The 72,089-nt window shown below is 46.4% G+C and overlaps 1 long non-coding RNA gene across 2 annotated transcripts; it reads right to left on the bottom strand.

The window, feature by feature from the left end:
* Positions 1-13,965: 13,965 nt before the first annotated feature.
* LOC147115644 (uncharacterized) lies at positions 13,966-51,968 on the bottom strand. Of its 2 annotated transcripts, none has more exons than XR_015078656.1 (5): positions 51,717-51,968; positions 50,035-50,151; positions 40,897-40,951; positions 17,432-17,557; positions 13,966-16,531 (listed from the first exon to the last, which is right to left on the bottom strand). It is a non-coding gene; the product is annotated as an uncharacterized LOC147115644 (long non-coding RNA). The 2 variants fall into 2 exon arrangements; XR_015078655.1 differs by having other exon boundaries at positions 51,853-51,968.
* Between the last annotated feature and the right edge of the window lie 20,121 nt (positions 51,969-72,089).

Here is a 72,089-nt window from a genome sequence, read left to right as displayed (position 1 = left end):
AGCTGGCTGATGCCAGGCGCGCGCTGCTCGCCTGAGACACTGGCGCTCGGCCGGGCTGGCACTGCAGCAAGCGCAGCAATCTGGTGAAGGCCAGACCGCTGTGCTGCTGCAGCGAGGCGGGTGCCCTGGCGATGCCTGCCTGACACAGCGAGTGTGGCAGCAGTGAGTGCCCGTACTGCCCTGGTCTGTGCCCGCATCAGACCAGCCAGTGACTGCACGGCACCACTGATCAACTGTCCACTCGCTGCCTGTGCTGCCCTGAATTCGTCCCGACTCGCGTCCTGTGCTGCCCTGAATTCGGCCCGACTCGCGTCCTGTGCTGCCCTCAATTCGGCCCGACTCGCGTCCTGTGATGCCCCGAATTCAGCCCGACTCGCGTCCTGTGATGCCCCGAATTGTTCGAGACCCCTGGCCTGTGCTGCCGCGAGTTGTTCGAAACCCCTGGCCTGTGAGGCCCCGAAATCGGACACACTATGAGCCAGGGACTCAATGGCCTCAGGCAACCGTGCCACAACCCCCATGAACTCGGTGTGCCGACGATCCGAGTCCGCGGACATTTGATCAAGGAGGCGCACCTCCTGGCCGAGGACCATCTCCGGACTGGAGGCCGGACTCTCCCTCTGGGGAGAAGGCCGCCGAGCTGCCCGACCCTTCCCGCGTGGCTGCACGCCACTGGGCCCAGCAACTACACTCCCCTGCAACACTTCCCCCCTCTGGGGAGAAGGCAGCCGAGCTGCCCGACCCTTCCCGCGTGGCTGGACGCCACTGGGCACAGGAGCTACACTCCCCTGCAACACTTCCCCCCTCTGGGGAGAAGGCAGCCGTGCTGCCCGACCCTTCCCGCGTGGCTGCACGCCACTGGGCCCAGCAACTACACTCCCCTGCAACACTTCCCCCCTCTGGGGAGAAGGCAGCCGTGCTGCCCGACCCTTCCCGCGTGGCTGGACGCCACTGGGCACAGGAGCTACACCCCCCTGCAACACTTCCCCCTGGCTCTCCTCCAGGGAAGACGTGTCCCCTCCATTGCCATCCCCTGGCGCGGATGAGGGTTCCCCTGATGGGCCGCCTTCCTCTTGCTCCTCCTCGTCCTCCTCTTCCGAGGGACTGACACTCGCAGCTTCAGGGACCTCCTCCTCACCAGCTGAAAGCAGGAAGGCACAAGAGTAGCTTTAGAGTGAGGACAGGGCGTCAGCGAGGGAGGCATGAGTGGTGGCATTCTGCGCATTGGTCGGACAGTGGCAAAGGATGTAGATCTGAAGCGCAAGGGGAACGAGAGAGTTCCAAAAGGTCATGTCCTTACCATTGGGGCCCAGCACAGGGTCGGCATCTCCAATTGCAATGGGGCCAACCACCCGGGCACCCATGAGTCGACCCACGCGCTCCTCAAGGTCACTGAGCTGCTGGAACTGGGGACGGCCTCCCCCGGTGACAGTCCGGCTCTTCAGATTCTGGGCCAGCTTGGCCTGCAAGAGAAAGGACGGCCTCGAAGTACAGTGTGGTGCCCTGTTGTTGTGTGCACTGCCTCCCATGGTTGAATAGCTTGGCCAGTGTGGTGCCCTGTTGTTGTGTGCACTGCCTCCCATGGTCGAATAGCTTGGCCAGTGTGGTGCCCTGTTGTTGTGTGCACTGCCTCCCATGGTCGAATAGCTTGGCCAGTGTGTAAAGTGCAGAAAGTGCAATTGATGTTCATGCCAGTGCCATAGCTGCTGGATGAGGGCTGGCCATTAGGCCTTTGAGGTCCCTTTGCCCATAATGTGAGGTGCACATGCAAGGATGAGGAGGACACTGGAAAGGGTACTCACCCTGACAATCCGAGTGAGGTCGTTAAACTTTTTCTGGCATTGGACAACAGTCCGGGGGACATCGCAGGTGGCTGTGACCCTCTGGGCGATATCCCTCCAAGCTCTCCTGTACACCCTGTTGGGAGGCTTCTTGCCACTGTCCGGGAACAAGATATGGCTTCTCTTCTCCAAAGCCCTAACCAGCACCTTTAAATCATGGCCAGAGAAGCGCTGCGCTCGCTCACGGGCCCTCTGCATCCTTCCTGGCGCTATTTCTCTCCAGCAGCAGTGTTTAGGCCTAGCTGGAGGGCTGCAGTATCCAGGGCGTGGCAGCAGACCAAGTCGACCCTTCCCCCTTTAAGAGCTGGCCGGCGCCAGGGTGTCTGCTGTCAATCAAAACATGACCGCACCTGCGCTGCGCCCGGCCTCGGCGGTATCAGTCTGCACCGCCGGCTTAGCGCCTAAAGATAGCCGTGCATCGCCAGTTTTAGCGCTCGAGCAAACTCCTTGGCCAAAGCTACTGAATTTCGGCGAACTGCCCTCCACTTTCCGGCGGGCGCAAACTTTAGCGGCCGCCCGACTTTACCGCCCCAAAAGTGGCTATACTGAATTTCTAGGCCATTCTCTTTCATAAATGTCTCGTCATTGAACCCACAAAGAAATCAATACAATTACCTCAGCCCACTCCATGGGCTGCGGACACACAATTGGCTCCGGATCAGTCTGGGGAGCTGCCCCCGTTAATGTACAACCCCTGCTTGCGGTGGCCATCATCTGCTTCCCCGGTTGTCTGTGTTTCCCCATCCATGGCACCCGAAATTTGATCTCCTGCACTCACCCGGTAGGAGGGCACTATTCAGCTGATGCAACTGTTCAGAAACTGCAAATTTGCATGGTATTCCGATTGCATCATAGATGTTACTCATAAGGTGAATCGTTGTCTGCCTTGTTTACAGCACAATCCAAGTGCCCACACTAATCGGGTACTGTTGCGCAGTCCCCCTCCTCCCGATGGGCCGTGGACCCACCTTCAAATTGACTTCATAGGGCTTTTACATACAGGGCCTTCTGGCTTGCGGTATTGTCTGGTTATAGTTGATAAATTTACTAAATGTATGGAGGCTTTTCCATGTAAAACAAACACCGCATTGACAGCGGCTCGCCTTTTATTGGACGAGGTGATCTGCAGGTGGGGAGTGCCAATTCAAGTTGATAGTATTCAAGGATCACATTTTACCGCCCAAATTTTTAATCAAATTGCAACGATAGAACTCTGAAAACTATGTTAAACACATTTTGTGCAGATCACCCCACCAAACGGTCTGGTATGTTGTCAATGTGTCTAATGGCTATTAGATCCACCCCGCATAGCACAACGGGTATCTCACCCTACCAGGCTATGACCGGGCGACTAACGCGAATGCCAGCCCATCTGTTAACCCCTTCAGCCACACCCTTAGCACAGGGAATTGCCAACCAAAATTGGCTTGAAATGGTGGTAGAGAACATAGAACAAACTAACATGTTTGTAGCTACACAAACAGGCAAATCAAAAACCAGGCAAAAAGATACTTCGACAAGAAGGTCCGACCATTTGAGTATCAAGTGGGAGATGTTGTAATGGTACTAAACTATGGGAAGAAGCAACATTGTTTCGAACCAAAGTGGAATGGCCCCTTCCCGATTATTGACAGGGCCTGTCCTTCGGTTTATCTGGTTGCAATTCCCTGGGAAAAAGGGGAGAGCCAAGATGGCTAAATGGTACCATATCAATCAGTTGAAAACTGTGAAAGAATAAATATTCCTGGTTAGATAATAAACTGTAGCTTTTTTCACAATCTGTATTCTTTGTTTTGTATCATTGCCACTTGAAATGTATGTACTTAGTCGATGTGCTAATGATTGTAAGACTGAATTATAACTGTGACTGTAATAATTGTGTTTTGTAGGTAACAGAGCGTAGGAAAAAGCCATACAATCCAGTATGAGCTGCACAGTTATGTGGTACAATTCAGGTACGACATTCCCCTGTTGTCTGAGGACTTCAGTGAGCTCGTGATGCGACTGAACTCCCTCCTAAAGCAATTTTATGTTTTGGAGCAAGACAACTCGAGAATAGATATTGAAATTGACAGCATTGGGGACGATTCACACTGGTGGGATATTGGGGTTTATATATCAGCTCACCCATAGGTTCGTATCATTTCACACGCTCTGGTAGTTCCCCAACTTGCAATGACAGTATATTTGATATATGTAACCCGTGTATGAAGACTTTGATGCATAAGCCAAATGTGAATCTATAATTATGACTAACTGTACTAATGAATTAATGACGAATGAAAATCAGAGGCAATGTAGAGACCCCAGGCGGGGTAAGATCAGAAAAGATAGAAGAAACAGGAAACCCCAGGTGGGGCAGAATTGGAACACCGGAATAGTGAATTGACCAGTCGAACCAATAATTTCGAGTTGGCACGGTTGGTAGAGGTTCATAAATGAGAAGTCAAAATAAGAGTTTTTCTCCCTCTCAAGGTGGGGACTTTTAGAAACTAGGGGTGCCTAAAAATGTACATGGCTACATGAACAATACTGTGTTTAAATGATTTGTTTTCCTGAAAAGCTTGCATTAGAACTTGAGACAGTCTTTTTAATATCAGTTAGATTAGGTGAAACATAAACATTCCACACAGGGGGCCATAGGATGGCCCTGCCAGGCTAGTTATCTGTTGTTTGTAAGTTAGGGTTTTGACTTTGTTAATGTATCTTTAATTTGGCCAGTGAAGGCCCAACCTATGTTTCTTCCATTATTACCAATAACCATATCTATGTTTCTATATTTCTTAAGGCTAAAGGGATCAAGGGGTATGGGGAGAAAGCAGGGACCAGGTACTGAATTTGGATGATCAGCCATGATGACATTGAATGGCGGAGCAGGCTCGAGGGGCCGAATGGCCTGCTCCTGCTCCTATCTTCTATGTTTCTATATTATAATCTCCAGATAGAATTTGGAGTTTGTTTAGCAGAACTGCTTGTGAAGATAATTAAAAGTAAATTAGGAAAAGACATAGAATGAAAGGAATTTGAGGAGGCTAAGGTATCCATCTTAGAATGGGCCATTTGCTCGATGAAATTGAGATAGCGACTGGCTAATGTGCGACAGCTCTGGCTGGGGCCATGATTAAGAGGAACAGGGCCGGGCCTTGTACTTGCTGGGTTAAGGAGGATAGAGTCAAGAGAGATAAGACATGAATTCCAATGGAGGAACCTTCAAAATGTAAAAACCAAGAAAGATAAATTAGATGAAGTAATGAGACCCTCTTTTGGGGAGGGCTTTCATCCAAGAACCAAGACAAAGAACTTGAACTGCCATTAGTTGATGAAGTTTGAGGAACCTCTACAGGTTAAATGGTCTTGTCAATAACTTGGCTTCAAGCCCACCCCTAAAAAGAGAATTTAAAAAAAGTGACAGCCCAAGAGCTTGCCCACAGAGATGGTGGAGGGGAGAGCCGAACAGAAGTTGCAAAGAGAAGTTGGGCTGGTCCAACGCTCTTTTGAGAGAGTGATCCCACGCTCACCATTGGAGGCTCTAGAGTGAAAGAGAGAGAGAGAGGCCAGAAGCCAGAGAACTGTTCACGCCTGCCAACCGTCTGTCCGATTGGGTCTGGTACCAGCTGTTTGTCACGGTCGTATGTTTTTGCTGTATTACTAGTGTGTTATATTTCATCCTAAACTCCGATTAAACACAATATACCCACCATATTGGTTTGCACTCGATCCTGTTTACCAGAGATGCAAGAATCTCTACATGTTTCAAACTATGCAACACGGGAGAACTCATTTTTTTGCCCAGCGTGAAAGAATTGACACATTCAAAAGAAAACTGCAAGTCTGGAAAGTTCTTGTCTGTGGGGGGGACTATGGATATTTTTGAGCTCTTACATTCAAGAATGAAACGTTGACTTTGACCTAATCAAACCATAAACTGGTAGCGCATCTTTCTGATCTACTCAGCAAACTTAATACTTATTTTCCAGAACTCATGACGGAACAATCTGCTACACACCTGTGAGCTACAAACCCTGTCCTGGTGAGGTGCGGCACTGATGATTCCACTGTGTTCAGCTCCATTCACAATTAATCTGACAATGAGACAGCTCATGCTAGCCTACAGCAGGACTTGGACAACATACAGGCTTGGGTTAGCAAGTTGCAGATAATATTCACATCACCCAAGTGCCAGACAATGAACATTTAGGTTAGAGTTAGGGAAAAAGGTCAACCACATCTCCTTATTCTTCAAGGGCACCAACATCGCTGAGCTGCACGCCTTCAACATCTTGGGAGTTGCCATTGACCAGTAGATTAACCGGACCATCCATATCAACACAATGGAAGTCACATACCCGAAACCAATAATTCAGAATTATGTGATAAATGGTGGGAAAATATGCACTACTCTATACTCCTACTATTAATGCTTATTAATCCCCAAACAATACAGCCATTTCAACTAACAGTAACTGTACTTTCCATGCTACAGTTCAAAGAGTAATTATCCCCAAGACCTTCAGCTCTATTCTACTCTCTCTGGGTGGGTGGTGGGGGGGGGGGGGGGGGAAGAAAAGCTACATTTCAGTAGGCAGTTCTACAATGTTCAAAATCAGTCCATTAATTAATAATTCACTCCCTAGTTATTTAAGTTGTGTATTACTTCCTCACAATGCCATTATCCATGGTTGAGCATTAGAAAAAAAATCTTGATCATGTGGAATTCTCCACTTGTAATTGCTATTCTGTCAGCTAATCATATAACAGCATTTTGAGGCCTGATCATATTACTGTCATAGTTCTTCGAACTCTCTCTGATGTTACAATGTCATTCTAAAATTAAGGTAAGGTACAAACAATATTTTAAAAGTGTTACCAAATAGAAACAGCTAAAATAACCAGCTTCATCCTGCATCCTGAGGCATAGCTAACCAATTGACAAAAGCCTTTTGATACTTTCAGTGAATGGTCTTTTTATGTTTTCATTTTTCTCCCTTCCTCTCCTGAACACGCCGACTTATACTGGTGTAGAATTCCACCAGCACTGGCAGCCCACCAGTACCTTGTCCAAGTTGTCATTTTTCATGCGTGAACCTTGACAGTGAGGGCTACCAGAAACAAGCCTGACCACCTCCTCATCCATCATCCACATAAATGCACTTTTCAGCATGAGGTCACTGAATAATGATCGGAATAGAAACTGCAGCCGATTTTCCCATTCCCTAGCTCCTGGCATGCTGAGGTCAATGAAGTAGCATGCCTACTACACTCCAGCGGAGTTAAATTAGCTCAGCATAGACAATGAATTGAACCTGGGTCCTTCCTGGCATTTACATCCTTCTTGCCTATCCAATCATAGCCAGAGCATCTCCAGCAGTGGCATCTCGCCCTGCCCCACACTGTTAACTCTGGAGTTACCCAAAGATCTATCCTTGGTTCCCTCCTCTTCCTCATTTACATCCTGCCCCTTGGTGACATCATCCGAAGACATGGGCCTGGATTTTAACTCCCCCGGTCCAGCTGAAACCAGGCTGGGCAGCAGTTAAAATGGAAGGGGTTACTTACCCATTCCTTTCCCGCCTTGATCTGACCAACTGAAATTTTAGAATTGCAGGCGGCAAGGACACCTGCCACAAGCCGGCAAATTCTTAATTAAATGTGCAGATCTGCGATTTTAATCTGAGGCCCGAGTGGGGAAGCAATGGTGGTTTCTCTGCCAGACCAAACCTGCTGTGAACAGGAGCCAGGGGAAAAAGAGGCCCAGTAAGGTAAGTCTTTAAAAATATTTTTCAGTTTCCTAGTGGGCCAGGTGGAGCAGGTGCTCCTCCGGGCCGCACAAGGAAACCTTGGGACTTGCCCTCCCCTCCCCAAGACCTAACTGCCGGGCACGGTTCCCGCTGGTTTCTGGCAGCGGCCTCCAGCTGCCCGAATTGCTGCTCCTTCCCGCCGGCCAGGCAGTGATTCCCACCGGGTCTGGGCAGGAGGCCGATTCTGAATATGGAAATGAGACCCGGGAGCTATAATCTCACCAGCCTTGGCATGCGACCCCCCAGGATACACCGATCCCGCCGCGAGTTCAAATCAAGGGTCAGCTTCCACATGCATGCCGATGCATAACCCTTTTTGGATTCTTTCCAATTGACCAAAGCTGACGCCGTATTGGAAACAGTGTTGGTTTTTATTTGTTGTAAATAAGACTTAATACAGTGTTTGAGCAGCAGTTTACAAGGTACAGTTAAGAATTATATTACCCTTAGGTAGAAGCTGTGACTTCCTATTCCACGTTCCTTCGACAATTCCGTCCTCCTTCACCCTCCAGGTGCTCGCTGTTGAATCTTCTACACTGAGAGTGATTCGAAGCCCCCGGTTATACTCCACGAACAGGAACTTGCAGCAGAATTCATCCAATCACGGTTTCTCCCATACTCCCCCCAACCTACCCAATCACATTGATGATACATACAGGCACAGACGGTGTTTGGGCCCTTCCGATCTCTGCCTCCAGCCTCATCACAAGCTTCTACTGTCTCTGGATTAATGGCCCATCCTGCAGGCCTTGAAACAAATGGCCTTACTGCCTGTAATCGAGTCTCAAAACATTATCCTCATCACTATTTTAATTAGAGGAATGAATGTAACCGTGGCCTGTCTAAGCTAAGAGATTAAAAGTAGTCTACCAAGGCCCAATATTATAAACTAATCAAAGTGGTTTGTAGATTGGACAAAGGAATAAACAGCATACTCGTTAGACTGCGAGAACCTATTATCAATTGTAGCAGTTTAAGGTGAATTCACTGTTAAAAGGAAGCTGCAATTTTTTAATTCTTTCAAACCGGTTTTCCCAAATACCTTTAAAACCATATTTGTTTACAGATAACATCCAGTTCTATCTCACCATCACCTCTCTCGACCACTCCACTGCCTTTGTGCTGTCAGACTTCTTGTCCGACATGCAGCCTTGGATGAGCCTCAATTTTTCCCGGTTAAACATTAGGAAGACTGAAACCATCCACAACAAACTCCAGACCTTTGTCACTGATTCCATCGCCCTATCCAGTCACTGTCTCAGGTTGAAACAGACTGTTTGCAACCTCGGCATTAATGTTCCCCCTAAGGTGTGTGGCCACAATCACAAAGTCCTGCACAGGCCGCTCACCAGTGCTGCCGCTGGAAGAGATACCGCAAATGTGTGGCTGCACAACAAATTTAAAGGGCCCGCGCAGGAAAAAAAATTAAAGGGGACATTGCTCGGCATCCTACTCAACCGTGAGCTGAGCTTCCAACACTATATCCTCTCCATCACAAAGACTGTGCATGAAACACAAAAAGTTAGCATGCAGGTACAGCAAGTAATCAAAAAGGCAAATGGAATGTTGGCCTTTATTTCAAGGGGGTTGGAGTGTAAAAGCAGGGAAGTCCTGCTACAACTGTACAGGGTATTGGTGAGACCACACCTGGAGTACTGCATACAGTTTTGGTCTCTTTATTTAAGGAAGGATATACTTGCATTGGAGGCAGTTCAGAGACGATTCACTAGGTTAATTCCAGAGATGAGGGGGTTGACTTATGAAGAAAGGTTGAGCAGGTTGGGCATATACTCATTGGAATTTAAAGAATGAGAGGTGATCTTATTGAAACATACAAGATATTGAGGGGGCTCGACAAGGTAATTGCAGAGAGGATGGGCCAGAAATTCGCGGCCAAAGGCGTGAGTGCGCTTGGGGTACTCACGCATCTGGCCGTTGGAAATGCCGGCGTTCAGCATGAACAGCGCATGCGGGGAACGCCGGCATTTCCAGACCTCGAGCGCGTGCGACTGCACAGGCAGCGCTTGCGCAGTGAACTTCGTAGATTTCATTCATGAAATCCGTGAGGGTAAGTCCTCAGAAGTTACACTTGAAAAAAGCAAGTGTAAAGTGATTCATTGGCTGCGGAGGAAGAAACATTTTATCGTGGAGCTTCTGAAATGCAATATTTTTGTTTGGGAAAGGGAGGGAAGTTATTTTAAGAAATTTTAAGTAAGTTTTAAAGTTAAATTTTTTTTTTTTTTTAAAAGGGTTTTCAGAACGGTAGGTAGAAGGAGCAATTGTGGCTGTGTGAATGGAATGTGAGAATGAGTTATGTATGTATCTCCACATATATTCCTTTACGTATATGTATGTATGTTTTATATTCCTTTACTAATGTGTATGAATGTATGTTTTTAATTATGATTTTCAAATAAGTTACTTTCTCTGAAAGTCATAATTAAATAATACATTCATACACATAAGTAAAGGAATATATACATAACACGCAAAGGAATATATACAGACATACATACTTTCAGAAGCTCCACGATAAGAAATATCTTCCTCCGCAGCCTCTGGAGCAACTGTACCCATGCTTTTTTCATGTGTAAGTTGTAAGGACTTGACCTCACTGAAAGCAGTAATGAAAGCGGCGAATTATACTGCGCACGCGCTGCCTGTGCAGTCGCACGCGTTCTGCCTCTGAACCCCTTCGTTCAGAGGACAGGAAATGCCGGTTTTCCCCAAAAGCACTGTGCATGCTGAAAACCGGCATTTCACCCGGCCAGATGCGTAAGTACCCCGACCGTACTCGCGCAGTTGGAAGGGAATTACTGGGCCAACATTTTACATGTCAATAAAATGAAAAATTTAACAATTGCACGACTTGCCCCCTCGCATCTGCGACTGAGGGTCCAAGGAGGTGCATTGCGCAAGAGGTCCTCATCGTACGTATCCTCACACTGTTCCCTTTGGGGAACTGTATGAAGTGGTGGAAGGATTTATGGCTGTGATTAACGCTCATTCCGTGACCGTAACCATCTTTGAACCAGCCATTAGGGTGGTTAGTCCTATGGCAGGAGGGTTTTACGGGCTCCCACAACCCATCTGAGAGGGGGGGGCCACCAACACCCACGGACGCAAGTATCCCGCTGGATGTCCACCCAGAATTTAAAGTTGGAACTCCGGCTCCACTTGCTGGGACTGTCTGGAGTGGGGTTCAAAACCCTACTCCTTCTGGCCCAGCGGCGGGGATGCTTACTGCTACGCAAAAGGCCCACTCCGCACAAAAGGTGACACCCATACGTTTCCTGCGCCTTTTCCCTCCCCGTGACTGGAGCCCTATGCTGCCATTTCACGTTGCTAATCGGATTGGGCCTTTGTCATAGCGGTAGGATCCCCGCCACTGGGCCAGATCAGGGTACGGTTTCGAACCCCACTCCAGACAGTCCCGGCAAGTGGAGTCGGAGCTCCGGCTCTAAATTCTGGGTTGACATCCAGTGGGATATTTGCGTCCGTGGGTGTGGGTGGCCCCCCCTCCTTGTATAGCTTGTGGGAGCCCGTAAAACCCTCCCGCCATAGGACTAACCGCCCTAATGGCTGGTTCAAAGATGGTTACGGTCACGGAATGAGCGTTAATCACGGCCATAAATCCTTCCACCACTTCATACAGTTCCCCAAAGGGAACAGTGTGAAGACACATATGACGACGACATTGCTAAATAAATAAATGGAATTAAAAAAATTCTTTTAGGGCTTTTAAAAGTCTTTAAATTGCTTTAATTCTCTTTAAAACTACTTCAGATTACTCAAAATAATGTAAACATTTAAAAAAGTTTATAAAAGTTACCAAAATCTTCAAAAAACTTCCAAAAACCTATTTAAACTGCTGCTTTGCATGTAAAAATCCTTAGCAGCTTGACAGAAACATTGGGGGCGTGTCCAGTGAAACTGAGACCTCAAGGGGCGTGTCTCACTTACACTGCACACTCCTGGCTTCGCGCTGGCTGCACTCCTGGGCGGCGTGACGTCATACGCTGCCCGGGATTCTTCTTTTTCATTCACCAAGTCCAGGCGTCCCTGGAGCTGATCGTCAGTAGCGCGGGGTAAGTGTAAATACGGGGCTTGCACGCGCTGCAAGCCCCGTTCTGGAATTTCTGGGCCTATGTTTCCCCTCGTGGGGAAATCTAGAACTCAGGGGCATAGTTTCAGAATAACGGGTCACCCTTTTAGAACTGAGATGAGGAGGAATTTCTTCTCTCAGAGGGTCGTAGATCTGTGGAATTATCTGCCCCAGAGAGCCGTGGAGGCTGGGTCATTAAATGCACTTAAGATGGAGCTGGACAGATTTTTGCAAGATAAGGGAGTGAAGAGTTATGGGGAGCGGGCAGGGAAGTGGCTTTGAGCCCAAGATCAGCCATGATCTTATTGAATGGCGGACCCGGCTCGAGGGGCCAAATGGCCTATTCCTGCTCCTATTTCTTATGTAAGACTGCCTACTTCCACCTCCATAAAATCTCCACGTCTGCCTTGCCTCGGTGCATCTGCTGCTGAAAATCCCACCCATGTCTTTGTTAGTTCTAGACTCGACTATTCTAATACTCTCCTGGTCAATCTCTCATTTATCACGCTCTGTAAACTTCAGCTCATCTAAAACTTTGCTGCCTGTATCATATCCCGCACTGCTCCGCTCACCCATCACTCCTGTCCTTGCTGACCTACATTGGCTCCCAGTTATCCTCTGACTCCAATGTAAAAATCTCATCCTTGTGTTTAAATGACTACGTGGCCTTCACAGTTCCTATCTCTGTAACCTCCTCCAGCCCTTCACCCCTCCAGAATTCTCTGCAACCCCTTTTGCATATCCCCATTTCCCTTTGCCCACCATTGACGGCCATGCCTTTAAACTTCTAGCTCCCATGAACTGGAACTCACTCCCTAAACTCCTTCACCTTTCTACCTTGCTCGCACATTCAGGTGCCATCCCAATCTCCTGTCCCTTTTGCAAAAACTGCCATCAATGTGCCTTCTCAGCCCAGAAATTTCAGGGCTGGAGATTTCTAGGAACATTTTTATTGAAGAAGTGACGTTATTGAGGTATTATAAGATCTTCAACAGAATAGATAAACAGGATCCAGCATGATATTTATTATAACAAAAGCTCCAGATCAAGGCGACATGGATTAGAATTTAGACAAGTATACAATAAAGATTTAACTTTTTCATGCAGTAGTTAATGAACAAATTGAACAGCCTATCCAAGAAATTAGTGGAAGCAGAGGATGTTATGCATTTTACAAGAGTGATGTATATATCTTTGGGTGATGGAGCCATTGAAAGGTATCTGAGATAATGTGGGGTAGAAATGACCCTGGGACTGGCCTGTTGGATGGAGATGGTAGTTTCCAGTCTTGTATAGTCCTATGTTCCTAAGAAAATTGGGAGGAATGAGCGATGTGTGAAGGGGTGGGGAGAAGTAGATGAATTACATCTAATGATCTTTCATGGATAAACTATGCTTTCCTGGAGTTTTATTGATTGCCTTAGGGAGTCAGGGAGGAATTTACCAAAGTTTTTCCTGAAATCTGCCACAGGTTTTTTCTCTGTCTTTTTCCCTCTACTAGGAATGAAGATTACTAGCAACTAGAGAGGCGGTGCACAAGGTCACTCTGTCTAATAGACAGGGTGCGCCATTAATGGACCTCATTGTATTTTCTCACCTTTTTGTATGTTCATGTAATTTTCTTCACAATGCAAATTTTCATTTCACTTTTTCTCGAGCCAAATTTCTCAATGAGTTCTCCCAGCATATAGCCTCATCTCAGAGAGAAGGGAAATCACAAGCATGATTTTCAATGGTGAACGAACCTGATTCTTTACACCAGGGTCATGTATTCTCCCAACATCCATTCTTTACTAAAGGTCCTGAGAGTCCTATGGAGCAGAACTTTTTTCTTCTTTGATTTATGTGCCTTTAATGAGCTTGCACTAAACCTCCCCAGGACCACAAGATATTGCCATGGGAAATCACCCAATTTCCTTTTTTTAAATTTCAGATGATGCTCTGTATTTTCTTATAGAAACATAGAAACATAGAAGAGAGGAGCAGGAGTAGGCCATTCGGCCCCTCGAGCCTGCTCCGCCATTCAATGAGATCATGGCTGATCATCCAAACTCAGTACCCTGTCCCTGCCTTCTCCCCATATCCCTTGATCCCTTTAGCCTTAAGAAATATATCTAACTCCTTCTTGAATATATTTAATGAATTGGCCTCAACTGCCTTCTGTGGTAGAGAATTCCACAGGTTCACCACTCTCTGGGTGAAGAAATTCCTCCTCATCTCTGTCCTAAATGGCTTACCCCTTATCTTTAGACTGTGACCCCTGGTTCTGGACTCCCCCGCCATTGGGAACATCCTTCCTGCATCTAGTCTGTCTAGTCCTGTTAGAATTTTGTAAGTTTCAATGAGATCCCCTCTCATTCTTCTAAACTCCAGCGAGTATAAGCCCAATCAACCCAATCTCTCCTCATACGTCATTCCTGCCATCCCAGGTATCAGTCTGGTAAATCTTCGCTGCACTCCCTCCATGGCAAGAACATCCTTCCTCAGACCAAAACTGCACACAATACTCAAGGTGTGGTCTCACCAAGGCCCTGTACAACTGCAGCAAGACATCCTTGTTCCTGTATTCAAACCTTCTCGCTACGAAGGCCAACATACCATTTGCCTTCTTAACCGCCTGCTGCACCTGCATGCTTACCTTCAGCGACTGGTGCATAATATTTATATTTTTTATATTAAATAATCTTAAAAGTAGCTAAAAAATATTAAATCTAAATCCTTGTCTGTAATGTGACTAGGGGGCCAGACAACCTTTACGTTAACTTAAGTTAACATTAGTGTGGTGTGCTATCTTTCCTCTTTTGCATTCAGCAAATAAACAGACAGCTCACAACCTCTTCAAAGATCATTTAAATCATAATTTAAAATTCTTTCCTGTCACCATCTAAAAATAGGACTCCTTTTTGCATAATGCATTACTCTTTGGTGCTCATCTGAACATTGATGTTGAATAGATGTCTCTGTGCTTTTACTTTTGTAGTCTAAGTTTAAATCTAGCATGGGCAGATGAATGAAGACTTCTTTCAATTGAGGGACTGGGTAGTACAAAATTTAATACGTCCTTTCATCGCTCTGACCTATCGGAGGAAATGATGGTCATCTATGTTTGTTAAATGGGGAACTGGGAGTGTACTGTTTCATTTCTAGGAATCCTGGGCTTATGTCCAGCACAGATAAAGATAATGAGCATATCCTCTGTGGCAAAGAAAATTGCTAGTGCTTTTCAGGCTGTGCTATCAACCAGTGCAAGCCTCAAACCGTCAAAAATTATGACAACTGGTGGGACAAAGCAGATTCTGTTGGCAAGTGATAGAGCAGTGCAGCATCCAACCCCCTCTTTTTTGGATGGCCAAACCGACATGCAGGTGTGAAGTTGGTCATCCTCTTTGGCACTTTAGGGCACCCTATCCTTAGAATACCAGTGCATCATACTTGGCAGCAGCTGCTTACCAGGCTCAATGGTGTATATACAACCTAAAGAATCTGGGAACAGATGCATAAGAGGGTGGCCCACTTAAGAAATCTAGTAAGGAAACCATCCAGGCTGCTATAGGGGATATCACCCACATCTCCCAACCTGCAGTGCACAGCTGCATCAAACAGGTCACCAATACCCTCCATGCCAGAGCAAATCAGTACATTACCTTCACAATGGATGCCAACAGCCAGAATGAGAGCACTCTGGGATTTCCTCATGTCCAGAGCATAACAGAGAGCATTTATGTAACTATCAGGACACCCCAGAAGGCAAGCTAGCACATTATGTGAACAGCAAGGTCTTCCACTCCATCAACTGGTGTGTGATCACCGCAGAAAGATAACGCAAGTCTGCGTAAGTTTCGCTGGCAGCTGCCACAACCTTCATTCTGCAACACTCATCGTTCCCTCAACTTTCCAGCCATCCAGGAACGTCAAAGAGAAGGGATACCCTCTCCAAACCTGGCTGATGGTACCCAGAACCAGGTGTCACGGTCTAAGGATAAGGGGTAAGCCATTTAGGACAGAAATGAGGAGGAATTTCTTCACCCAGAGAGTGGTGAACCTGTGGAATTCTCTACCACAGAAGGCAGTAGAGGCCAATTCATTAAATATATTCAAGAAGGAGTTGGATATATTTCTTAAGGCTAAAGGGATCAAGGGATATGGGGAGAAAGCAGGGACAGGGTACTGAATTTGGATGATCAGCCATGATCGCATTGAATGGCGGAGCAGGCTCGAGGGGCCGAATGGCCAATCCTGCTCCTATCTTCTATGTTTCTATGTTCTATGTTTACCCTTCCGCAACCCCACTATGCCTGAGCAACAGCGGTACAATTAGAGCCATGGGACCACCAGGAACATCATAGAGCATCCCATTGACATATTAAAACAAAGGTTCAGGTGCCTTGATTGCTCGGGGAGCTCCCTACAATATGGCCCAGATAAAGTGGTCCACATCATTGTAGTTTGCTGCATTTTGTACAACCTGGCAATGCAAAGGCGATTAAAGTTGGAGGAGACACAGCAACAAGATGAGGCTTCATCTGAGGAGGAAGAATTGGATAAAGGTGAGGGAGAACCGCAAGGAGGAGAGGAAGCACAATGCATTGCGGCTAGAGGTCAGGAAGCAGTTCATAGAGCAACTCATTGGTGAACTCCTCAACCCCTTACCTAAAAGGTCAGAAAAAGCACCTCAACATTAACAGTCCTTGTTATCCCTTCACCACTCCCTTAATTCTACATTAAAGAACGTTGAAACCATCCAGCCAACTTCTATGTCAATGACTTCTGACAATGCCGATAAGAAGCTGTAATAAGAAACAAAGTTGTAAATGTAATAAAGGTGTTGATTTTAATTCCAAACACAATATGAATTATTTTGTCACCCATGTGATCAATCGATAGTGCTTTTCTTAAAATCAGCTTTCCTAACTCTACTACTCCTATGAGGTGCTCCCCAATGGTTTCAGTGGAGCTGGTGGAAGGCTCATGTGGGGACCCTTAAGATGCTCGTGGTTGGTGACTTCTGGGAGCTCGAGGATCTGCGGGGCCGGCTGTAGACCAGCACTTCGGCTGCTGTCAGGGCAATCTGGCCCAGCTGGCTTTCTGGCACCCTGGTTGGTATTGGTTGAGGCAGGTGGTGAGGGAGCAGACGTGCTGACATCCTGAGAGAGGGAAACACGTGCGGCTCTCGCTGCGCCACTTCCACTCCCATGGGGCTGGAGCTCAGCATTTCCACTGATCAGTGGGAGAGCTGAAAGCAGAAGATGAGTAATGCCTTCAAAGCACCTCTCCAAGGTGGACATCTGCCTTTTCAAGGTTTGCACAGGTTTGAGGCCAGAGTCTTGCATGGCAGCTGTTTGAGCATCCACCAAAACTGCAAAGGCTGTGAGCATTGACTCCAGGTGTGAGGGCCTGGCTGCAGCATCCCTGGAGGTGACCACACTCTTCAAGGTAGACGGCAGAGTGCTGATGCCCTGGGAAATGACACCACAGAAACCTTTAATCATCGTGGTTCAACTATCTGGGCCTTCCATTACCTGATATAACTGCGAGTGTAAAGCAAGCAGCTATCTTCTCATTGCTAGTCTCCCTGAAGTCTGCGCACTAGCTTTGGCAAGCTCTCTCCCAGGCTGTCCCTGTCACCAGTACCTGCAGCTGCTCACTAGTGCTGGGTGTCTCATCACGTGCACATCTCTCTAACTTACTGTCTAACCCAGCCGGGGTGTCAATCTCTGTGCTGGTGCTTGGGAGTGATGCAGCACATGACAGCGCCTTCTCAGAAGGATTCCCCATCTCTGATGTGTCTGATTCTGTGGGATGTTGGGATGGACCTAGAGGAAAGAGAAAATGGAGAATAGATCGCATGGCACTGAGAGGTTGGACAGTAGCAGATGAGAGGTAAGCTGTGTGTTCATGAAGGGCTGCAAGTAATAGTCAGAGACCATGTTCATAGAAGCCCCCAGCCTTGAAATCTCCTATCCTGACAACTCTGGAGCGGCTTGATTTCCAGCGCTTGCTGCTCCAGCTCGGGGAGGTTCATTATGTTTTGTGGTCCTCCCTCAGTCTTACTCCTTTTTATTGTGTTTTGCATTGTCATGTCCTGTACAAAGAGGGCTAGATTTAGTGAGTGTCTCCTACAAAGGAGAGTGCAGATGTGTGGTGGTTCTGCTTGTTGTGCATATGTTGAGAGGGAGCAGAAGTAAGAGGCTATCAGGATGGGCAGGTGTTGAATGGAGAGCAGGTATGGAGTGTGAAACAAGAAAAGAACAAGTATATCCTTCCTTAGGTAAGGAGACCAAAATTGTACACAGTACTCCAGGTGTGGTCTCACCAAGGCCCTATATAATTGGAGTAAGACTTCTTTACTCATGTAGTCAAATCCTCTTATAATGAAGGCCAGCATACCATTTACCTTCCTAATGGCTTGCTGCACGTGCACATTCACTTTCAGTGGCTCATGTATTTTTTATTTTGTTATGGGGCCAGGAGGAACTGGAGCGCTCCTCCTGGCCCCACAAGATAATCAGAGGTCGCCCCTGCCACAATCCTGACCCTGTCCTGATCACGGAATGGGGGAGAAGTCGGCCTGTGGCTGTATATTGGACTCCAAGGTCTTTACAACCCCACTCAATACACCATAAAAGGATTAAAATAAAATGTGGTGCTGTACATTACTGTAAAACATTGTAAATTCTCTCGATATAATTTGCTAGCTGGACAACAAAATATCTAGAATTCTTGAGACTTTACTACAATCGTGTACCGTTTGTTCATTTAATGCCAATGTTTTGAAAAGTTCACCCACATATTTTATTTTATGTCTATGTATATAAAAAAAATTATAAAACATTTCAGAAATGAGAGCAAATCAGTGCCATTCATACAACTAGTGGTACAAAAATTTGCACACCGCACTGCAAGAGTTATTGGAAAATACAAATCAAAGATTAAAGAGGATATCTAATTTTTTTTAGTTTATCTACTCTGAAGTCCTGTGATTCTTGACAATTTCAAAATTCTATAGTGATGCTGTTTTTAGATTTCAGATTTCAATGTGGAAAGTCTTTATTGATTCAGATAGTTAATAGAATGACCTAAGCTCTCCCAAGTCAGTTCACTGATGGTTGGAATTCAGCTTGTTCATCATTTCCCTGATATATTTACATTCTTTTATAAAGTTTTCTTTGAACAATTGTATTCAATTGAAACAGAAAGATGAATGATTTAATAGTTTCAATATGTGCACTATCCTATAATCTCTGTAGGCTTTTAGTGTAAGTACCTAAGCATAAACATCAGAAATCTATCTGTGTTCGAAGACCTGAGTTTACAAGGATCTCATACAATAGATGAACTCGCCTCTGAAATGTGAGAATTAAACTTAACCCGGAAAAAAGTGCCTGAAAAATCACAGCTGGCAAAGTTCCCAAGGAGGGAGGGGTGTTAGACGACACCTTGGGCTGAAAGCTGACTGCAACCGAGTCATTTGCTTTAAGAAACTTAACGTAGACTGCAATAACATTGTGTACAAGGGTACAAGGAAGAATATAGCAACATGGGGAGAGCAGCAGTGTGGATATATCCCTTTCTTTTACTGGTTATTAGTGACTTAATTCATGGACAGAGTACAACAGGTAAACAAATCTGGTGTCTTTATTGTCTGTGATCATTATGGCTGTAAGATGCACGAAATGGAATTCCTTATGGAACAATAAACACCAAGGGAAGATTTTCCCTGGGCATTAGCTGTAGATAAATCAGAAAGGTGTTCTTTATATTTTAGTGCACTTTTCTGGTAAGCTGTGTGATTTTAGCTGGTTAAACTTCTGCACATTTAGGGGTCTCTAAGGTTTTCTGTTTCTGACCTGTGTCTAAAAACCCTAGACTTATATATGTCTCTATGGGATTGTGCCTCTATGGGATAGAACTATGTGGATTTCATAATAGCTTGATTTGGAAACTCGTAAGCATGCCAGACACTTAGCTGACCAGTAAAAAAAACTTTGCGACACAGAACATTCTCCTTATTTATTAGGTTACGGGTGATATTTTTGAGATTCCACTCAACCATCGGGGTCTCTCTGCAGCAGGTGGATTGTCCCTGATTTTTCATTTGCAATGGATTTAAGGGGGAGAAATCGTGCATGTGGCCAAAACAGGCGGCAAGTCGACAGAGCGATTGCTCTGTGTGCCGGTGGGTGCCAGCCTGAGGCTCGAGCCAAATTTGACATCAAGCTTCATTTAAATGGGAGCCATGAGCCGCGGGCAACAAACAGGCACCCCGATGTGGCTGGTTGGTCGGGGCCTGGCAAATTCTGCTGGGCTTCAACGTCGAGCTGACCCACAGGTAGGTCCTGGGTGGGGCTCCCGGGGAGGGGTGGGGGAAGGTGAAGCCGAGGGTTGTGTGCAATGTTCCCTCTAAAATGTCCAATCTGCAAGGTCCCGCATAGGCTGCTCACCGGCTTTTCCATTGTAAATACCGCACAGGTGCAGTAATTTAAAGGGACCACGCATTAAAAGATACAGGCCGCATAGAACAAAGCGCAGCTTACAGGGATCTTTGGTTGTGAGCCCGGGTCGATGGCAGTAAACTGTATTTTTGTGGAGCCAGAAGGAGCACAACAAAACCATAACTTTGACCAGGTTTTGTGGTTGTTTTTTGAGCGGCCTCCAGCAGTCCCATCTGTATCTGACTTTACGACCCCGGTTTGCATCGTAAAGCAGCCTTACGCTTGTTTCAGGCAAGTGGGCTCCTCGCCCATTTACAGGCCTGCCTGAAAATGGCATTAGGTGGGCCTTGAGCATCAATGGGGCAGACGAGGTGGGCCCCCATCCCCAAATTGTCAACTCCTAATCTCCCTTTTGTCAGGTGCAAAACGGATGGCCGCGAGTTGAATTTCTCCTCCGTGGTTTTCGGATTAGCTGCCTGGTCTGTGAGAGACCCCTCCATTAACACCAGATCTCAGGAAATGGCAGCATAATTTAACTCAAATAAAATTTACACATGTAGATGGAGTATAATGTGGGAAAATGTGAGGTTATAAATTAGATTAATTAATTAGATTAATTAATTCAGATGTAGTCCTTGGCCAGGGACAGGATGGCGTGACTAGAAGTGAGGCCGGTACGGGGATCCAGGAGGTAGTGTTGGAGGAGCCGCAGCCCTTGCTCTTGTCCAACAGGTTTGAGGATCTTACTCCCTGTGAGGATGGGAACGGGGACTGCGGGGAGGATGAGCAACCTGGCCACAGCACTGTGGAGTGGGGGGCCATTCAAGTGGGGGGAGTTAAAAGAAATGTTGTAGTGGTAGGGGATAGTATCGTTAGGGGGATAGATAGGGGCCTAGAAATTGAGTTTGCCTCCGCCAGGGCTGTAGCGCCCGAAATTTAACGCCAGCGTTAATTGCCGCTGCGCCCGCCAAAAATTCAGCTGCGCCGCGCCCAGACGGCTGCGGGCGCTAATGGAGGGTGTCAGCGCCTCGCAATGGGCGCTGAATGCAGGATTGCGGCGCTAATCCCCCGCTGCGGCACCCGATGCAGTGCGGCAGGCTGGGGTACTGCAGGCCTCCTCCTTCTGTTAAGGAGGAGCTGCCTGCAGCCAACCGCTGGCCGGTGGAATCGCACGAAAAATGAGCCCGGCACCTCGGAGAAGTGCCGGGCTCGAGGCCCACACACATCTGTGCCGCGGGGGGGTGGTGGAGGAGTCCGGGGAGGGAGGTGCGGGCAGGCGGCCGCCGGGAAAGCGGCCGGCCGCCGCGCCACCTTAATGCGCCGGCGCTAAGTCCAGCAAGAAACTTTTGAAAAATCGTTGGTTGCGGCTGCCACGGGCGAGGCGGCCGCAACTGAATTTTGGCGTCCGGCCGCGTTACCACGGCAACCGGGACGCTGCGCACACCGATGACGTCATCGGTGCCGGCGCAGCGCTATCGGCTAACGCCGATGGTAGGGCCCAAATCAATTTCCGAAGCGGCTATAATTCCGGCGCAAGGCCCTCTAGCGCCTCTAATTGGGCGCTAACCCCACTCAATTTCTAGGCCAGGGTTCTTTGCAGCTGAGAGCGAGAGTCCCGAAGGCTGTGTTACCTGCCCGGTGCCAGGGTTAAGGACATCTCCTCTGGGCTGGAGAGAAACTTGGAGTGGGAGGGGGAGGATCCAGTTGTCGTGGTCCATGTTGGTACCAACGACATAGATAGGACAAGGAAAGAGGTTCTGCTGAGGGAGTTTGAGCAGCTAGGGGCCAAATTAGAAAGCAGAACCACAAGGGTAATAATCTCTGGATTACTACCTGAGCCATGTGCAAATTTGGCTAGGGTAAATAAAATTAGAGAGTTAAATGCGTGGCTCAAAGACTGGTGTGGGAGAAATGGGTTTTGCTTCTTGGGACACTGGCATCAGTACTGGGACAAGAGAGAGCTGTTCCATTGGGATGGACTTCACTTGGCCAGTGCTGGGACTAGAATCCTGGCGAATTGAATAACTAGGGCTGTAGAGAAGGCTTTAAACTAATTAGTGGGGGGGAGGTTTAAAGAGAGCGAAAAATAAAAATGACAGTGGAGAAGGGAATAGAGCAAGGTAGCAGTGGGGGAATTAAAAACCAGAGTGTGTCAGGAAGGGACAGAATGTATATAATGATAAAGGTAAAGTAGTAAAAGGGGTAAAAGCAGGAATAAATTGTCAGAAATCATATTTGAAAGTTCTTTATCTGAATGCACGCAGCATTCGTAACAAAATAGACGAGTTGACGGTACAAATAACTACACATGGGTATGATCTGGTGGCCATTATGGAAACATGGCTGCAAGATGATCATGACTGGGAACTAAACATACAAGGGTATTTGACAATTAGGAAGGACAGACAGGAAGGAAAGGGAGGTGGGGTTGCTATGTTAATCAAGGATGGAATCACTGCAATAGTCCAGAAATGATATTGGGTCAAAGGATCAGGATAGTGAAACAGTTTGGGTGGAGATAAGGAATAATAAGGGGAAAAAGTCACTAGTGGGCGTAGTCTATAGGCCTCCTAACAGTTGCAACTCTGTTGGTCGGAGTATAAATCAGGAAATAGTTGGGGCTTGTAATAAGGGAACAACTATAATCATGGGGGATTTTAACTTTCATATTGACTGGACTAATCAAATTGGGCATGGCAGCCTTGAGGAAGAGTTCATAGAGTGTATTAGGGATGGGTTCCTTGAGCAGTATGTAACTGAACCAACCAGGGGGCAGGCAATCTTAGATCTGGTCCTGTGTAATGAGACAGGATTAATAAAAAATGTCCTAGTAAAGGATCACCTTGGAATGAGTGACCATAATATGATTGAATTCCAAATTCAGTTTGAGGGTGAGAGAGTTGGATCTCAAACCAGCTTAAATAAAGGAGACTATGAAGGTATGAGAGTAGAATTGACTAAAGTGGACTGGGAAAACAGATTAAAGTGTAAGACGGTACAAGAGCAGTGGTCTACATTCAAGGAGATATTTCACATCTTTCAAGATAAATATATTCCACTGAGGAAAAAGGGGAGTAAAAGAAAAGACAGCCATCCGTGGCTTAGTAAAGTAATAAAGGATAGTATCCGACTGAAAACAAGGGCATATAAAGTCGCCAAATCTAGTGGGAGGATAGAAGATTGGGAAGCATTTAAAAGCCAGCAAACAATAACTAAACGATTAATTAAGAAAGGGAAGATAGATTATATGAAAGTAAACTAGCAAAAAATATAAAAACAGATAGCAAGAGTTACTACAGCTATATAAAAAGAAAAAGGGTGGCTAAAGTGAACGTTGGTCCCTTAGAGGATGAGACCGGGAAACTAGTGGTGGGGAACATGGAGATGGCAAAGACGCTGAACAAATATTTTGTATCAGTCTTTACAGTAGAGGACACTAAAAATATCCCAACACTGGACAAATAGAGGGCAATGGGGGGGGGGGGGGCGGAGGCGGTGGAGGAGCTAAACACGATTAAAATCACTAAGGAGATGATACTCGGTAAAATAATGGGACTTAAGGCAGATGAATCCCCCGGACCTGATGGCCTACACCCTAGGATCTTGAGAGAAGTGGCGGTAGGGATTGTGGATGCATTGGTGATTATTTTCCAAAACTCCCTGGACTCAGGAAAGTTCCGGCAGATTGGAAAACTGCTAATGTAACACACTTATTAAAGAAGGGAAGTAGACAAAAAGCTGGAAACTATAAACCAGTTAGCCTAACATCTGTGGTTGGTAAAATGTTGGAGTCCATTATTAAGGAAACAGTAACAGAGCATTTGGATAAACATAATTTAATAGGACAGAGTCAGCATGGTTTTATGAAGGGGAAGTCATGTTTGACAAATTTGCTCGAATTCTTTGAGGACATAACATACAGGGTGCATAAAGGGTAACCAGTGGATGTAGTGTATTTGGACTTCCAAAAGGCATTTGACAAGGTTCCACACAAAAGATTACTGATCAAGATAAAAAATCACAGGATTGGGGGTAATATACTGGCATGGGTGGAAGATTGGCTATCTAACAGAAAACAAAGAGTTGGGATAAATGGTTCGTTCTCGGGCTGGCAATCAGTAACTAGTGGTGTTCCGCAGGGGTCAGTGCTGGGACCCCAACTCTTTACAATCTATATTAACGATTTGGAGGAAGGGACTGAGTGCAACATATCCAAGTTTGCCGATGATACAAAGATGGGAGGGAAAGCAGTGAGTGAGGAGGACATAAAAAACCTGCAAAAGGACATAGACAGGCTAAGTGAGTGGGCAGAGATTTGGCAGATGCAATATAATGTTGGAAAGTGTGAGGTTATGCACTTTGGCAGAAAAAATCAAAGAGCAAGTTATTATCTAAATGGAGAGAAACTGCAAAGTGCTACAGTACAAAGGGATCTGGGGGTCCTGGTGCATGAAACACAAAAAGTTAGTATGCAGGTGCAGCAGGTGATCAGGAAGGCCAATGGAATCTTGGCTTTTATTGCAAGGGGGATGGAGTATAAAAACAGGGAAGTCTTGCTGCAGTTATACAGGGTATTGGTGAGGCCACACCTGGAATTCTGCGTGCAGTTTTGGTTTCCATATTTAAGAAAAGATATACTGGCTTTCGAGGCGGTTCAGAGAAGGTTCACTTGGTTGATTCCGGAGATGAGGGGGTTGACGTATGAGGAAAGGTTGAGTAGGTTGGGTCTCTACTCATTGGAGTTCAGAAGAATGAGAGGCGATCCTATCGAAACATGTAAGATTGTGAGGGGGCTTGATCGGGTGGATGCGGTGAGGATGTTTCCACTGATGGGTGAGACTAGAACTAGGGGGCATAATCTTAGAATAAGGGACTGCCCTTTCAAAACTGAGATGAGGAGAAACTTCTTCACTCAGAGGGTAGTAAATCTATGGAATTTGCTACCCCAGAGAGCTGTGGAAGCTGCAACATTAAATAAATTTAAAACGGAGATAGACAGTTTCCTAGCAGATAAGGGAATTAGGGGTTACGGGGAGTGGGCAGGGAAGTGGACGTGAGTCTAGATTCGGATCAGCCATGATCCTATTGAATGGTGGAGCAGGCCCGAGGGGCCGTATGGCCTACTCCTGCTCCTACTTCTTATGTTCTTATGTTATGCACTTTGGCAGGAAAAATAAAAAAGCAAATTATTATTTAAATGGAGAGAGATTACAAAATGCCCCAGTTCAGAGGGACCTGGGAGTCCTGGTGTATGAAACACAACAAGTTAGCATGCAGGTACAGCAAGTAATCAAAAAGGCAAATGGAATGTTGGCCTTTATTTCAAGGGGGTTGGAGTATAAAAGCAGGGAAGTCCTGCTACAACTGTACAGGGTATTGGTGAGGCCACACCTTGAGTACTGTGTGCAGTTTTGATCTCCTTATTTAAGGAAGGATATACTTGCAATGGAGGCAGTTCAGAGATGATTCACTAGGTTAATTCCAGAGATGAGGGGGTTGACTTATGAAGAAAGGTTGAGCAAGTTGGGCCGATACACATTGGAATTTAGAAGAATGAGAGGTGATCAGATTGAAACATACAAGATTCTGAGGGGGCACGACAAGGAAGATGCAGAGAGGATGTTTCCCCTTGTGCGGAAATCTAGAACTCGGGGGCATAGTTTCAGAATAAAGTGTCACCCTTTTAGAACTGAGATGAGGAGGAATTTCTTCTCTCAGAGGGTCGTAAACCTGTGGAATTCTTTGCCCCAGAGAGCCGTGGAGGCTGGGTCATTAAATACATTTAAAGTGTAGACAGATTTTTGCAAGATAAGTGAGTGAAGCATTATGGGGAGGTGGCAGGGAAGTGGCTTTGAGTCCAAGATCAGCCATGATCTTATTGAATGGTGGAGCAGGCTCGAGGGGCCAAGTGGCCTATTCCTGCTCCTATTTCTTATGTTCTTATGTTCTTGTTCTTATGTAATAATGGGTTTACGTGGCTGTGTGGGGTGGGGGATAGGAAGTATCTAGTTATGATGCTCCAGGCATCATGAGTGCAGGGCAGGCTTGAGGGACCAGCTGGCCTTGCTGAACTTTCAAAGATTTTTAACAATACTTTTTAAGGTGCAGGAACTTTGTAATTAAGAAATTTACATAGCTTAATGAAGCGTAATAAGTTAGCAACTAAACCAGATATTGGGGGAAAAATTGTTGTCCGCCAGCAAAGTTGACGCTGTCACCAGCAACTGCAGTTAACGGCTGCTGGAAATGTCCGCAACACTAACCGAGTGAAATTGGTCTTGGGGCATGGAGATAGGTGGCGCAGCGCTCATCTTCCATGTAACATCGTCCTGGTGGCGTGGCTGGAGGGATCCGGGACAAAATTCCTGTCCAGGTCCGGTGTTGCAGCTTCCCACAGCCTCTGTGAGTGAAGCTGTAGAGCTTGCAAGGAATTGTGGGCAATGAAGATATCTGAGATTTAAAGGGGCCATGCACACTGAAGCAATTCAAAATAAAATGAAGTGAATCAATACATTTTTCAGCTCTTTCTGCCTTTTAAGAAACATTCAATGTCTAAAAGAAATTCCAAATGTGAATATTCAGCTTTTAAAGCTGAATTACCTTCCCAACCTCAACAAATGGGAAAACTGCCTCAGCACTAACACAAGTGGCTCAGCAAGCCAGTGAAGGGGCACCCAGGGTCTCGCACACAGTACTCCAGCTTTGTGCAGGGGGTCAACACTGCAAGAGAGACCCTCTACCCACAGGGGCCAGGAGGCCCTTCAGAAAGGATGTGGGAGTACATCACTAAGGCCGTCACTGCCAGCAGTGTCACCCCCACCACCTAGCTCCAGTGCCCAAAGAAGCTTCATGACCTCAGACCATTGGTCAAGGTCAGTGAATCCATCTTCAAACATCGTCTCCTACCAACTGCACCACTAACGTCACACACTGCTCAATGCACGACACCCAATCACTCACCTACCAACAATCTGCACCAATGACGAGACACATCTCCCCATTCTTAGCCTTATCTCACCCCCTTGGAGGAGACGGTGCTGGCCATTCTTGGAAGGGGCATGGCTGAACCCTTGACCAGTGGCGGGGCTGAAAGGATACAAGATGCTGGTATCCTCGTACGTTATCCTCTTTCTTTCTGATCCTCCCGTCAGCACAGCTCCACTCTTGTGCCTTCCTCATTTCACCCCCCCAAGAAATGCAGCCTGCCCAGCCAGCGGGTCAACAAGAAGAGGGAGAGGAGAGTGAAGAAGAACAAGAACAGAAGATTGATTTGACACTCCCAGCCACCAGCTCCTCTAGTTCCCCGCTGAAAGTCAGCAGCCTTCCACCAGCCATGCTGTAGCCACTGGGTTAGCACTGCGTGACATCAGTAGGATCGGCAAAGGCACACACAAGACAGTCACTAGGAGAATGCACACGGGTGATGAGTTGATTTCTTGATGTCACATTGGATGGACAGACGTATATAGGTGAATTGGAAAGTTTGCTTTGTGGTGGCTTTTATTTCAGCATCGTGGCCAATAGGACATTGTGATGGTCAGTAACAGATGGAAGGTAAGGTGTGGGAGTAATTTTGAAAGGGAAATTGGGGTTGTGGTCACTGGGACCGCAGGTGAGTGATTCCATCCTGGATATCCCGGCCAGAAAGGGGCTGTCTGTGTTGCATTCTTCGGTCTGATTCCTCCCCTTCTGATTCCTCCTTTTCTGATTCCTCCTCTGTGGCTTCCTCCTCTTCGGCTTCCCGCTCTTCTGCGTCTTCCTCTTCCCTCTGCAAGCGGATGCTGTAAATGTGAAATGACAGCATAAAATGCTGGAAATACTCAGTTGCTCAGGCAGCATGTCGATCTGAGACGTGAACTCTGTTTTTCTCTCTAGGAATGATGCGTGACCTGCTGAGTATTTGCAGCATGTTTTGTCTTCTCAAAGGCCTTCATTTACCATCTGAGCCCTTGTAAGTGTCCAGCAGCACTCCCTACACACTTAAAAAACTTTTCACATCTATTACAGCAAGCCATCACTTCAATAAAATCAAAAAACCCAGTCCAAACTCTTAAATTCAAACTTACCTGAATGATGTGTGTGTCCCTTTAAGAGGTTCAGACATCACCACTGTCAGCCTGCTTGCAAGCCAGGTTAACCTGGCATGCTTAGGACACAGTGCTGAATTCAGCGCTAGGGTCGAAGTTCGTGCTTGTGACGTAAAGTCAGCGTTGCACGCCGACTTATGTAAAAACGCCGCCATTTTGTCCAGCATGATGCTGCCAGTTACCGGCAGCGCAAAGGTAAGGATGAAAACGATGGCTGCTACGGCCTGGCGCTAAGGCCACGAGTTTCTAGCCCACAGTGATTTGTTTTGTTGATAAACAGCACTGATTTTGTTTGTTGTTAATTGCTTTGTCCAGATATTGACATTCTGATATTTATTAAAATTTCATTTTTTTATTCATTCATGGGATTTGGGCATCCCTGGGAAGGCCAGTATTTATTGCCCATCCCTAATTGCCCTTGAGAAGGTGGTGGTCAGCCGCCTTCTTGAACCGCTACAGTCCGTGTGGTAAAGGTACTCCCACAGTGCTGTTAGGGAGGGAGTTCCAGGATTTTGATCCAGCGACGATGAAGGAACGGCGATATATTTCCAAGTCAGGACGGTGTGTAACTTGGAGGGGAACTTGCAGGTGATGCTGTTCCCATGCGCCTGCTGCCCTTGTCCTTCTAGGTGGTGGAGGTCGTGGGTTTGGGAGGTGCTTTTGTTAGAAATGTGTTTTTAAAAGTATTTTTCAAATATATTTCTAATTTTCATTTAATGATTGCACGCAAAATAAAGGCTTAAAGTTAGAGATAAGTAGAGGTGCGATGGAAGTTCTTGTCTGTAATCCCCACATGGTGAGCTCCTAAAATTTTCTAGCTCATCAGAGGAAAATATTGAGGAAAACAAATGAGGGAACAGTCAGAAAAGTCACCGTGGACCTCAGTCCCATCTTCTAATGTCTGGTTACAGGGTACAAGAAAACAGAAAACTTGTGTTCCGGATGGATGGGTATGCATTACCAAATGTGGAAAAGGGAAAGGATTTGGATATAATTATTGGCTATTCACTGAAATTGTCCAGTCAATGTGAAACCGTTATTAACAAATCTAATCCAATACTAGGATAATGACATTTTGCAACAAGTTTAAAGAATTTATTCTAACTTTGTCTAGGCCACTTTAGGTACTAAACTGATATTAGGACTGATTTTGCAGTGCTGGTGGGAAGCCTTGCCTGCTGGCTGTATATATCAATAAATTGTGGGTGTGCTGCCCATGCTTTTCCTTTAATCTTAATGGATCGAAAATTGAGGGAAACATGCCTGTGGTTTCCTATTGTACATGGTCAGTGGGTAATGCTCCCTACTGGTAGAATGGACACAGAAAATTGACCCTATTGCATGCAAATTTGGGCACTTATCTTCAAAAGGGATATTGATGCATTGGAGGTTATTCAGAGAAGAGTGACTAGGGTGATTCTAGGAATTGGGGCTCCAAATTACGAGGCGAGATATTAGAGCTTAATTTGCTTTTGTTGCATAAAAAAAAAAGACGACATGATCCAGGCTTTTGTGTTAGAGTATGGTAGTGAAGTGGTTAAGGTACTGGACTACCAATCCAGAAGTTATGAATTCATAATCCCACCATAGAAATGATAAAACTGATTTCAATAAATCTGAGAATTTACAGGCTGATGAAACTGCTGGATTGTCATAACACACCAAATGGTTTAGGGATGCTCTCCAAGGAAGGGAACTTACCACCCTAATGGAAAATAACTCAAGTCGCACACTATGTGGTTGACCCAGCAAGAAGGCCCATGACCTTCTGAGAGCAATGAGGGATGGACAATGAATTTGACCTTGCCAATATCACTCATACCTAGAAACGTATTAAAAAATGTGCCAGTGAGTCACATGCAATTTAATGGACTGTGAGCACAGGCTGGAGAACAGGGGTTGAAAATTAACAAATTTTATTAGAGACTGAAGATTAGAAGACATATTTTGCCACAGAGTAGGCAATATGTGGAACAGCAAAATCAGCTGATGATGTGTCGGCTGCCTCTTTTTAAAAGGACAAAAGCAAAATACTGCGGATGCTGGAAATCTGAAATAAAAACAGAAAATACGAGAAATACTCAGCAGGTCAGGCAACACCTGTGGAGAGAGAAACAATTTCCTGACAGCTGCCTGACCTTCTGAGTATTTCCGGCATTTTCTGTTTTTATTTCTTTTAAAAAGGAGTTGGATAACTGTCTGTTTGGGAATGGGATGGTAGATTATAGAAATGCAAGTGGACTGAAATAATCAGGACACAATGGGGCTGATTTTCATCTTACAACTGCTCCGTTTTTCCCTGTAGACAGGGCCGTAGTGAGATGAAAATCGGAAAAAAAAGCACTGCCCTTTCTGATTGTTGGGCAGTCAGTGCTCCCACTGGAAATGGGCGGGGCCTAATTAAAATAATTAAACAGCTGTCAGGACCTCCCAATGCCATTTTTGTGTCAATCAGTGCTGCCACACCTACTTCATCAACCTGTTTGCAAAGCATGGGCAATACTGCTCGGGAGGCACCCATTGCAGAAATAGCTACCTGGTTTCATTAAAATGCTGCAAAGGTTTGGAATATGTTTTGCTGGTAGTTTATAGTGGTTTTTGGCTACTTTTGAAGTGTTTGTAATGGCTGTACAAACTTCTGACATCTTAAGGGGCTTCTAGCGACACACCATTTTCTACAGAGGGATCCCTCTGACCACTGCATTCTGAGCAGAGGAAGGAGCAACTGGTGCTTCAGTTGCAGGGAGACCAGATAGGAGGAGGCTTGGCCGCAGGAGTCCTTACCCTCCCAGTAGAGAGTAGAGGCCCAGGACAACACACCTGCACTTATCTGAGAGGCAGTGCATGAGGAGGCTGTGCTTCTCTATAGCAACTAATACAAAGGTGTGTCATCTCCGGCAACAAGACCTGTAACCAACTGCCACTGCTAGCACAGCATTGCCTGTTGTAGCTCTGAACTTCTTTGTCTTTTCTTTCTCTGGGGTGGTGGACTTCTCCACAGTTTCTGACATGTTTCAGTAGCTCCCTGGCAGGCAGTCCATTACATTTAGCAATTGCTGGAGCACAGAAAGTAATTTTATTTTGAAGGCCGGGCCACTAAAGCCTGCATTTCCGTCCTCTTCAGCAGAGATAGGACCCAAGGTTGTCCTCTGGTGAGCCATTGCTTGGGCTGTTCTTTCCACTTGCACCTGCACCTGTTCACTTGTGCTCTGTGACTCACCCTTGAAGACCCCTGTAATTTACTATCTATACAGCCGGATGCCGATATCTATGCCAGTCCTTGGTAAGGCAAGAGTAAGCGATTGTGCATCCTCAGGGGTTGTTCCCTTCTGTCAGTGTGGGTGCAGAAATTGAGTCATCAGAAGGGTCCAGAAAAGGGGCAAAGGTACAAGTGTTCACACGTAATGGCAAGTGTAAGCAGTAGCAGATGAATGGCAGCGCAATGCAGCCCCAGGCTGTCATGCTGTGTGTGTGTACGTGAGTGAGCTGGAGAACAACATTTAAAGAGAAAAGGAGAGAAAGATGCCCAAACACTCTGCTATGCATGGCCTCCAGCCTCACCATCTCCAATATTGCAAGTCATTCCTCTGCTAATGATGTTGATGAGGAATGTCCTCTATTGGCAAGAGGGGGAAGTTGTTGTCAGGACAGTAGTGTGAGTGCAATCAGAAAGTGATGTATTGAAGAGTCCCATTGGGTTTAGAGGATAGACTTGTGAAGTGGAGGAGGGAAGGATTGCTGGTGCTAGGGATAAAGTCAAGGATTGCAGGATTGTGTAGTAAGAGAGTTGTGAAGGTGAACCTTACCTTGGTAATCCTGGTAAGTTCATTACATTTCTTCCTGAGCTGCAGCCAGGTTGTAGGATCTATGCTCCCAGCATTTACCTGCTCAGCCACCTCTTTCCATTGTTACTGGCTAATTTGATGGTGCACCCATCACCCATTTGAAAGAAAGAAGGCCTCCTTCCTATTCCACAGTTGCTCTATGAGGACCATCATAATAATCATAATAAAATAATAATCAACTTTATTTGTCATTGTTAGTGCACAAGTGCAGTACAACGAAATGTAAGCTTGCGGCTCCCGAGAGTGTACATTTTGATTAAGACATTTAACATACATTTGGCTTGTAACATAAACATAATAAAGTGCATTGACAGATGTGCAGGCTTTAGAGTTTATTGGCAGAGTTCAGTAGGATGACAGCCCTGGGAAAGAAGCTGTTCCTAAATCTGGTCGTGCGGGTGCGAATGCATCTGTAGCGTCTCCCAGATGGCAGGGGGGGGCGAACAAACTGTGGTTGGGGTGGGTAGGGTCTTTGATGATGGTCAGTGACCTCCGTAGACAGCGTTTCTGGTAGATGTTCTCAATGGTCGGTAGCCGGGTGCCGGTAATGCGTTGGGCAGTTTTGACTATCCGCTGCAGGGCTTTCCGGTCATAGGAGGTACAGCTGCTATACCACACTGTGATACAGTTCGTCAGGATGCTCTCTATTGTGCAGCGGTAAAAGTTAGAGAGGATCCGGGGTGACAGGTTGCATCCCTTCAGCCTCCTTAGGAAATATAGGCGCTGCTGGGCCCTCTTCACCAAAGAGGAGGTGTTGAGGGACCAGGAGAGGTCTTCTGTGATGTGGACTCCAAGGAACTTAAAGCTGCCCACCCTTTCCACCTCAGCCCCTTGGATGTGGATGGGGGTGTGTCTTCCGCCTTTAGACTTCCTGAAGTCCACAATGATTTCCTTGGTTTTCTTGATGTTAAGGGCCAGGTTGTTGTCGGCGCATCACTTCACGAGGTACTGGGCCTCCTCCCTGTAGGCTGACTCATCGTTGTTGGTGATCTGGCCTACCACCGTGGTGTCATCCGCAAACTTGATGATGGTGTTGGAACCATGAACAGCCACACAGACATGGGTGAAGAGGGAGTAGAGGAGGGGGCTCAGCACACAACCTTGTGGGGCCCCCATGTTCAGGGTCAGGGGGGGGGAGGTGTGGTTACCTAATTTGACAGACTGGGGTCTGTTAGTTAGGAAGTCCAGGGTCCAGTTGCAAAGGGAAGTGTTCAGGCCAAGAGTGTGGAGTTTGGTGGCCAGCTTGTTGGGGACGATGGTGTTGAATGCTGAGCTGTAGTCTATGAACAGCATTCTGATGTAGGTCTCTTTACCGTCTAAGTGTTTCAGTGCAGAATGAAGAGCAGTTGTGATTGCATCCTCTGTTGATCAGTTTGCGCGATAGGCAAACTGGTGTTGGTCAAGAGAGGCGGGAACACTGGCTTTGATGTGAGCCAGGACCAGTCTCTCGAAACACTTCATTATGACGGGTGTGAGTGCGACAGGTCGATAGTCGCTCAGACATGTCACAGCCGTTTGCTTTGGCACAGGGATAATGGTGGCGGTCTTAAAGCATGTAGGGACTACTGCCTGGGCCAGTGACAGATTGAAGATGGCGGTGAAGACATCAGCCAGCTGATCAGCACATTCTTTGAGTACCCGTCCAGGGATGCTGTCAGGTCCAGCAGCCTTACGTGTGTTCACTCCGCGTAGAACACCCCTTACGTCGGAGGTGGACAGAGTGAGCACCTGGTCTTCCGGGGGTGGCAAGGCTTTGGTAGCCGGCTCCCTGTTGTCCCTGTCAAAGCGAGCGTAGAAGTTGTTAAGCTCCTCCGGAAGGGAGGCATCGCTAACCGGGGGGCTGGTGTTTTTACTCTTATAGTCGGTGATAGACTGGATGCCTTGCCACATGCGCCGGGGGTCCAAGTTGTTGTGGAAATGATCCTCAATCCGCAGTGTCTGTTTTCTTTTGGCAGTCCTGATACCCTTTTTTAGGTTGGTCCTAGCTGCACTGTCGCCAGATTTGAATGCTACGTCGCATGCTTTCAACAGCGAGCGGACCTCCCCGTTCATCCAGGGTTTCTGGTTGGGATATGTCCTGATATTTTTATGGGTCGTGACGACCTTGACGCAACTGTTGATGTAGAATAGCACTGTGGATGCGTATTCCTCGATGTCATTATGGGCAAACATGTTCCAATCAGTGCGTTCGAAGCAATCCTGAAGATCTGAGACTGCCCCCTCTGGCCATATTTTCACTGATCTTACTGATGTTTTCACTCTTTTGATGAGCGGTTTGTATGCCGGGGCTAGAAACAAGGAGAGGTGGTCAGACTTCCCAAGGTGGGGGCAGGCAATGGCCTTATAAGCATCTACAATGCTCGTGTAGACTTGGTCCAGTGTGTTCTCCCCTCTTGTGGGGCAGGAAACATTCTGGTGAAATTTCGGGAGTACAGATTTTAAGTTTATGTAATTGAAGTCCCCCGCGACGATAAAGGCTCCGTCCGGGTGCGCAGTTTGTTGTTCGCTGATGGCCCTGTAGAGGTCCTTCAGTGCTAGTTTGGCATTAGCATGTGGTAGGATATAGACCGCAGTGATGATAACAGCCGTGAATTCCCGAGGCAGGTAGAAGGGTCTGCACCTTACCATGAGGAATTCCAAATCAGCAGAACAGGATCTATCGATTATGTCCGTGTTAGTGCACCAGGCATTGTTAGTGTAAATGCACAAACCGCCTCCCTTGCTCTTACCGGAGTCTGCAGTTCTGTTGGCGCGGAAGACCGTGCGTCCTTCTAGCTGAATGGTGATGTCAGGGATGCCGTTGTTCAACCAGGTCTCTGTGAAGATCATGGCGCAGCATTCCTTTGTCCTTTTCTGTGAGGAGAGATCAAGTTTGATCTCATCCATTTTATTTTCCAGTGACCTAACGTTGGCCAGGAAAATACTTGGGAGGGAGGGTTTGTGTGGGGCCCTCTTTAACCTGTTGTGGATTCCGGCCCTCTTGCCCCGCTTCTGTTTGCGCTCTCTGCGCGGTCTGCGCCGACTTCCGGCTGGGAGAGGACACCACGCTGGTCCCGGGGATCGAGCGATGTCGGGAGGCAGATCGACGGCGCCGAATGTGAGCCGCACGCAATCGGCCCCGATATCGAGGAGCGTCTGCCGGCTGTACAGCAGGCCCGCCCTCAATTCCCGTGTGAGCAGAGTCAAGAAGAGATACAGGTAGAAGGTAAAAACGCACAGTCTCAGGAAAGACAAAGCCGCTGCGTCCATGCGCGCCGCCATCTCAGTGCCCCTGGGTTAGATTAGCGGCTGCATTAAAGTATCGGGGTGCTCTGGTCGATGTCATGCTTCCTGCTTCCTCAGTATTGCGCAGTCCACTGACCACCTTTGAAAAGTGCATCTTTAAGAACATAAGAAATAGGAGCAGGAGTAGGCCATTCGGCCCTTTGAGCCTGCACTGCCATTCAATGAGATCATGGCTGATCATCTGCCTCAACTCCATTCACCGGCCCTATCGCCATATCGCTTGATGCCCTTACTAGTCATAAATCTATCGACTTCTGTTTTGAATATACCCAATGACTGACCCTCCACAGCCCTCTGGGGTAGAGAATTCCAAAGATTCACCACCCTCTGTGTGAAGAAATTTCTTCTCATCTCAGTCCTGAATGGCCTACCCTTTATCTTGAGGCTTGGCCCCTGGTTCTAGACTCCCCAACCAAGGGAAACATTCTCCCAGCATCCACCCTATCAAGCCCAGTAATAATTTTGTATGCTTCAATGAGATCCCCTCTCATTCTTCTGAATTCAAGAGAATACAGGCCTAGTTTACTCAATCTCTTCTCATACGACAGTCCCGTCATCCCAGGAATCAATCTCGTGAACCTTCGTTACACTCCCTCTATGGTAAGTATATCACCCAGCAGTATCCAAAATGGAAAATCTGTTGGAAAGGGAAATGGACCCGGGGACTCCTGCAGTACCTTCCTAGTTCTTTTACTCTGTCTGGCGGTCACCCATTCCCTTTCTGCCTGTGCACTCTTTATCTGCGGTCTGACCACCTAGTTAAACATGCTATCTATGTAGATCTCAGCCTTGCGGATGCTACACAGTGACTCCAGCCGCAGCTCCAGATCTGAAATGCGGATTTCGAGTAGCTGTAGCTGGAGACACTTGCTGCACATGTGTTCGCCCTGGACACCGAAAGTGTCCCTGACTTCCCACATAGCACAGGAGGAGCACTCCACGCTGCCAAGCTGCCCTGCCATGCCCTACCTTTAATTTACTCCCTTTACTTCCTCTAAATTAAAGAATATTAAATACACTAGGGCTTAGAAATTCAGTGGGCCTTGCGCCCACTTAGCGCCTAAAGAGGTCTTCTGCGCCGGCGGGGTTGGTAATGGCAGCGGTAGCCGGTAGCACTGCGCCGGCACCGATGACGTAATCGGTGTGCGCAGCGCCCCGGTTCCGCCCCGATGCCGGCCCGACGCCCATATTCAGTTGCAGCCACCTCTTCCGCAGCGGCCGCAAACAACGTTCGTGAAACACGGCCTTCATGCAGCGTTAGTGGGGCGCATAAAGGTGGAGGTGCGGCCGGCCGCTTTTTCGGCGGCCGCCTGCCTGCACCTCCCTCCTCGGCCTCCTACACCACCCCCCCCCCCGCGGCATTGGTGGCTGATTCCCGCGAGCCCGGCACTTCTCTGTGGTGCCGAGCTCATTTGCCGGCAGAATCCAGCGGCGATCTCACGGCTGCAGGCAGCTCCTCCTTAAGAGAAGGAGGAGGCCTGCAGTACCCCAGCCTGCCGCACCGCATCGGGTGGCGCAGCGGCAGCCGGAGCGCTGAAATTCACTTTCAGCGCCCCAAGCGGAGACGGGCACACCCTGGAACAGCGCCCGGTTCCGACTTGGGGCGCTAAAAGTGAATTTCTGGTGGGTGCAACGGGCTCCGGGTGCTGCGCAAACTTTTGGGCACAACTGAGCTGGCGGGGCCATACCTAATTTCTAGGCCTAGGGACCTTACTTCACTTTACACACTACTTACTCTAACCTAGAGACCTTACTTTTACTTTAACGACTGGACTGTAGAAATACTCACCAGGTCCTACTTACCAATCAGCTCCTTCCTTGGTTGTGACGTCACTTTAGCGGTTTTGCAGTTGTTGTTATTTGACTGCTCCCGCTCTCGGACGCTTTCCTGGGTATAAAGTAAGAACCAATTCCTACAGGGTGAAAAGTTAGGGAAAGCAAAGGTAAAGCGAGGGAGCTCTTCCTTCCACTCCTCACCCACCTAACTCCCTCACTCACCCAACTCCCTCACTCACCCAACTGTCAGCACACTAATCAAACCGCACTCAGAACAAATCGCACTGCAAATCCTGTTTTTATAGGCCCTGCTCTGAATTATCCTCTGCCTTCTCCGGTGCTGCTGACTCCTTTCAGGTCCGCTGTCCTCGGCCTCCTACGCTCTTTATCCGCTTAAGAGCTGCAGACTACCTCTAAGTGGTGGCAGGACCGCCAAATTTCCTGCCCTTCTAAATGGTGAGCTACCTATAAGCAATGAATTTAGAGCTGACAGCTTGCCTAGTCATTGCAGAAGAAGCCTAATCATTAAAATCAATTAGTCCTACTGCTGACTTCTTTGTGTGGGTGGAGCAGAGCACTGCCTGCCTCATCTAGACCACATATCACAAGCATCCTCAATGGTTCTTTTGCTGTTTGTGTGGGGAGGCGCTGTGATCCAGCAGGATATTGTTCAATAACGAAGATGCGGGGATAGGTAAATGTTTTGGAGTTTTTTCCTTGATTACCCTTGGGAATGAGGGAATATATTTGTGAAGAATTTCTAGCAATTTAATTAAATGTGTAGAGTCAATGAAAGGATAGATTGTCCATAGTCTTTGGAAGGAACAGTTCATTTTTCATATATTTTTATGTATTGCTGTTCATATTATTTTGGTACACAATTTATGCGTACATGAGTATTGTTTCTATTAATATATTTGCTTTGATTAAAAGTAATGTGCTGAATGGGACATTTAATCAGTATGAAGTCATATTTTGTTCTATTTTATCAATAAAAGCCTCAGATTGCCTACTTTTCTTTATTTCTTGATCATGGTAGATGTATAGTCATATTTCCAGTACAAGTTGCATTAGAGTCCCACCTCGGCCAAGTCATGTACAATAACAATATGGCTTCTATTATAAAACTGGGAAATGGCTCAGTTGATGGTACTCTTGCCTTTGAGTCAGAAGTTTGTAAATTCACTCTAGAACTTGAAAACATATGCCCTGAAATTCTGCCTGGGGTTCTCCTAGTCTTTCATTGTAATGTTGGCAGGAGATCCACAGAGAAATAGCGTAAATGGCCTTTTATGCTATAGATCTGGAGGTACTGCTGGTCTCCAGCTGCAGTTATGCCAGGAGATTGGGAGAATTCCTGCTTAATTTCAGGGCCACACTTCAGAGTAATACTGAGGGAATTCCGTGTTGTCGTGTGTGCTGGCTTTTCAGGTAAGATGTTAATACAAATTTTGCAGGACCTTGTGCTCTCTGGTCATGGGTCGGAGAATCGCAGGCAGTGTGCCCGAGATTTTTCAACCCACACTTGCAGAGTTAAAGCCCTGCCAGTGGCATGGGGTCTCACCAAATTTATGATGTTAAACCAAGGCCCTATCTGCCACATATCAATTGTGACTAGATTCAAAAGTAATTAATTAGCTGTGAAGCTTTGGGATATGCTGAGTATGTGGACGGTATTATATAGAGGCAAGTTCTTTCTTTCTATATATCAGAGTTGTTGGCATACTTGCACATTGGAATGGAAAAACACAGTTGTAGAATGCATTGCTTTCTGAATGTTTTTGCAAGTTTCTCTGCTTTCTCCTCTTCTCTTCTGAAGGCATCAACATCCACTAGGGTACAGTCCCATGGACACAAGTCACCTCGTGGTAACTTGACTAAATAGCCGTTCTTTGTATATGAGCGTAAGTAATGATTGGTAGTAGGCCATTCATTATGGGGGCTTCAAAACAAAAACTTAACACTTTCCAGCATTTGTCAATAAACAGAAATTAGGAGCCAATGAGTACTATTTGCAGCATCCAAACTCAACACAGATTGGGCAGCAAACCTCGAACCTTTTGGTCTGCACCTTGTCTTTGCCCACTGACCTATCAGGATAGCTGATTTCTAAATGTTATGGCATATTTTGGAGAAAAGGTATTTTTCAACTTTGCATACAGTGTGATATTTAAAGCATGCACCCATTAATTAAATATGTATGGAAATGCTGAAATTATGATGGATCATTGTGTTGCATCTAAAGTAATATGGATCTGCTGTAAATTATTATCTCAACTGATGTTACAAATGTGCAATATTGGCAAGGAGTCTCATCTGCCTGTTGTTCATATTGGGAAATGATGAGCATGCTGCATGGACAGTGTGCCCATGATTTCTGATATGCCCAGTCAGCTAGTAGTAGTGCACATTCATAAAATCAGCCCTATTGTAAAAAAATTCTATGGGATGACATAAAATGGAAAAAGTTGACAAAAATCTAAACTTCTGCCCAAATCTCAAATTTGTGCCTGGACAGAGAATTTATCATCAGGTAAATAATTCCAAACTTGACCTCTTTAATCTGCTTACAGGATGCATTGTGTAGAGCAATCAATCCACCCCCTTGTCTTATTTTTAATCTTCTGGTGAATTCTGCTTTGCTTTACTGTGTTTGCTTTTCACAAGATCACAAGGTAAATTACAGATGACGAAGGCCACTTGGCCTAGTTTAATTTATCTAGCCAGAGAAATTCTAACAGACCCCTACTGTTGCATCCAATTCTTTCTTCAATGATTCCAAGGGTTTTACTTCCATTACTCTATCTGGAAGTCTATTTCAGACTTGGATCACTCTTTGACTGAAGATGAATTTCCAAATATCTGTCTTAAAATTACTTAGTTTGAACCCGTCTCCAAGTTCTACATCCACGGTTGAATTTAAAGTAATATTCTGCGTTAACTATTTTATATCCTTGACAATCCTAAATACTTTTATAAATTTATCTCACAGAGGCCTCCTTTCTTGGGTGAATAGCCCAAGTTTCTCCAATGTTTCCTCTTAACTCAGACCCCGGCCACTGGGAATCAGCCTCATGGCTCTTCCTTGCATGGCTTCAATGTTTCACCTGTTGCTTGGCAACCAGAACTGGATACAATATTCAAGGTGCATTCTGAGCAGAGCACTATAAAGTTTGATCACTACCTCCTCTAAGTTATATTCTACTATTTTGACTATGCAGTTTAGCATTCTAATGGCCCAGAAATTTGGGTCGGGGGCTTCCCGTGGGTGGAAGCCCCTGAACTGCACTTACTGACCGCGCCGGTCATTGAGCTGTGGGCACGCGTGGGATTCCGATCCTGGGCCTCCTCCAACTGCCGGCACGCAGTGCTTGCGTATCCCAGGGGCGCAGTTAGTTCGATGCGTCCCCTGGGATCATGTGGACCATGGAGAGCCAATGGTAGCAGGGAATGCTTCATTCATAAGTTTGACAGGAAGAGCTGTCAAACCTATAAATACTATTAGCCCAAAAACATCACTAAATCTTCAAATAAATTTTTTAAAAATCACATTTTTAAAATAACTATAAATGACATGAAATAACTATTTTAAACAATAATTTAAATTTTTGAAAAAATTAATTACATTTTCTAACGGGGCTAAAAATAAACTTACCTTTCTTTAAAGTATTTAAAAATAATAAACCTGTGGAAAAAATGTTTTAATTTTAATTAATTCACCACTTACCTTGTAAGTGCTTTTTAAAAGTGTAACTCCTGGAGACTTACCCTCCCGGGAAAACCTGCAAAAAAAATGTAAGTTCGATAGAAACATAGAAACATAGAAGATAGGAGCCGGAGTAGGCCATTCGGCCCTTCGAGCCTGCTCCGCCATTCAATGAGATCATGGCTGATCATCCAAATTCAGTACCCTGTCCCTGCCTTCTCCCCATATCCCTTGATCCCTTTAGCCTCAAGAAATATATCCAACTCTTTCTTGAATATATTTAATGAACTGGCCTCCACCGCCCTCTGTGGCAGAGAATTCCACAGGTTCACCACTCTCTGGGTGAAGAAATTCCTCCTCATTTCAGTCCTAAATGGCTTACCCCTTATCCTTAGACTATGACCCCTGGTTCTGGACTCCACAGCCATCAGAAACATCCTTTCTGCATCTAGTCTGTCCAGACCTGACAGAATTTTATAGGTTTCGATGAGATCCCCTCTCAATCTTCTAAACTCCAGTGAGTATAAGCCCAATTGACACAATCTCTCCTCGTACGTCATTCCTGCCATCCCAGGTATCAGCCTGGTGAATCTTCGCTGCACTCCCTCCATGGCAAGAACGTGCTTCCTCAGGTAAGGTGACCAAAACTGCACACAATACTCAAGGTGCGGTCTCACCAAGGCCCTGTACAACTGCAGCAAGACATCCTTGTTCTTGTACTCGAACCCTCTTGCTACGAAGGCCAACATACCATTTGCCTTCTTAACCGCCTGCTGCACCTGCATGCTTACCTTCAGCGACTGGTGCACAAGAACACCTAGGTCTCTTTGCACTTCCCCTTCTCCCAATCTATTGCCATTCAAATAATAATCTGCCTTCCTGTTTTTGCCACCAAAGTGGATAACCTCACATTTATCCACATTATAGTGCATTTGCCATGTTTCTGCCCAATCACCCAACCTGTCCAAATCGTACTGGAGTTTCATGACATCCTCCTCACAGCATACCCTCCCACCCAGCTTTGTGTCGTCTGCAAATTTGGAGATATCACATCCAATTCCCTCGTCCAGATCATTAATATATATTGTGAACAGCTGGGGTCCTAGGACCGATCCTTGCGGTACCCCACTAGTCACTGCCTGCCACTCGGAAAATGACCCGTTTATTCCAACTCTTTGCTTTCTGTCCGCCAACCAGTTCTCTATCCAAGTCAATACCTTGCCCCCAATCCCATGTGCCTTAATTTTGCACGCTAACCTCTTATGCGGGACCTTATCGAAAGCCTTCTGAAAGTCCAAATACACCACATCCACTGGTTCTCCCTTATCTATTTTACCAGTTACATCCTCAAAAAATTCCAGTAGATTAGTCAAGCATGATTTACCTTTTGTAAATCCATGTAGACTTTGTCCGATCCTGTCACTGCTTTCCAAGTGCTCTGCGATTACATCTTTTATAATGGACTCTAGCATTTTCCCCACTACCGATGTCAGGCTTACCGGTCTATAATTCCTCGCTTTTTCTCTGCCACCTTTTTTGAATAGTGGGGTAACATTAGCTACCCTCCAATCCATGGGTACTGTTCCAGAGTCTATTGAGTTCTGGAAGATGGCCAGCAATGCATCTAATATTTCTAGGGCCACTTCCTTAAGTACCCTGGGATGTAGATTATCAGGCCCTGGGGATTTATCGGCCTTCAGTCCCATCAATTTTCCTAACACCATTTCTCTACAAATACTGATATCTTTCAGTTCCACCCTTTCATCAGACCCTATGTTCCGCGGTATTTCTGGAAGGTTATTTATGTCCTCCTTTGTGAAGACAGAACCAAAATATGTATTTAGTTGGTCTGCCATTTCTTTGCTCCCCATTATAAATTCCCCCGATTCTGACTGCAAGGGACCTACGCTTGACTTCACCAATCTTTTCCTCTTTACATATCTATAAAAGCTTTTACAGTCAGTTTTTATGTTCCCCGCAAGCTTACTCTCATATTCTATTTTCCCTTTCTTAATTAATCCCTTTGTCCTCCTTTGTTGAATCCTAAACTGCTCCCAATCCTCAGGATTATTGCTTTTTCTGGCCAATTTACATGTCCTCTCCTTGGATCTTATGCTATCCCTAATTTCCCTTGTTAGCCACGGTTGAGCCACCTTTTTTGTTTTATTTTTATGCCAAACTGGGATGAACAACTTCTGTAGTTCATCCATTCAGTCTTTGAATGTTTGCCATTGCCTATCCACTGTCAACCCTTTGAGTGCCATTCCCCAATCAATCCTACCCAACTCGCTCCTCAGACCATCGTAATTTCCTTTATTTAAATTGAGGACCCTAGTTTCTGAGTCAACTACTTCATTCTCCATCTTAATGAAGAATTCGATCATATTATGATCGCTCCGACCCAAGGGGCCTCGTACAACAAGATTGCTAATTAATCCTTTCTCATTACATAAAACCCAGTCTAAGATGGCCTGATCTCTGGTTGGTTCCTCGACATATTGGTCCAGGAAACCATCCCGTAAACACTCCAGGAATTCCTCCTCCACAGTATTGTTACTAATTTGGTTAGCCCAATCTATATGTAGATTAAAGTCACCCATGATGACTGCTGTGCCCTTATTGCACGCTTCTTTAATTTCCCTTTTAATGCCATCTCCAACCTCTGCCTTACTGATTGGAGGTCTATATACCACTCCCACTAATGTTTTTTTCCCCTTAGTATTTCTCAATTCTACCCATACAGATTCTACCTCATCAGAGCTAATATCCTTCATTACAATTGTGTTAATCCCTTCTTTAACCAGTAATGCTACCCCTCCTCCCTTTCCTTTTTGCCTATCTTTCCTGAATATCGAATACCCCTGGATGTTGAGTTCCCAGTCTTGGCCGTCCTTGAGCCACGTTTCCGTAATCCCAACCAAATCATATTCGTTTACCTCTATTTGCGCAGCCAATTCATCCACCTTATTACAAATGCTCCTCGCATTAAGACACAAAGCCTTCAGGCTTGTTTTTTTAACGCTCTTAGACCTGCCTGCCTCTCCTGCGCACGCGTTCCACCTGTCAACCCCTTCTTTCAGGGGAACAGAAGTTCCGGTTTCCAGCGCATGCGCAGTGCATGCACGAAACCGGCACTTCCATTGGGCTTACGGGTACTCACCCGTGGAGACCCGAATTTCTGGGCCATTGACTTTGTTGATTGCTACTCTGCATTGTTTGAATATGTTTAGTGCCAAGTCTACTTAGACTCCTAGGTTTCTTTTAACTTCATTCTCAGATATTTTAGCAACATTTATGAAGTACAGATCTCATCTATTTTTTCTATTGTGTCGGCTTTACACTTGTCTGCAATGAATTTGATCTGTTATTGCACTGCCCACTTACATATTTTGTTCAACTTATTCTGTTGTCACTGAGCCCCTCCTAGTTTGGTACCATCTGCAAATTTGACCACTTTGGATTAAGTTTCTGAATCCAGGTCATTTATGTAAATTAAAAGCAGGAGTGGTCTCAACAGTACTTCCACCACTCTGATATTACTCCTTTAATGAGTACTCCCTTCCAGCTGTTTACCTTGAAGCCCCGTAGCTTTGAATTTAATTAATAGTCTTTTGTGTGAAACTTTATCAAAACCTTTTGGATGTCAAGGTACACCATGTCATAGGGCTATCCGCAGTCCACGTGGATTGTCACTTCCTCAAAGAGGCCGAGAAGGTTAGTGAGACAGATCTTTCCCTACTGAATCCATGTTGACTGCTGTTTACTAGATTGTTATTATTTAGATGACCCTTAAGCTTACTCTTAATAATGGATTATTTTATTTTATATTGTCCAGTATGTCTAATAGGTCTGTAATTGTCTCTGTCTGTTTTGTTATCCTTTTTGAACATAGCGTCACAATACTCTGTTTACATAAGAACATAAGAAATAGGAGTAGGAGTAGGCCATTCGGCTCCTTGAACCTGCTCCGCCATTCAATAAGATCATGGCTGATCTTCTACCTCATCTCCCCTTTCCTGCACTATTCCCATAGCTCTTGATTCCCTTAATATTCAAAAATCTATTGATCTCTGTCTTGAATATACTCAAAGACTGAGCCTCCACAGCCCTCTGGGGTGGAGAATTCCAAAGATTCACCACCCTCTGATTGAAGAAATTTCTCCTCATCTCAGTCCTAAATGGCCGACCCCTTATTCTGAGACTGTGACCCCTGGTTCTAGATTCCCCAGCCAAGGGAAATATCCTTGCATCTACCCTGTGAAGCCCTGTAAGAATTTTGTATGTTTCAATGAGATCACCTCTCATTCTTCTAAACTCTAGAGAATATTGACCTAGTCTACTCAATCTGTCCTCATAGGACAATCCTCCCATCCCAGGAACCAGTCTGGTGAACCTTCATTGTACTTCCTCTATGGCAAGTATATCCTTCCTTAGATAAGGAGACCAAAACTGTACACAATACTCCAGGTGTGGTCTCACCAGGGCCCTATATAATTGCAGTAAGATGCCTTTACTCTTATACTCAAATCCTCTTGTAATACAGACCAACATACCATTTGCTTTCCTAATTGTTTGCTGTACCTGCATGTTAACTTTCAATGATTCATGTAAAAGGACACCCAGGCCTCTCTGAACACCAACATTTCCCAATCTCTCACCATTTTACAATCTACTGGAACCTCCCCAGTGTCAATGAACTCCCTTACAGTAATTGAGTCCTATCTAGGACTTCCATCATGTTTATAACAACGTCATTGGTTTTACTTGGGATAACTTTGGAGAGAGCATATTACTTATGTATTCCCTTGTGAACATTTGGAGGAAATAGTCGTTTAGAATGGGGGCAAAATTTGGTTGCTTTGCGCCTCCAAATGGGGTGCTAAAGGGGTGCAAAGCAACTAGCGCCCGGGCACGGCGCCGCTAACACCTCCTGCGAAATTCAGCAGGAGGTTAGCGGCGGCGGTAGCCGGTAGCGCCCTGCGGCACTATGCCTCTGGCGATGACATCATCGCCGTGCACAGCGCCCCGCTCATGACCCGGCTGCAAACTTGGGTTGCACCCCCTGACATACCGCTGGACGCTATCTCTGCCAGGGGGGCGTACTTGCGGCTGGGGCGGCGATATTTAAAGGGGATGTGCCGGGTGGCCAATTTTTTTGTGGGCCGCCTGCCAGCACCTGCCCCCTCTGCCCCCCTCCTGTGGGGTGTCGCCCACAATCCATCAGCCTGGCACTCCTCTTGCGTGCCGGGCTGTTTTGCTGGCACCCCGCTCCCTGGTTGCCCAGCAGGGCCCCGGTTCGCGCTGCGTGAGGCCTCTCCCCTTTAATAAGTGGAGGAAGGCCTGCAGTACCGCAGCGCGATGTGCCGGTGCGCATGGCGCTGCGGCACATAGCTCCGTGATATTGAACTAGAGTGCCCCGAGAGAGAGGGGCAGCACTTCCAGTAGCACCCCGCCTCCTTCTTGGGGCGCTCCCATTCAATTTCAGGTGTGGGCTGCTAACTTTTTCGGGGAGCTAGAAGTAGAGCCCTGGCGAAGTTACTGCCCCAAAAGTGGCAAAAACCAATCTTTCCCCCTCCTTTGTGCTCATCCTCAGATTTGAGCCATAATTTTGCATCTTTTACGACTTTTACCTTTTTTCTGAGCCCTCTTGTAGGACTGATCTTTTTACTATTCTGTTTAGCTATGTTATGCGTTTTTCCAAGTCTCTCTTTGCCCCTATGATCACCCTTTTAATGTGTTCAGACATTTTTTTGGATGAATCCCCGTGAGCCTCTTCTCCTTTCTCCCAGAGGATTTGTTTTTTTCTTTTCATCTCACTTTTAATTTGTTTGTTAATACATTTAGAGTCACTTTTGTTTAGTTTGAACTTGTTGGTTTTCCTAAAGCAGTTATCATGCATGTTCAGTATTATACTTTGAAACGTGTTCTACACATTCTATATGTGGCTCCAGTCCCACACTACATGCTTGACTCTTAATGTCCTCTGAAGTGACCTAGCAAGCCATCCTGTTGTAAATAATGACTATAAGTAATTAGATTGACTTATCAGAATTCCTTATATACAACACACGAAGGAAATCTTGATCAGTTGCCCTTTTCCCCCATTCTAGAATTCTTCTTAATTTTCTCTTCTAGTTATATTATTTTGGCTTTTTTCCACCGAATTTATTTATTCTAACTCCTTGGGGGTGATTCTAACATTTGATGATAGTGTAAAATGTTCAATATCAAGTTAGCCACCCACCATACACCATGCCAATCTTACTTTCCATTGACTTCAATGCATAGGGACATCAAGATATCGTCCATTTTACGCTATCACCAAAAGTTAGAATTAACCCCCTTTTCTCTGAAACTCTTTCTCACCTGTCTTTTTCTGCTGACTCATTGGGAGGACTTTTAACCTGAAGGAGCGCGTGGGTTTGGGTGCGTGTGGGGGGAGGCGGGGTTTGAAAAGTGGGAAAATTGTGAGTGCGTCAGGAAGCCGAATCCAACCTGCCAACATCCGTGTTTAAATTGAGCACGTTAGGCTTCTTGCGCAGAACCCCCTTGGGAGAGGCGGCTTGACTATTACAATATGCTAATCACTCAATTGGAGCGATACTTCAACTCACTTTCAAAATTCGCGGCGCATCCACGGGTTTCCCAGGCTTCCTGAAACTCGCCGGTGAAAGCAAGGTGAGAACACAATGGCAATTGAGGGAGCTGAATCAATACTCAATAAATACTCAGTACCAATGTTCCCTTTAATTTCTTTTGGGTGTGCGGCCCCTTTAATGGGCTGCAGCCCATTCAAACTACCGCGCATGCGCGGTTTTTCCTATTTAAAAGCCAGGGAGCCGGCTGCGCGGGACACCTGAGGGCAGCAGCAGCGAGCAGAGCAGCAGAGAGCGGAGTGGAGCAGCAGAGAGCAGAGCAGCAGAGAGCGGAGCAGCAGTGTGCGGAGCGGAGCAGGAGCGAGGGGAGCAGCAGAGAGGGGAGCAGCACACAAAAGGCACTACCTCTGACCCAGGGTGCACAGGCAGAGTTTCCTTGACATGTCCGAACAGCAGTGTTGCAGGAGGCTCAGGTTGCCCCGTCAGGTGGTGATAGACAACTTCAGTCTACTGGAAGAAGACTTGCTGCCTGCTGGACCTGGTGGCTACATGTTACCAGTGGTTGTCAAGTTACCAACGCTCTCAACATTTTAGTTTCTGGATCCTTCAAGGGTGCTGCCAGAGACATATCCAGGATTTCCCAGTCAGCGGGCCAGAAATACATAAGACAGGTGACTAATGGGTTCTTTGCCGAGGCTGTCAATTATGTAAACTTCGCCTGCGATAACGCCAGTCAGAATGAGTGGGCGCTCGGATTTGTGTCTCTGGCTGGCTTCCCACAGGTTCAGGGCATCATTGACTGCACATACGTGGCAATCCGGGCACCCCCAGATCAACCAGCAGTATTTGTGAACCGCAAGGGCTTCCACTCCATCAATGAGCAGCTGGTGTGCAACCACAAAAAGATATTTATGCAGGTGTGCGCAAGATTCCCAGGGAGCTGCATGATGCTTTCGTCCTGCAGCAGTCCAAGCTCTGTCATCTTCGGATCTGCAAGCTTAAGGGGTGGCGGCTAGGAGACAAGGGATACCCATTTCAAACTTGGCTGATGACACCCATCAGAAACCCGACCAATGAAGCCCAACAGCGCTACAATGAATGCCATATGACCACCAAATGTGTGATCTAACAAGCCATCGGCATGCTGAAGATGCAGTTCAGGTACCTAGACAGATCTTCAGCACGCACCAGCCAGGGTGTCCAGAATAGTTGTGGTGTGCTGCGCTCTGCACAACATTGTGCAGCAGCAAGGTTTTTGAACTTGCAGGAGGAATAAGGCGAAGAGCTCAGATCCTCCTTGGATGGTTCCGAGGAGGCGGAGGAGGAAGATGAGGAGGAGGAAGGTGATGAGGGCAATGCACCAACAGCTGTACATATTGCTGGCAGGCATGTCCTTATTAATGCAAGGTTCACTTAGGTTGTACCAGTGGACCGACGTCAGAAGCACATGCAACAGCTACTCTTCCCCCCACCCTCCCAATGCCACCGACATAAAAGAGTCCTGCAGACAACCACCAACCCCTTGCACATTCACCCATTGATCCCCATCAATTCATGCCTTCCCATTCATCATCAAACAAGTTAAAAGGCGACTTGCCACCCAGTAACCAAGAATGGGCAAGACGGGAAAGTGGTGCAAAAGAATAAAATTTACGTGATTAAACTAAACAACAAACTTCACAACATCACATTTCTCAAACACCCTTGTGCATACCTTTGTGCAACTACAAAGCTTTCCTCTTCCTTTTTTTTCCGCTCCTACATGGTGCAAACCCTGTGGTTTCAGAGGTAGAGGTAGGCTGCTCAGATCCCTGTTCTGACTGCTGAGATGCCCTTGGCCAATGTCCTCTGGGTTTTGGAGCCTGTGAGGGCTCCACCGAAGTTTGCTCCACCTGCACCTGTGCAGGGGCGGACTCAGCCATCGGGAGATGAGGCAGCTTGTTGGGCAAAGACTGGGGTCGGCGGGAGGGTGGAATGGGTGAGAAGTGAAAGCACTTTGAGTGGAGTTCCCACTTCCATGTCCGACTTCGCCATCATCGCTCTCGTGGCCCAGCCACATTTCACTGCTACCGCTATGCTGGAGAGCACTTTGGTGCAGATCAGTGCGGCACCGTAAGGCAGCAGACATGTTGTCATCCAGAGTGTGCACGGCTGTGGTCAAGGCGGCATGGACTCATTTGATTGCTGCGTTTGATGTTTCACGAAGCTGGCCACTCTATACATGGAAGAACACATCATTGCAATACCCTGTGACATCAACCCACTCATGCTTGAGGTAGACTCCTCCATTCTCTCTGCAATCGTGGTCATTGTGCTTGGAAGGCCTGGCAGTGCATCGCAAACATTCTCTACTGCTGCTCAATGATTCTCCTTTTCCTCGACGGCCCCCAGGGTACAGAATCTGTTTCAATCTGAGCAGAGTTTGGAGGGGGCTGTGCCTTCCGACTTGGACTCTCCACTGCTGTACCTGCCACTACCATCTGCTTTTGCTCACTTGTGAAGTGTGAGTCACCAGATGACAACCCAACTATCTGTCTAACTGGTCCCACCGAAGTGCGAGTACCTGAGCTGGTGCATGGTCTGCATGAGTCCTGTGATGGTGCAGCTTCAGAAGGACTCAGCTCCTCTGAGGAATCATCGTCCATGACCTCCACCGACTGCTGCTGCTCGCGTGAAGGGCCTGTAGGAGATAAAAAAACATGAATTAGTCCTGGTGAGGTAAGAATGTTGCCATTTATCATTCTGAAGATGATCATATTTCACTTGCTGTTGAAATCAAGTCAACATCACTGAGTGCCATATGCCATGTGGGTTGCTGATATCTGGGAGGCCCGTGTCTCTCCATCTCTGATGGCCAGGAACATCAAAACTCCACTTACCTCCAGCGCATCCTCCTCTGCACTTCTGAGTTGGGAAATCTGTGGGGGACTGTGGTAAACCACTGTTATAGTTATCACTGTATATTGTTCTCACTGTTCTCACTGTCACATCACTACACGAGGTCGCCTCTTGTCGCACTGTTATACCTGGGCTGACCACCTCCGACTCCGCCCATTACCTGCCCAGGTATAAAGGTAGCTGACTGGCTAGTATTCCTCCCTGTTGGATCGGATCACCCACGAGGGTGGGCTCTGTTATTTAGCCAATAAAAACCTTCAGTTACGTTCTTAACTCGTCGCCTTTTATTGGACTAATTGATAGGCATATCAATTTTATTGGCTAAATCTCTTCGCCTTGTTCGGGTTCCCGAACTATATACATAGTGACCGGGGCGCCTCCTTCATGAGCGAGGAACTCCGTCAGTTCCTATTGGAGAGGGGTATTGCAGCAAGCAGGACCACCAGCTACAACCCCCGAGGGAACGGCCAGGTGGAAAGAGAGAACGCGACGGTATGGAAGGCCACCCTCTTAGCCTTAAAGTCTAAGGGCCTCCCAACCTCCCGCTGGCAAGAGGTCCTCCCGATTGCGCTGCACTCCATCCGGTCACTACTTTGCACTGCCATTAACACCACCCCCCATGCTCGAATGTTTGTCTTCCCCAGGAAGTCGACTACGGGAACCACCCTACCAACCTGGCTGACCTCTCCGGGACCCGTCTTGCTGCGAAAGCACGTGAGGGCCCATAAAACGGACCCCCTGGTCGAGAAGGTGAACCTCCTGCACGCCAACCCCCAGTACGCCTATGTGGCTTACCCAGACGGACGGGAGGACACTGTCTCCTTACGAGACCTCGCACCCTCACCCCCCCCTCCCAACCCCCCGAGTCCAGCCGAGGTAGACGGCATGCCGGAACCCCACGAGCCTTTGCCGACTACGCAGACACCAGCTTTAACACCGGATAATGTAACACCGCCGCTGCGACGATCGGAGAGGCTAACGAAGCCTCCGGACAGACTGACATACCAGAGCTGGTAATACACTTCACCCCGCCGGACTCTAATCTAAACAAGGGGTGAATGTGGTAAACCACTGTTATAGTTATCACTGTATATTGTTCTCACTGTTCTCACTGTCACATCACTACACGAGGTCGCCTCTTGTCGCACTGTTATACCTGGGCTGACCACCTCCGACTCCGCCCATTACCTGCCCAGGTATAAAGGTAGCTGACTGGCTAGTATTCCTCCCTGTTGGATTGGATCACCCACGAGGGTGGGCTCTGTTATTTAGCCAATAAAAACCTTCAGTTACGTTCTTAACTCGTCGCCTTTTATTGGACTAATTGATAGGCATATCAGGGACCACCTCCAGTTCTCTCCTTCTCCCTAGTATTCTGTGCTCTTGTGATATCCGAGTGGTAAGGTCCAAAACTGAGATAAGCGAGTTATTAGGCAGAAAACCCAACTGTTTATTACACGGTGTAGCAGAGAACAACTCTTACAGGCTGCAAGCAAAACACAGTATTTCTAACTGCCCGATGCAAGATGGAGGATCCCTCTGAGTCATACCCATAATGCCACATTACCTTAATAACTGGTGTACCAGGACATTACCTTAAATACTGGTGAATATGAATCCTTACTATTTGGCTCCATCTGGTGGATACTTAAACATTACATCCCAGGTTACTATATCCCTCCCCTCTTAAGATGAACATTAATTTGAACCTTAATTTCTTAACAACATTCTTAAAAAGTCCCATAAGGAAACTCCTTTAACGATAGTCCATACTGAACGAATCTAGCAGGTCGTGATCAATCTCTCTGGCGGCTTGTGAGTCATTGGTGAACATCTTACAGTCAAGTCCCTGCTTGGTTGTGGTAGAGCCACCTGCTGCTCCTGAGCAGTACTCAGAGTATCTGACTCTGCTACGATGGTTTCCTCTTGACGAAGGGGTCCAGGTGGAACTGGCTCTGTTCGTGGTGGTGGTACCACCGATGCATTTGGATAACTGGGGGCCAACTTGTCCTCCGACATCTCCTCTGGAACCTCCATTTCGATTTCCCATTGTCTGGTCAGTATCTGATCCACATGTCTGCGTACTACCTGACCAGTTCCCACCATGACCGTATATGATACTGGACCGGTCATTGAGTCTATGACGCCAGGAATCCATTTTGGACCATAACTGAAATTCCTGGTAAGGACCGCATCTCCTTCTCCAAAACTGCGGCTCTTTGTCCTTCTGTCATGGTTCTCCTTTTGTTTGATTTGTCGGTTTTCCACCTTCCTTTTTAGATCTGGGTGAACCAGGTCAAGAGTGGAGCGTAGTCGACGTCCTAACAACAGCTCAGCAGGAGAGAGTCCTGTGGTAGATTGAGGTGTTATTCTGTAGCTGAACAGAACTCGTGACACCTTGGTTGCCAAACTCCCTTCCGCATTTTTTTTCATCATCTCCTTAAATGTTTGTACGGCTCTCTCCGCAAGTCCATTTAAAGACGGATGATATGGAGCTGAGGTCACGTGCACTATGCCATTGTTTCTCATGAACTCTTTTGTTTCTGTACTCACAAAACACATGACATTGTCACTTACTATGATCTCCGGTAGCCCTTGATTACTAAAACTCCTACGCAGGCAGTCTATAGTAACAGTAGATGAAGCAGAATTTACAGGATACACATCCATCCATTTGGAATGTGCATCAATGATTATGAGGAACATCTTTCCCATGAATGGACCCGCATAATCTACATGTAATCTTCTCCATGGTTTATCCGGCCAATCCCAGGGGTGGAGAGGAGCCGCTGCTGGTGCCTTCCTGTGTACTTGACAAGTGCTGCATGTCTTGACTAGATTTTCTATCTCCTCATCTAGCTTTGGCCACCACAAGTAACTCCTTGCCAAGGCTTTCATATGCGAAACTCCAGGATGACACTGATGTAGTTGCCCTAGGATAGACTGTTGTGCTGACTGTGGAATAATCACTCATGCTCCCCACAACACGCAACCATCCTGCACACTCAGCTCTGTCTTCCTGACACTGTAAGGTGTGAAATCAGTCCCTTCCGGATGCTGTGGCCAACCCCTCATCACATATTCTCGGACTCTAGACAGTACTGTATCTTTACCTGTCCATGTCCTTACTTGTTCTGCGGTCACAATTGCCATGTCCGTGTCCTCCAACATCAAAACTCTGTCCTCTGGAGCTGCACGGATAGGTATACCTGGCAGTGGAAGATGGCTCAAGGCATCTGCGTTCCCATGGTACTTGCCCGCCTTGTAAACGATGACATACTCATATGCCCTCAACGTCACTGCCCACCTCTGGATCTGGGGTGACACCATCTGTGGTACTGCTTTCATTTCATTAAAAAGAGATAGAAGAGGTTTATGATCGGTGCATATGGTGAATTTCCTGCCATATATGTACTTGTGAAACCTCTGTAACCCAAACATTACTGCTAACCCCTCTTTATCTAACTGGGAATAGTTTTTTTCCGCTGGTGTGAGAGTTCGAGACATAAACCCTATCGGTCGTTCTGTTCCACCTTCCAAGCTGTGTGAAAGAACCACCCCCACCCCGTAAGGTGAAGCATCACAAGAGAGAATGATGTCTTTCTCTGCATTGTAGTGAACCAGCACATCCGAGGACAGCATCAGTTTCTTGGACTGTTCAAATGAAACCCTCTGTTCCTCTTCCCACTGCCACTGTGTCTCCTTGCGCAGAAGTTTGTGAAGCGGTGCTAACACTGTTGCCAAGTTTGGTAAAAATCTGTTATAATAGTTTAGCAGTCCCAGGTAAGCTTTTAACTCAGTCACATTGGTAGGAGCTGGGGCCTCCTGCACTGCTTATACCTTCTCCTTGATTGGATGGAGCCCGGTGGCATCCACTCTGTGTCCCAGGAACACGGCCTCATTCCCCAGGAAAGTGTACTTACTCCTCTTGAGCCATAACCCAGCCTTATCCAATCTTTGTAGTACCTCTTTCAGAGTGCTCAGATGCTCCTGGCCGGTTCTTCCCGTCACCAGAATGTCATCCAGATAGATTGAAACATGTGGGATCCCTTGCAGTACCCCCTCGATAGTCCTCTGGAAGATAGCTGGACTAGATGAGACACCGAATGGTAAGCGGTTATAGGTAAACAAACCCTTGTGTGTATTTATGGTTACATACTTCTTGCATTCCTCCTCTAGTGTAATCTGCAAGTATGCATGACTCATATCCAGCTTCGTGAATTTCTTCCCTCCAGCCAGGTTTGCAAAGAGATCCTCTGTTTTAGGAATAGGATACTGTTCTAGTTTAGACACCCTATTTATTGTCAATTTATAATCTCCACAGAGTCTTACCGAATTGTCTGGTTTTAAAACAGGTACAATGGGAGCTGCCCATTCTGAACATTTCACGGGTTCCAGAATGTTCTCTCTCAAAAGACGGTCAAGCTCAGCCTCTACCTTCGGTTTCATGGCATACGACTTGGTCGTTGTTTAAAAAACCTTGGCAGTGCCTCCTTGTCTACATAAATCTTAGCTGGGGGGCCATTAAATGTGCCAAGTTCCTCCTTGAACACGTTCTCATGTTCAATCAACACTTTTTGCAAAGATAACTGTTTGCCTCCCTCTATTTGATTTATTGCTCCCCAATCTAATTTAAGTTCTTGTATCCAGCCCCGACCTAACAAGTTTGGTCTGGAACCCGATACTACAACTACAGGTAGCTGTTCCACGGTGTCCCTGTGTTGCACAGTTACAGTAGCTGTACCCAATGTCGCCACTCGTTCACCGGTATATGTTTTAAGCTGTATAGAGCAAGACTTTAACTCTGGAACTTTTGCACGGTTCCACAATTTTGAATATTCCTCCCTGTTCATTATGGTCACACCGCATCCTGTATCCACTTCAAAGTTGACCTTAGAGTCATTTACTGTCAGTTGCAAAGTGATAGGATCCACTTTTGGAATGTTCTCTACATTACTATGCATTATGAACATGTCGTCTTCTTTCTCAGCTTCTCCGCTGATGTGATGTGCTCCCTGTTTTTTCACTTCTCTTCCTAGGTTTTGCTTTCCTCCCCCATTTGGTTTGTATTCCTCCACGGTTGCTTTTGCCCTGCATGCACGTTTTATATGTCCTTTTTTTCCACACCTGTGGCACTTTTCCTCCAGAAACCTGCATTCCCTCGCCAGGTGATCGCCATTGCATCTATAACATGCCTTTACATGATCACGTTGTGGTTTCTGATGCATATTTAACTTGTGCACAACAAACTGACCTCCAACTTGCTTTATCGTAGCCCTGTCTGAACCTTGTATTTCTTTTACATCTCGGTTCGCTGTCTCTATGGCTTGAGCAAGTTCCAATGCTTTTTCATACGTAAGCCCAGTCTCGGACAATAATCTCTGCATTCGATCATCCATTATCCCGCAAACCAGCCTATCTCTCAGCATGTCTTTCAGGTTGTTCCCGTAATTGCAATCATGTGCCAATTTTCTCAACACCGCTACATAATCCAATACAGTCTCTCCCGGTTTCCTGTTCCGTGAATTAAATTTGAAACGCTGTACAATCTCACTCGGTCTGGGATTGAAATGATCCTTCAGCAAGGCCACTAATTCAGCAAATGTTCTGTCTCCTGGCTTATTAGGACTGCATAAGTTTCTCATTAGACTATACGTCTGACTTCCCACGGAAGTGAGCAAAATAGCTCTCCTTTTCCCGACATCATCTATATCATTTGCTTCAAAGAAATGCATCAGCACCTCGCAGTACTCATCCCAGGTCTGAGTCTGAACATCAAAAGCAGAGATCTTTCCTACCATAGCAGCCATGATCGGTTATTCAGTGCTCCTTTTCTTTTTTTCTTCTTCAAGATGTGATCAGTTGATGCTCGTCGCCAATATGTGATATCCGAGTGGTAAGGTCCGAAACTGAGATAAGCGAGTTATTAGGCAGAAAACCCAACTGTTTATTACATGGTGTAGCAGAGAACAACTCTTACAGGCTGCAAGCAAAACACAGTATTTCTAACTGCCCGATGCAAGATGGAGGATCCCTCTGAGTCATACCCATATTGCCACATTACCTTAATAACTGGTGTACCAGGACATTACCTTAAATACTGGTGAATATGAATCCTTACTATTTGGCTCCATCTGGTGGATACTTAAACATTACATCCCAGGTTACTATAGCTCTCTTCTGTAGCGAGGGGAAGATAAGACCTATGAGTGACTGTAATAGCATGTGTTCACCCGATGGATGCATTGTATTTGGTGAGGGTGACAATCAGAGAAAAGCTGAAATTGCATAAGGATCAGGGGGAGTGGCAGATGGATAGATAGGGATGTGAGGAAGTGCATAGAAAGAAAAAGATGGGTGCGCGTGCAAGATAAGTGGGTGTGAGGAGTGAAACGATTGTGTAAGCTTGACAAGGCAGAGTGAGGGTGTGGGGTGATGCGCACAGCAGGACGTAGGTGAATGTACAACTGTACTCACCTTTCCTGACCTGGTAAGGTTGTTAAAGTGCTTCTTGCATTGAATCCAGGAGTGTGGCACTAGGCTCCTGCAGCTGACCTCCTGTGTCACCTCCAGCCATGCCTTCTTGGTGTCAGCAGCAGGTTTCTTGCTCCCATTGATGGGGAAGAGTATCTCTCTCGGTCTCCTCATTGACCCCAGCAACCTTTACCTGTTTCATTTTTAAGACGCGCTGAACTTTCTTCCGAGTTTCCTGCGCAATATTGGACTCTCGCTCCCAATGCGTCTCCGAGTTAATATCGGGGCTTTACTGACCATTTTGGAAATTGGGTTGCTTCCAACAATTGAGCTTTCATTAGCAGAAAAACAGGATGCACTGCAGCAACTCGCTTAAGCTTCTTCAGCAGCACCTCCCAAACCCGCCACCTCTGCCACCCAGAAGGAAAAGGGCAGCAGGTGCATGGGAACACCACCACCTCCAAGTTCCCCTCCAAGTCACACATCATCCTGACTAGCAAACATGTCACCTTTCCTTCATCGTCGCTGGGTCAAAAGCTTGGAACTCCCTCCATAACAGCACTGTGGGAGTACCTTCACCACACGGCCTACAGTGGTTCAAGTAGGAGGCTCACCACCACCTTCTCATGGACAATTAGGGATGGGCAATAAATGCTGGCCTTGCCATGATGCCCAGGTTCTGTGAATGAATAAAAATTTTTAAAAATTAAAATATTAATAAGACTAATTTTAGGTTAGCCTCGGGCCTCCTGGTTACGCACGCCTTCCATTTCAGGCTCGAAAATGGGACTAAAGTAATTTCTCCCCAGAAAGCTTCTTATGTTTCCGTTCCATCTCATGTATATATTTTAATGAATTCAAAGCAGTATAGCCCAGATTTTAGCCGGAGCGGAAATTGGGCAGATAAAGGGGGGAAAGGTGAGCACAAAACCCTCCTGACTTTGGCAGCATAATGCCGGGATGATTTTAACTCCAGGGCCTCATCTGGATGTTCCCAGTCACTCTGGCTCCTCCTGGCCCCATATGGAAAGTAAAAATGTGGGGGGAAAAATGACCTCTTTGGGCCTCTTCTGGCCCTGGATCCTTTTCCTGTTGTCTTCACCTGGCAGGAAATCCACAATGGCTTCAAAGGATACAGTTGATTGGTGCAGAGTACAGGCTCAGAGGTAATACGGGCTGGTATCATTACAGAATGAATATTCACAACCAGGTCATGAAAACCCTGTACAAGTGTGGCATTGAGACTGACCCTCCAGCCATCTAGTGGTAGCTGGCACTCTAGAAGCCCCCACACTCTTTACTACACCATCCTGGTGCCTTGTTGCTGCAGAAATCTCCTGGATTGTCATTCCCTCTGGAGTGAAACTTTCTATAAAGTGTTGGAGATGTGTGTATTGGACTCTTCCCACTTCTTCATCATCTCAACCATATGCATGGAAACTGTTCGACCAGCTGCACATGCAGTGCTTTTGAAAACTGGGATCCTGCGATCTGGGTCCCTAGTTTCCTCAGCTGTGTGCAGTCATTCTCCAACCCCCGTGGGGGAACTGGACTCTCCATCTCTTACACTTCCAGGTCCTCATGCTTGCTATTGCTCAGTGCTTCATACAATAAAAATCTCTCTGACTCACTAACTACTTCCTCCTGAGTCTGTGTCTCTGAGTTGGTGAAGATGAGTCGGCAGTTGTAGCTCAGGAAGTGTCAGCAGTTGTATATTTAGAAGTGCCCAGGTAGTCAATGGAGTGGCTGGCCTCTTTCTCCCAGGGAACCCTTATGATGTAAAACACAGAAGAGCTTGTTTAGTTGTGCACCCTTTTACTGTACCTCTTGAAAAAATAGCAACTGAGCATAAGGGCATTTGTAACACTTTGAGAAAGCGCATGAAGCTGACAGTATCATGGGTCTTGCCCTCCCTTTACCAAGCTTCTCTTGCCGCTTTGCCTACAACCTATCCATCTCCCACAGCCTCTCTTGTCTCTCTGTCTGTTATCTGCAGAGCTTCCTTTTTGTGTGGGCACAGGATTTGTAGTACTGATGCTTCTCTTCCAGTTGCAGTTCTCCGTCATTGGTTATGGGTGACCTTTTCCTTTTGCGGGGAGAGAGCACAATGTTAAAGGAATATGGGCTCCATTTTGACTTTTCGGCAACTGATTGGCGGAGTGCGCCGGCCAGCTGCTGGTGAAGAGACACCGTGATTTTGAGAGCCCGGCCTCATTTAAATTTGGCAAATGAGCTGCTGGGCACTAAAGAGGCGTCCCAATGCAGCTTGCCGCATTGAAGCCTTAAGATCGGGCTGGGGCAGCCGCCAGCAAGGAATTGTGGGAGTGGGGGTCGCAAATGTAACCCCGCTATGCAAATGTAACCTCGCTATGCAAATGTAACCCCGCTATTCAAGAAAGGAGGGAGAGAGAAAACAGGGAACTACAGGCCAGTTAGCCTGACATCAGTCGTCGGGAAACTGCTGGAATTTATTATTAAGGAAGTGGTAACAGGGTACTCAGAAAATCATAATATGATTTAGGCAGAGTCAACATGGTTTTATGAAAGAGAAATCATGTTTGACAAATTTATTAGAGTTTTTTGAGGATGTAACTAGAGGGGTGGACAAAGGGAAACAGTGGATGTAATATATTTGGATTTCCAAAAGGCATTCGATAAGGTGCCACATAAAAGTTTGCTAGGCAAGATAGTTGCTCATGGGGTTGGGGGTAATATATTAGCATGCATCGTAGAGCAGAAACTGATAGCCAAGTTCCGCACTCATGAGGACGGCCTCAACCGGGATCTTGGGTTCATGTCACGCTACATGTAACCCCACCTGACGTAGGGTCATCCAGACTTGAGTCGTCGTTGGCTTGTTCTCTCTACACAGATGTGGCCGGACCTGCTGTGATTTCCAGCAAAAAAAATGTTTTTTTGTCTGTTTTTTGTTTTTCATACAGACCCCAGCATCTGCAACATTTGACCCCTTGTGACCCCACCTCATTGTTCTTTGATGTAATGTTTTCCTGACTGACCTGTTTGGACACCATTCACACCTTTGATTGCTGTGATTATCTCTCTGCCGAGGTGTGATAAATGGCAGTTAGAAAGATTACCTGTAATCATCTGGTATTATTCTCTGACTATATAAGCTGTGTCTTTATGCATCTCGCCACTTCACCTGACGAAGGAGCAGCGCTCCGAAAGCTTGTGATTTCAAATAAAACTGTTGGACTATAACCTGGTGTTGTGTGACTTCTTATATTAGCATGGATAGAGGATTGGTTAATTGACAGAAAACACAGAGTAGAGATAAAGTGGTAGTTTTCAGGTTGGCAGGCTGTAACTAGTGGGGTGCTGCAAGGATCAGTGCTTGGGCCTCAAGAGTGTAATGCATCCAAGTTTGCTGACGATACAAAGCTAGGTGGGAAAGTAAGCTGTGATGAGAACACAAAGAGCCTGCAAAGGGATACAGACAGGTTAAGTGAGTGTGCAATAAGGTGGCAGATAAAGTACAATGTGGGGAAATGTGAGGTTATTCACTTTGGTAGGAAGAATAGAAAAACAGAGTATTTTTAAAATGGTGATAAACTATTAAATGTTGGTGCTCAGAGAGATTTGGGTGTCCTCGTACAAGAAAAACAGAAAGTTAGCATGCAGGTACAGCAAGCAATTAGGAAGGCAAATGGCATGTTGGCCTTTATTGCAAGGGGGTTGGAGTATAAGAGTAAGGAAGTCTTGCTATAATTGTACATGGTTTTGGTGAGGTCACACCTGGAGTCCAATGTTCCTATTAAGTTGCACGACGCGCAGCGGTCTGGAGGTCCCATGCAGGCCGCTCACCGGCTTAACAATGGAAATAACTACATATACATAAAAAATTGAATGGGCCGCACAGCCAGTTAAAGGGCCCGCACACCAAAACAAAAATGACAGGGAACATTGTCGGGGTCCTATTTACATCATAGGGCCATGGGTTCCATATTAAAAGGGCCTATCGACTGAAACAGGTAGGGGCTTTAGACACCCACTGATAGGCCCCTTTCAAAATGGAGTCAGCTGCGTCGCCAGTGTTAATGGGGCGGTAAGGCTTCCGACCCCATTTTGAGACTGTTACCACCTCGTTAAAGCCAGGTGAAGTTAGTGAAACTCAACCCCAATGAGGGGCATGGACCCTTGTTTCCCCCCCACATGAGTACATGCATCTCAGGATGATGAAAGATGCAGATGCATTTTCCCATTAAATAAAGCATCCTTGAAGACTATCAAAACTTCTTGTGTGAGGCTATGTGAGTTGACAGAGTGGTTATGAGTTAAGATGCTGTTTGAGTGTTGCGGAGGTTCCCTTTGCATAAGCAAGTTTCTCTGACATTCAACACCAACAACAACAGTTTGCATTTATATATCACTTTGAATGTAGTAAAACATCTCAATGCACTTCACAGGAGCATTATCAGACAAAGTTTGACACTGAGCCACATAACGTGATATTAGGACAGGTGACCAAAAAAGCTTGGTCAAAGAGATAGGTTTTAAGAAGCGACTTAAAAGAGGAGAGAGGTAGAGAGGCAGAGAGGATTAGGGAGGGAATTTCAGAGCTTATGGCCTAGGCAGCTAAAGTCACGGCCGCCAATGGCGGAGCGAAGTAAGTCGAGGATACAAAAGAGGCCAGAATTGGAGGAGCCAATTCAGGCGATGACAGAGAAATGTTTATGTAGCTAGTTGTTACGATCTGGAATGCACTGCCTGAAAGGGTAGTGGAAGCAGATTTATTAATAACTTTTAAAAGGGAACTGGATAAATACTTGAAGGGAGAAAATTTGCAGGGATATGGGGAAAGAGCAGGATAGTGGGACTAATTGGATAGCTCTTTCAAAGAGCCAGCACAGCCGAATAGCCTCCTTCTGAGCTATCTGATTCTATTTTACTTGAACTGTGGCCTAACCAATGTTTACTAGTTTAATTTTGCACTCTTTATCCCTATTTACTTGAAGTGCTGTAACCTACAAGGCTATTGACCAAGAGCTGGAAAATGGGATTTTGCTGGATAGCTCTTTTTTGGCTGGCAGAGACACAATTGGCCGAATGGCCCTCTTCTGTGCCATGAATTTCTATGATTTCATGATTCTATGATTGGAAGGTGAATTCCGAGACTCGCGTGAGGTCAATAAATTTCTTCCTGCACTGCATCCAGATACTCAGGCTACACTGCATGCATTGACAGCGATGGCTTTCTTCTCCCAGTCCCTTCTCAGCATCTGTCTGGAGGGGCTCCGGGCCCCCTGTGGTGCAGGACATCTCTCCTCCTGTTCACCTCCTGCACCAGGGCCTCGAGTGCTGCATCCAAAAATCTGGGTGCCCTCTCTCAGCCGTGTTGCGCCATCTTCACTCTTCCTGTAGGTCACACACTCCTCTACAATAACTTTCAGTACTTGCTACAGCTGGATTGCACCTCCCCTTTAAGAGGTGCAGGCTGGCTTTAATAACAGCAGGCTAGCTTTAATTGGTGCTGGACTCAATTGAAGTTGGTCCCCATGCTGAGCGTGCAGACACACATCAGCACATTTAGCACTAGGTTGCACGCCACTATCACTGTAATTAGCAGGCAGCACAAAGTGTCGTGCTGCCTGCAATACATTGAAAGGGCGTGGGTTATTCGCGCATCATGATCCCCGCACCAGTTTCGGGGGCTATCCAATTTTCAGCCAGTTATATTTTGTTGTTTTATAATCACAGCTGGAGTGACAACATTTAACAACATAAGTTTAGAAAGATGTCATGGTTGGACATTGCAATATTATATTTCTCAGATGTTACGTAACGTAATTTAAATAGAACAAGATTGAGTCTCATGTTATATTCATAGGCTGAATTTCCAATTTGTTTACACAGCTACATCAACTGCTCCTGCTACAACTACTGAGACATCTTCTACATCTGCACTATCAACAACTACAACACCAATCATTACAACCCCTTTCGGACCAACAAGCACAACAGTACCAACATCTCCAGAGAGCACCACCCTACCATCAACAACCCAATTAACAACAACCTCAACAACAGGGATCGGTCCAACAACAACAGCAAGTCGTAAGGATCAGACCTCATCTTTAATAGTTATTTCATACTGATGGTGTTGAAAAGAATGCAACTCTTCATAATATGTAGAATTCTTCTCATGTACTAAGCTTGTACTGAATTAGAAAAGACAGCACAGTCCGTAATGTGTAAGTTTTTGGTGCATTCTAGACTTCATTAAAGTTACTTGAAGTCTACAAGGAGTGGTGTGGCACATGCTCAAGGACTTGGTATTGACTTGCAATGGGCCTGCTCAGAACAGTTTCTCTCAGACATGGGTGCAGTAGTTTGTATCCCCCTTGGCCTGCACCATGCTAGGGAGAATGAGCAGAGGCGATACAGAGCAGGATAAGCTGCTAGAAGAGGCAGGAAGAGGAGGCAGTGAAAGGCTCTCAGCAGGAGGTCATATCCACGCAGGAGGTGCATGCTTACACCATCCACAGCTTCAGAGTCGATAGAGATTGTGGGTTGAGGGGGAAATGGGATGTGAGAGGGAGGAGTAGGTATGAACATACCGTCATCTTCAATGCTTTCAGCGACGCTGCTGGCCACGGCCTCAGTTACAGCTGCTCCAATTATGGTGAGCACCGTCTCCTCAGGATATGGAGGTGCACCTGTGCCCCTCCAGCTGCCTATAATTGTGCGCCACATTGTCCTGCAAGAGACAGTGATTGCGGTTCACTGTGTTTGCCTGATGTGGCTGTCATGGTTGAATACCTGGCAGTGTGTGCAAGCTGTGAGATGTGAGTGTGAGGCTTGCAGCACTGGTATGTGTGTGAAGGTGAGATGGAGCATACGAATGTGACGTTTGAGTCGTGATTGACAGAGGTTGTTGGTAGGTGAGTGGTGGGGGTGTGGTGAATTGAGCAGTGTGTGAGTCTACGGCTGCAGTTTGTGGGATTTGGGATTTCTATAGTTCTGGTCACCACATTACAGGAAAGATGTGATTGTACTAGAGAGGGTACAGAAGAGAATTACAAGGATGTTGCCAGGACTGGAGAATTTTAGCTATGAGGAAAGATTGGAGAGGCTGGGTTATTTCCTTTGGAAAAAGGAGGCTGAGGGGAGATTTAATTTAGGTATATAAAATTATGACGGGCCTAGATAGAGTGCATAGGAAGGACCTATTTCCCCTAGCAGAGAGGTCAATAGCTAGGAGGCATAGATTTAAAATAATTTGTAGAATGATTAGCAGGGAATTGATGAGAACAATTTTCACCCAGAAAGTGGTATGGGTCTGGAACTCACTGCCTGAAAGGGTTGTAGAGTTAGAAACACTCATTTCATTTAAAAACTCCTTGGACAAGCACTTGAAGTGCCGTAACCTACAAGGCTATGGACCAAGAGCTGGAAAATTGAATTTTGCTGGATAGCTCTTTTTCGGCTGGCACAGATGCAATGGGCCGAACGGCCCTCTTCTGTGCCATAAATTTCTATGATTTCATGATTCTATAATTGGAAGGTGGATTCCCAGACTCGTGTGAGGCCATTAAATTTCTTCCTGAACTGCATTCAGGTACTCGAGCTGCACTGCTTGCATTGACAGCGATGGCTATCTTCTCCCAGTCCCTTCTCAGCATCTGTCTGGAGGGCCTCCGGGCCCCCTGTGGTGCAGGACATCTCTCCTCCTGTTCACCTCCTGCACCAGGGCCTCGAGTGCTGCATCCAAAAATCTGGGTGCCCTCTCTCTGCCATATTGCGCCATCTTCACTCTTCCTGTAGGTCACACACTCCTCTACAATAACTTCCTGTACCTGCTACAGCTGGATTACATCTCCACTTTAGGAGGTGCAGGCTGGCTTTAATAACTGTAGGCTAGCTTTAATTGGTGCTAGCATCGCATGAAGTTGGACCCCTGCTGAGCGTGCAGACACACATCAGCACATTTAGCACTAGGCTGCATGCCATGATCATTGTAATTAGCAGGCAGCGCAAAATGTCGTGCTGCCTGCAATACATTGAAAGGGCGTGGGTTATTCGCGCATCGTGATCCCCGCACCAGTTTCGGGGGCTATCCAATTTTCAGCCGGTTATATTTTGTTGCTTTATAATCACAGCTGGAGTGACAACATTTAACAACATAAGTATAGAAAGATGTCATGGTTGGACTGTAAAGTCCGCGCCTCAATAATACACGGACTTCGGGAGAACAGTTAACAGGTACTTTACTGAACAAGAGGCAGCTTGAAACTGAAACTACAGAAGCCTGCTAGGGCCTTTTATACAGGGGTGGTCACTGCCGGTACTGCAGTCTAAGACCAGTTATTCCCTTAAAGGTACATACACAACAATTCCTCCCCTTTTAGATAAACAGTACATAACATTCATTTAACAACTAAATAATAACTAATTACAATTTTCTCAGTAATATATACATCAACTGAAATAGTCATTTATAAGTTCAGTCTTTGAGGAGGCTTCCTGATCCGGACTGGATAGTGCCTTTCTCGAGTATCCTGTTCTGGCGGTGGAGTCAATTCTGGCTCATTTTCATTGGTTGGTTCGTCAGCTTCCAATATCCCTGCTTCTGAGGTAGACGCAATCTGTACTTCGGGCTCATTGCCAGGTGCACATGCTTGTGGTATAGGTTTGGCTTGTTCTTGTAACTCTAGAATCTGGTCAGCATGACGTCTCACGATGCTCTCTCCAACGTCCACTGTGTACATTAGTGGTCCCTGCTGTGTGCATATCGTGCCTGGCTGCCATTTTTCTGTTCGGTAGTCGCGGGTCAAGACTGGTTGCCCCATCTTGAAGCTCCTGGTTGGCTTCTCATTTATGTGCTGGAACTGCTTATCCTCAACATCTCGTCTTATGTTTGGTTTGAGCAAATCCAAGCGACATCTTAGTCTCCGGTTGAAAAACGGTACGGCTGGATTTGATTGGTTACTGCATGTGTCGCATTCCGGTATGCAAACAGGAAGTTATCCACCTTGTGTTGCAGTGGTATGTCGTCATTATACATTGCCTTTATGGCCTTTTTAAAGGTCTGAACAAACCTCTAAGCCAATCCATTTGTGGCTGGATGATATGGGGCAGATGTGTAATGTTTCACCCCATTATTCTTCAGGAACCTCCGGAAATCCTCAGACACAAACTGTGGGCCATTGTCGGAACAGATCTGTTCTGGCAACCCATTCCTGGCGAAGATGGTCCTTAGGACTGCAATAGTTTTCTCCGTGGTGGTGGAGGACATTTTAATGACCTCTGGCAATTTCGAATGGGCGTCCACAGCGATTAGAAACATTGAGTCCATAAATGGACCAGCGAAATCAATGTGTACCCGTTGCCATGGAGATGAGGGCCACTCCCATGGATGTAGCGAGGCCTGTGGTGGAGCGTTTTGGACCTTCTAGCATCCTGTGCATCTCTTGGTCATATCCTCGATTTCTTTATCGATTCCCGGCCACCATACAAACGCCCTGGCTAGGCTCTTCATTTTTACCCCTCCCAGATGACCCTCGTGAAGCTCATTGAGTACTCTATCTCTCAACTTGGGTGGAATTACCACTCGGGATCCACACATCAAGGTTCCCTGGCACACTGACAGCTGTTCCCTCCTTGGCGAGAATGCTGGCAACAGTGAGTCGCCATATGCTGGCCATCCCTTCACCGTCAAATCATAGACCCGAGAGAGTGTCGGGTCATTTCGGGTTTCCTGCTCAATACTTGCGTTTGTAACAGGCAAACATTCGACTATGGTCGCATGGAATATCTCCACCGGGTCCATTGCAGGTGCTTCTTCTGCCGTAGGCAACGGTAGGCGCGACAGCCCATCAGCGTTTCCATGTTGTTTTGTACCTTTGTACTCTATGTCATACTGATATGCCCCTAGAAAAAGGGACCATCTTTGCAGCCGTTGCGCCGTCATCACCGGAACGCCCTTCTTTGGGTTAAAAATTGAGACCAGGGGTTGATGATCAGTCAGTAGGGTGAATTTCTGCCCGTGCAGATAGTGATTGAACTTCTTCACCCCCCACACCAGGCTGAGGGCCTCCCTGTCAATCTGGGTGTAGTTACGCTCGGCTGAGGTTAGCGAGCGCGATGCAAAGGCTATTGGCCTCTCTGAACCGTCACGGAATTTGTGTGACAGCACCGCTCCAATGCCGTAAGGTGACGCATCACATGCCAACCGAATCGGTAGTGTTGGGTTGTAGTGGGCCAATACTTCTTTTGAAGTGATTTGGCATTTACATTCCTGAAAGGCACGCTTACACTCATCACTCCATTTCCATGTTACACCAGTTGGAAAGAGGGCATTCAGTGGGTGCAGAATTGTAGATAAATTCGGCAAGAACTTATGGTAGTAGTTCACCAACCTGAGGAACGACCTCAGTTGCGACACATTTTCTGGTGCTGGAGCCTTGACTACAGCCTCAATCTTGTCCGGCGACTTATGCAACCCTTCCTCATCAATCATGTGGCCACAATACGAGATTTGTCTCCTGAAGAACTCGCATTTGGGACCATTGGCTCATAGCCCATATTCCTGCAATCTCGTGAGCACCTGTTCCAGGTTGGCAAGGTGTTCATTGTCATTTTCGCCCGTAACCAGGATGTCGTCCAAATAACACTGGGTCCTCGGGATCCCTTGCAGGACTTGTTCCATTGCCCTCTGCCAAATAGCTGGGGCCGATGCTACCCCAAATACCAGTCGATTGTACTGGTAAAGGCCTTTGTGAGTGTTTATCGTGAGGTATTTCCTAGATGCTTCTTCCACCTCCATTTGTAGATACGCTTGAGCCAGGTCAATCTTTGTAAAACGTTTCCCTCCAGATAGTGAGGCGAAAATATCTTCTATCCGCGGAAGCGGATACTGTACTGTGTGCAGGACTTGCTTCACAGTCACCTTGAAGTCCCCACAGATGCGAACCTTCCTTGGCTCCCCAGGCGTGCTGCTCAATGCTTTCTTCATTACAGGAACGATGGGTGTGGTCCACTCGCTCCAGTCCACCTTAGACAGTACCCCCGAACACTCCAGAATCTCCAGTTCAGCATCCACAGCTGGGCGTATCGCGTATGGCACCGGTCTGGCCTTGTAAAATTTTGAGGTTGCGTTATCCTCAATCTTTATGGTTGCCTTTACTCCTTTTAGAGTCCCAAGTCCTTGTTGGAACACCTCTTCCGTGTCAGATAGAATTTGTGACAGACTTCCAGGTGCGACGTCATCATCTTTTTTGTCAGTCACAGTTAGTGCCAGAATGGAATGCCAATCAAATCAAATCAAATCAAAAATCAAATCAACTTTTATTGTCATTGTTAGTGCACAAGTGCAGTACAACGAAATGTAGGCATTGCGGCTCCCGAGAGTGTACATTTAGATTAAGACATTTAAACATTCAACATACATTTGGCTTGTAATACATTAACATAAACATAACCATAATAAAGTGCATTGGCAGATGTGCAGGCATTAGAGTTTATTTGTGGAGTTCAGTAGGATGACAGCCCTGGGAAAGAAGCTGTTCCTAAATCTGGTCGTATGGGTGCGAATGCATCTGTAGCGTCTCCCAGATGGCAGGAGGGTGAACAGACTGTGGCTGGGGTGGGTAGGGTCTTTGATGATGGACCGTGACCTCTGTAAACAGCGTTTCTGTATATAATCCAACTGTAGTCTTCGGATCCATTCACGTCCCAATAATGGTGGTCCTCCATCTCGTAGTATATACATGTATAGTTTCTGTGTTTCCTTTCCGTTATATTCAACTGGCACCCTTATTTTTCCTCTGGGGTAGACCTTTTGCCCCGTGTATGTCTTCAATACAATGGACGTGTCCTTTAAGGGTATGTGTGAGAATAGCCGCTCATAGTCTCATCGATTCATGACAGTTAGGGCTGATCCTGTGTCCAATTCCATCTTTACTGGGGACCCTGCTATCATGAGGGCGACCCAAATGGTTTGGTGATCTTCTTTTGCGATCACGTTGTGTAGCTTTAAACAACTTAGTCGCCTGCTCCCGGAGTCCTTATCACTCTCCTGATCTTCTGAACTACTATCTGTCAGTTTCTTTACTTTCCTGTACTGTTCCTTAGTAGTTCTTGTCGTGTTGGTCTTCTTTCCCGACCTGCAGACTCTTGCTATATGTCCCATTTTCCCGCATTGCCTGCATATTTTGTCTTTAAACCAGCAGTCCTTCTGCTCATGGGTTGTTCTGCCGCAGCGATAGCACTTTTCGGCTCCATACGCCATTTCGTTAGCGCTGTATTCTTGTGGTTTCTGTTGTATTTCCGCAGCTCCCCGTGCTGCTGCTTCGTAGGATACTGCCACGCTGAAAGCCTGTTCTAGCGTCAGGTCCTTTTTTGAAAGTAGTCGTTTCTGGGTTCCTTCACTCTGGAGCCCGCAGACAAACTTATCCCGTAAGGTGTCTGCCAGTCCTGCTCCGAACTGGCAGTGCTTCGATAACTTGCGTAGTTCCGTAAGATAGTCAGCATTGCTCTCATCTTTGTGCTGGTTTCTTTTATGGAACTTGAATCTTTCTGCTATCAGCAGTGGTGTAGGGCTTAGATGTTCCTGTAAGATATGAACAATCTCCTCAAAACTTTTCTCCATTGGTTTAGCTGGGGTAATTAAATTCCGCAATAGGCCGTACGTACTCGCACCCATCAGATTTAATAATACCGATGCCCTCTTTCCATCAGCCACCTCATTTGCCTTGCAGTACACTTCAATTCTTTCCACATACGTGGTCCAGTCTTCTACCTCGTTGTCGAATGCAGTGATACTGCCACTTTTTGGCATCTTGGGCGATTTAAAATGGTGCCTCCCGCGCTTTTGCTTCTTCCCCTTACTGCCACGCTGCTCCTAGCGTTCTACGGGGTAATGGCGGCGACCCGCAGCTTCGGCGCGTCTCGCTTTCCTTCCCCCCCGTTTAGTTTCTCTCCGCTGTCCTGTTCTCGAGCACCGACCATGCCCTGTGTGCTCCACCCTCTCTCTCTTGTTTTCTTGTCCCGGCGACGCTGCGCGGCCCGATTTATACAGCCGCTCGATCGAGCTTGAGCCCGCCGCAGTCCGGAAGGGTCAGCGCGCTACCTGCTACCAGCACGATTCGCTGGAACCACAGTCTCTTCCGCAATTCTCCAAACACCGATGGATTCTTTGGGCGGTTGCCCTCGGTCGACGCCCGTTGCTCAGACTACGACCTTCCAGGACCTTCCTTTCAGGCGAGATCCCCGTGAGATGATGCCACACTGCAGGTGAGTTCGAACTTACTCGTTGCCACTGTAAAGTCCGCGCCTCAATAATACACGGACTTCGGGAGAACAGTTAACAGGTACTTTACTGAACAAGAGGCAGCTTGAAACTGAAACTGCAGAAGCCTGCTAGGGCCTTTTATACAGGGGTGGTCACTGCCGGTACTGCAGTCTAAGACCAGTTATTCCCTTAAAGGTACATACACAACATGGACATTGCAATATTATATTTCTCAGATGTTACGTAACGTAATTTAAATAGAACAAGATTGAGTCTCATGTTATATTCTAAGGCTGAAGTTCCATTTTGTTTACACAGCTACATCAACTACTCCTGCTGCAACTACTGAGACACCTTCTACATCTGTACTATCAACAACTACAACACCAATCGTTACATCCACTGCAGGACCAACAAGCACAACAGTACCAACATCTCCAGAGAGCACCACCCAACCATCAACAACCCAATTAACAACAACCTCAACAACAGGGATTGGTCCAACAACAACTGCAAGTCGTAAGGATCAGACCTCATCTTTAATAGTTATTTCATACTGATGGTGTTGAAAAGAATGCAACTCTTCATAATATGTAGAATTCTTCTCCTGTACTAAGCTTGTACTGAATTAGAAAAGACAGCACAGTCTGTAATGTATAAGTTTTTGGTGCATTCTGGTCTTCTTTAAAGTTACTTGAAGTCTACAAGGAGTGGTGTGGCACATGCTCAAAGAATTGGTATTGACTTGCAATGGGCCTGCTCAGACCAGTTGCTCTCAGACATGGGTGCAGTAGTTTGTATCCCCCTTGGCCTGCACCATGCTAGCGTGAATGAGCAGAGGCGACACAGAGCAGGATAAACTGCTAGAAGAGGCATGAAGAGGAGGCGGTGAAAGGCTCTCAGCAAGAGCTCATATCCACGCAGGAGGTGCATGTTTACGACATCCGCAGCTTGAAAGTCGATAGAGATTGTGGGTTGAGGGGGAAGTGGGATGTGAGGGGGAGGAGTAGGTATGAACATACCGTCATCTTCAATGCTTTCAGCGACGCTGCTGGCCACGGCCTCAGTTACAGCTGCTCCAGTTATGGCAAGCACCTCAGGATATGGATGTGCGCCAATCTCCCTCCAGCTGCCTACAATTGTGCGCCACATTGTCCTGCAAGAGAGAGTGATTGTGGTTCACTGTGTTTGCCTGATGTGGCTGTCATGGTTGAATACCTGGCAGTGTGTGCAAGCTGTGAGATGTGGGTGTGAGGCTTGCAGCACTGGTATGTATGTGAAGGTGAGATGGAGCATACGAATGTAACGTTTGAGCCGTGATTGACAGAGGTTGTTGGTAGGTGAGTGGTGGGGGTGTGGTGAATTGAGCAGTGTGTGAGTCTAGGGCTGCAGTTTGTGGGATTTGGTATTTCTATAGTTCTGGTCACCGCATTACAGGAAAGATGTGATTGTACTAGATAGAGTACAGAAGAGAATTGCAAAGATGTTGCCAGGACTGGAGAATTTTAGCTATGATGAAAGATTGGATAGGCTGGGTTGTTTTCTTTGGAACAAAGGAGGCTGAGGGTGTAATGTATGTAATGTACTCGGGAAAGGCGTTATCCAGAAAGAATCAGGAAGCCTCCCCAGAGACTGAATATATGAATGGACTATTTTCATATTACATTGTATATTAAAAATGTTAATTGTTAAATGAGTATTATGGTACTGTTTATCTAAAAGGGGAGGAATTGTAATGTATGTAATGTATATATATACCTTAAGGGAGAGAACTACTTTTTACAGCTCCTGTATACTGTAGTACCGGCAGTGACCACACCTGTATATAAACCCTGAGTAGTGATCTGTAAAGTTAGTTCTAGAGTAACCCTCATTCAGTAAACACCTGTTGAATCGTTCCCTGCAGTCTGTTGTCTGATTATTGAAGGACACAACATTAAGATACACGGATATAACATTGGCGACGACGCAGATTCGAACCTACCTGCAACTCA

This window comes from Somniosus microcephalus, chromosome 6 (assembly GCF_052327205.1).
Source record: "Somniosus microcephalus isolate GS21.2 chromosome 6, FLI_Smic_1.0, whole genome shotgun sequence".
NCBI classification, from domain to species: Eukaryota; Metazoa; Chordata; class Chondrichthyes; order Squaliformes; family Somniosidae; genus Somniosus; species Somniosus microcephalus.
This window is presented reverse-complemented; position numbering and strand designations above follow the sequence as displayed.